At 41.2% G+C, this 67,795-nt stretch overlaps 3 protein-coding genes across 8 annotated transcripts; all 3 read left to right on the forward strand.

Annotated features, from left to right (window-relative positions):
* Positions 1–18,337: 18,337 nt before the first annotated feature.
* LOC119899393 (homeobox protein MSH-C-like) lies at positions 18,338–20,777 on the forward strand. Its single transcript, XM_038713939.1, has 2 exons — positions 18,338–18,833; positions 19,494–20,777. The coding sequence occupies exons 1-2, from the start codon at positions 18,410–18,412 to the stop codon at positions 19,904–19,906; spliced, it is 837 nt and encodes a 278-aa protein (XP_038569867.1). The 5' UTR covers positions 18,338–18,409; the 3' UTR covers positions 19,907–20,777.
* A 1,204-nt stretch (positions 20,778–21,981) lies between these two features.
* LOC119899395 (ATP synthase subunit d, mitochondrial-like) lies at positions 21,982–27,469 on the forward strand. The gene is made up of 6 exons (XM_038713946.1): positions 21,982–22,079; positions 23,298–23,428; positions 24,629–24,725; positions 26,737–26,808; positions 27,118–27,180; positions 27,293–27,469. The coding sequence occupies exons 2-6, from the start codon at positions 23,307–23,309 to the stop codon at positions 27,422–27,424; spliced, it is 486 nt and encodes a 161-aa protein (XP_038569874.1). The 5' UTR covers positions 21,982–22,079; positions 23,298–23,306; the 3' UTR covers positions 27,425–27,469.
* A 661-nt stretch (positions 27,470–28,130) lies between these two features.
* On the forward strand, positions 28,131–57,839 carry pnpla6 (patatin-like phospholipase domain containing 6). 6 transcript variants are annotated; one of them, XM_038713940.1, is made up of 37 exons: positions 28,131–28,209; positions 32,300–32,376; positions 34,296–34,349; positions 34,649–34,736; positions 34,850–34,932; positions 35,086–35,189; positions 35,300–35,440; positions 35,680–35,839; positions 36,154–36,234; positions 36,320–36,448; positions 36,603–36,683; positions 37,010–37,145; positions 37,364–37,435; positions 38,004–38,104; positions 38,477–38,656; positions 39,296–39,373; positions 39,615–39,820; positions 40,132–40,263; positions 41,278–41,401; positions 42,270–42,383; positions 42,457–42,532; positions 42,658–42,807; positions 43,028–43,091; positions 43,342–43,510; positions 43,599–43,781; positions 44,009–44,127; positions 44,459–44,615; positions 44,815–44,931; positions 45,091–45,160; positions 48,373–48,489; positions 50,349–50,465; positions 52,352–52,500; positions 52,679–52,831; positions 54,977–55,093; positions 55,219–55,306; positions 56,583–56,725; positions 57,426–57,839. In XM_038713940.1, the coding sequence occupies exons 2-37, from the start codon at positions 32,341–32,343 to the stop codon at positions 57,498–57,500; spliced, it is 4,164 nt and encodes a 1,387-aa protein (XP_038569868.1). In that variant the 5' UTR covers positions 28,131–28,209; positions 32,300–32,340; the 3' UTR covers positions 57,501–57,839. The 6 variants fall into 6 exon arrangements, with proteins under 6 accessions (XP_038569868.1, XP_038569869.1, XP_038569871.1 ...); XM_038713941.1 differs by having other exon boundaries at positions 35,098–35,189; XM_038713943.1 differs by lacking the exon at positions 50,349–50,465.
* Positions 57,840–67,795: the final 9,956 nt, after the last annotated feature.

Raw genomic sequence — 67,795 nt, forward strand, 5'->3', positions numbered from 1 at the left:
ATACTGACAGTAGCTGTGTTTCCACTCAGGAAAAATACAGAAGTCAAGTCTAGGGAATTTAAAGGTACTAAAGGATAAATCCAATCAATTTCAACATGGGCCTTATTTTCATAGTTTGGGCCATCATATCTATCAGTTATAAGATTGTAAACACTACATCATGCTACAGTGATTGCACTTGAAATGTTGCTAATGATCCCTCATTGTACAGAAAAACACGGTGCCTGCTCAACTACAGCAAGTATGAAAGGTCAAAGTTGAACCAGGACATCCGCCTGTAAACTAGATGTTTCCAACAGACAGTTTGGAGAACCAGTTTGCAGTTTCCCATTCTTTTCTCTTTGTAATGAGTTTGGCTAACCTTGGACTTTAAAACCTTATTATCTGACTTCTTTTTTCACAGGTCTCAGCAATTAGCTCTGTGAGAACAATTTTATTGTTTGTGAAAACACGAAAAGAGACCCAAGACCCAAGTTGTAACAAACTGGGAGTATACTATCAAAATGCCAATTTTGGGAGCTCCTTGCCTCTTGAAAAATACTCAGTTGTCAGTTATCAGACACACCTAGCCAATACTAATGTAGTTTAATTAAACAAACATATACAATTAATCTAACCGTTGCAAATAATGTTCGGTCGTGGAGTTGTTTTCAGTAGTTTTGATTCAACTTTATGGTCATTTTGGAGGATATAGTTTGTGGTTCTGCTGAGCTGTATAGTGTTGAACTCAGAGGTGATTCTATGTTGTCCTCCCCATTTGAGAGCACCTAGGTCTACCTAAATCTCTCTATGTCGTTCACTGTAAATATGAGTATATGACTATCTCAGTCCCCGAGACCCTGTATGCAGGATAAGCGGTTGATGATGGATGGATGGATGGATGGACTATCTCAGTATATTACATTGAACTGGGACCCAGTGCTTCTCTCTCTCTCTCTGTCTGTCTCACTCTCTCTCTGTCTGTCTGTGGGTGGGACAAAACCAAACCGAGGTCTTTGTAGTGACCTGAATGACAGTGGAGGCAGGGATGTATAACATATCAAATGATAAGATGACACGTGCTCCCTGTGCTGTTACACTATAGATGAAATACACTTTACATCTCCTATCTCCAGGTACGACAGCAGCATGTGTGTAGAAGCTCACCCAACAATTACCGCCTGCTAAATGGCAATGAGTAACACCTGCCAATGTGAAGAAATTCTGTCTCTGGGACAAGAAGTCATGTCTGCTCTTAAAGTTTAAACAAACCCCATGAAACATACCATTAGTCTGTAAGTATCCACTCACTGGTTTTTGTGCACAAATGAAAAAATACATCACTGGAACTACCAGGGGGAAAAAGTATTTGAATAAGTTGTATGTAAAAATGGTTGTATTGATAAAGGGATTGACATGCTGAACAAAAGACGATGCCTTTCCTTCCAGCAGTGTGGCGTCAGCATGTTGCTCTCAGCCTTCACCTTCAAGCAGACGGTACAGACAAATAATTCATGAAAGAGAATTACACAACAGCTATTTGGTGACATAATGTTGTTTGCTGTTTATAAAAGTAGTTGTTGAAACCACAGAATTGTTAGAATTTTGTTTTGCCAAAATTTTGGAAATTTGCTCAAACTGTGTGCAACATTTAGTGAAACCTCCGTAAGTGATTTCCTGCATTTCCCAGAATTATTTTTAAAGCAACATTATGTAAGATTTGGTATGATTTGGCGACCCTACTGTTTCAGAGTGTAATTTACCGCTGTTGTAAACAAGGACAACTGTACACATGAATTTGTTAGGATATCATTACTTGTGATCAAAAAGTAGCAATTCGACAACTTTGCTAACAAAGCCAAACATCAAGCAAGCGCAAAAACACAAGACATAGCAAGCCAGAGATGCTTTTCACTGTTAGTCAATGCTCCATTGAAATGATTTTGACAATGTTATTTTAAGATAAAATTACTACATAATATTGCTTTAACTAACTGAGAATGCTGTATATTGAAGGGTGCAATAGTGATGTCAGCACAATTATTAAAATATGATATATTGTGTAGCTGCACTAAATGATGGATGATGGCAGCTCAGTCAAAAAATTAATATCTCCTCCTCTTCAATGATGGATTCTGCCTCTCTAAATTGTGTTTACTAAAAAAAAGAAAGTTTTTTCTATTCTATCTATATCTGGTCAGTTTAGGAAAAACACACCAAACAGGTAAACTACCAAAACAATAAGGTATGTCTTTCTTAGCTGATTTAAGTTGAATTTTCAATCTATGTACAGTTTTTAAACCTATATTTTGTATTTTAAAGCATGCCCATAGCATATCACAAGAATGTAGCTCTTGCACAAAAAAGGCTGTGGTTGAAATTCAATACATATGAAAAGAGGCATTTAGCCTTCCAGAAAATCTCCAACATTTTCTCTTTCCTTTGCATTTCTTCTCTTCCTCTGCAAACCGTTTCATCTTATGGAGGCTTCACCGCATTACTACAGGGACCCTGAACCGCAGGACCAAATCCTCAAGGTACATGGTACACAGGCTCCGTTCCCACAGACCTTAAAACCCATATCAGCCTATGTCTGCACGTCCCTCCCTTACATCTCCCTTGCAGCCTGTAAATCACCAAAGCTCACTCGCGGCCCCACTGAATGAACGCACTGGAGTCGCTGACTAATTGATAGCGTTACAATCTGAACTGGTTTATAGTGGCGCTAAATTGAAAACACCGGGAGAGGAAGACAGGGGGATGTTGGTAGTAAAGAGAGGGAGGAAAGGCTCGTGAGGAGAGAGACAGAGCACAGGGGGGCGATGGTAGGAGACAGAGGGAGGTTTTGATTATTGAGAAAGAGAAGGAGGAGAGATAGAAGATGGGGGTAAGTAGGATGCGGATAGGAGAAAGGGAGGAAATGCTCCTGAGGAGGAGGTTCAAGGAGAAACAGAGATAGAGTAAAGGAGAGGGAAATGGCTGGAGGGAGGAGAGGAGGGGCAGTATCAGCAAGACAGAGCAAGAAAAGCATCTGAGTCATTTTCATAAATACCTCTGCCCACACTAAAACAGTAGAAAACAAGAGAATTTGCATCTTCTCAGCAAATGGCAAACATCACAGCCGAGATCTGGTGAGGAGCTTGCTCTTTTGAGCCTCAGCTGGTTAAACCTCCATTCTGTCCCCTCTTACTATGTGGGATCATTTATATTGTGTTTCAGTACAGCCAAACTCATGATTTAGTTCTTCTCATTCAGGGACATTGGTCTGTCCTTGAACTTGGTTACAAAATAATCTTTGTTGACTGTCAGTAAGAAATGAGAAATGAACAGCAGTCATGCCTGTTCAAAACACATGCTCTTTTGACCACACCATCCACCCTGGACAAGGTTTTGTGGCTCCGTAACAATGTCACACCTGTTCTGCGTTTCTTCGTGACAGACAGGAAAAATAATTCCACTAGAGGCCCTTTCCATGGTGCACGTCAACATAGCTTGCATTAGCCATTGGAACAAACAACAAATTGTGTTTTTAGCCATGCTGCTGTAGTTGTATGGACAGGGATGTCGGCCTGTCGGATATCTAAACAACTACTGAATGGATTGTAGCACAGTAACACTGTTTTGCAAAACCTTAGTAGCCTATTCTTTATCTACATTAAAATATAACATTTTAACATTGGTCCACTCTTGGGTGCCTTGGTGTCTTTGGGGGTTTAAGGCACTGATCATGTAAAACAATGTCCTCAGTTTGTGTCTAGCCACAGACCTTTGTTGTTTTTCATTCCCCATCTCTCTCTCTCTATCTCCCCATTTCCTGTCATCTCTCTACTGTCAATTCTAATAAACGTATAAAAAAAGGATTGATCCACTTGGGAGACTATTTTCGAAAAAAGCTCAATTTTCTTGTGAGGAAAAGCATGGGCTTGGACGAAGGGCAAAAACAGAGAAAAGACGCACTTGTAAATTTAAAGTGTAGGTATACTCTTAGAGGGTATAAGCAGAGGGAGAAAGGGAGATAGAGAGACAGAGAGCTGGATGGGGAGGAAGAGAGGGAGGAGGGCTGTCTTTGATCTCAGTGCATGTCTGCTATGCTGTTTTCCTTCAAGGCTTCCTGGCAAGTTTCAGTAGACACCAGCGGGTCCGTTCTCGGGGATCGGACGCTAATGGATCAGTTAAAGGGGCCTATGCTTTATGGCCAGGCTAAGTGTTATCATCTGGGGTTAAAGACACTGACCATGGAGCAAACTCCTGCTAGACAGCCACTCCTCTGGGGGATTACAGTAGGCCCTCTGCCAAAGCAAGGAGGTAATTGAGGGAAAGTGGTGCTCATTCTTTGTTTTGTTTTGGTTCATTTATCTCACTTAGATCTCTTCTATCTAATTTTTTTTCTCTTTCTCCCTCCTTTTTCTCTGTGTCTCTCCACCTTTCTCTTGTTCTCTCTACAGACACACATCAGGGAATACCTCTCTAAAGCTTCCTGAACGCTGTTTGAAACCATTTGTCAGTTGCGCAAGACAGAAAGCTGACGATGGATTCCAGAAGCTGAGGTGACCCCTTTCATACAGCAGTTTATCCATGGGACCTGTCAGAGCCGACTGCTTCAAATGCGACGCAGGGCCCGTCAGATAAGGATCACAAAGACAGAGACATGCCTCCTAAAGTGATCATTCCCCGTCTGTGTTTTTGTTTAACGAGCGGGCTGAGGGCTGGATTGACAGCTCATAGGCTCCCTCTAATTGAATGTGATAGATTCAGTCATTAAGTTAATTGGCAGCTGGTCTTGATCAGGACCTGTCACACTCGCTCAGAGATTTTACGGCATCATTTTTGTAGTCATTTGGGAAAGTCTGTCTCACAGTGAATACCAGGTCTGTGAGAACGCAGCAGACCTTTCAGTTGTGACTTTTCATCAAGTCACGTTAACAGCATGTGTTGTGCTAACGTGTCGCTACTGACACAAAGGTAACATGAATCAGTGGGCCAGGTACCCGCTATTTACAGTTTTTGTTAACTAAATGTGTTAGTTTTGCAAATCTTGTCCACGTCAGTAAAATGTCATTAAACGTTAAGTCTTTTCACGTGACAAGTAGAAAAGACCTACCAAATTTCATGCAGCAACATGTTCTTAAGACACAAGTCTGGTTCTCTTGTTATCAACAAATTCTATGAAAACAGTATAATCAACAATGAATTGATTTAGCTAATTATCAAGTGGCATCTGTTTTTGTCCAGAACTATTAAAAACACATGAATGAGCCCCATTGTTGCACTGGGTGACATCATTTTGATGAATACACAAACTATAACTTATTAAGAGTCTATCCCATATACATTGTCCAACTACTGCAAATACTTACTAAATCACGAAATCTTTATAATAATTCGCAGCTGAAAATAGTTCCCAAAACATACAATATTTTCTCTTGTTTGAATAACTTTTGCTAAAAGCTGCAGTGTATATTTGTGACTCATTTTTAAAGTTGTGTCTTGTCTCAGGTAGGAATAAATGGGCTTGTGGCCGAGTGCCACGAACAGTAACGCATTGTTGATATTGATCTTTTTGTTGTATTTGTTGACAATTACAAAAATATTAAATATCGCCTGCTCAGCTGCAGGAGCTATGTTGCAGCGACATAATTTAAAAGGGTAAACAAACTAAAGAGAAAAACGTAAAAAAAACCCCCACATTTTCTGACTTACCTACACTGTGATGAAGTCACAGTTGGACATGTGTCTTACAATGTTAAACTATGAGTCATCTGGAGTACCCGGGACACTTGGTAGAGATGTTACTGTTCTTTTAATATTTTGAAAGTACATTTTCAAAGCTGTGCACACCACAAATAAAGTTCCATTCAATTCACATTGTGTTGGAGAGCTAAAGTAACTTATTACTTTTCAAGACACTTGAACTCTCCAGCACTAGTGCTAGTACTCACCACCATTTCTTTATTTGTCAAACTGTCAATCAAAAGATATGCTGCCGACTAAACCTGAAAAGTTCCTTGTTACACACTAAAACGTCTCAGTCAAGTAGAAGAGGGGACCTGTCATAAAATAGCCAATAACACGTGTTTCAAATTGGCCATTGGTTATAGATTGGTTTACAAGGCCGGCTGGTTATCGGCCCAGTGGCGTTTCACCGTGTTGATAAAGCACCAGGGAGTTGTAGGTCAATTAGTTTGCCACAGCAGAAATTCCTGCAGACAGCCAATTAAAGCTGTAGTGATGAAGCACGTTCTTCCTGTTGACGGCTCACACAGTTATTCTGAGCCCCCTGGCAACTCCTCGCTCTGCCGGTGTAAAAAAAGTCCACCGCTATTATGAGAGCACTTTAAGAGATCTCCATAGTTAAGTAAAATTACTTTGAAACAAGCAAAAGCATGTGTGTTTGTGAGCGGCTGACAGGCGGGTTATTCGGTGCGTTGCAGTGATTGAGTTCCTTACTTTGTACTTTCAAGTCACTGGAAAGCGCATGCAAAGAGATAAACACAACATATAAAGAAATAAACAAAATCAAAAAGGGTTAAAAGGAGTTCATCTGTTCAAAGGAGCAGTCAGTGCATGCATGATTGGTGCGTAGGCCAAAGTGGTGCCGAGTGTAGACAAAAGACGACAGGAGATGATTGCAGGGAATCAATTTTCCATTCTGCTCTCTCTGTCTTTGTCACAATGGCCCTCGAGAGCAAACCTATCTTCTGAGACGAGGAGGTTAAACTATCTTTTCCCCTTTGCTTCTAAGTCAAACTAAAAGAAAAAAAAAAGTGCCTGCTGTCACAAGCTTTTATCTGAAGTCTTTTGTTCACGCAAATTGTTGTTTTTGTGACGTGACGCAAACGGAGCATAGCGCTAAACACTGGTCCATTGTGGGATGTCGGCAGAGGTTTGGAGATCACCAGATTCTTTTTGGAGGGCAGGAAGAGCAGAAGCTGAGTCATAAGCTGACGTGTGCATGTGTGTGTGAGAGAGAGAGAATAGAAATTACCACAAAGCTCTTGTTCTTCTAACGATCATCATCCTAATAAAAACAAGGACATTCACTCACACACGCACCTGTGCAGTTTTTATTTTGTGGTAAACATTTCAGTCAGAATCATCAATTTAGCAGAAACTTCAAAGATGAACCATATCATTTGATCACATTTGGTCACAAGCAGCGTATCTGTGTGTCTGTCTGTGCACCAGGGGCCTCAAATTCAACAGAGTCGGTTCCTGGGATCACTATCACCCTCGCGGCTACGACTACATGCATAACCACTTATGCTCACTTATAACAAGTCTATAGACACGGCGGGCGTCAGCTGATCCACGCCGACAGGCACAAGGAGCGGCACCCCGGGAGAATCTGCCTTTAAAGCCCAATTATCTCGTGGAGCCAGTGTCGCTTGAAAGGCCAACAGTAGAAGATGTTGGCCCCAGATAAGGGACACATGTGTTCCATCACACTTAATTGAAGCAGGGTTTCTTGAACAAGAAACAACCCTGGAGCAATATGACAAAACAAACAGATTTAAGGACATAACAACTGTATTTGTAATAGGAACATTTTTCATGGTGCATGGAAATCGCTTTTTGTGAGGCATATTTGTTTTTGCAAAAGTCATAGTTCAACACAGCTTGCTGAATGTTTGTATGAGAGTATTTCTTCGTCTTTCTCTCTTTTTATTTTTTTTTTACTGGACATCATTCAGTCTTGGAGAGCACAGCCTGACGATTGGTTTCCAAACCTTCCCAAATTTGATTACAGGTCTGCAAAAACCTCAAACAATGCCGTGGCAAGCATGTCACTTACGGTCACAAGCCAAAGTTGTTGTTTTTTTCTCCCTCTCTTCTCTTTCTTTTTATCCTTATGATCTGACGTTAAGAATACAGACATAAGTCGTGTGCTTTAACAGGAAACACGCAGAACAAATTTAAAGTTTTAAAAAAAAGAGCTGAGCTGCATGGAGGAATGCATATGGTGGCTTTAATTTTGTGAAGGGTTAGTGAAATTTGTGTTTGGGCTCACATGTGAAAGTTCGCTTTTTAAATCATTTTTAAAAAATAAAATAAAACGAAGGCTAAAAAATGTAGGGTCAGTGCTGGTGCAGTCATTCTCACTTTTATTTGTAAAAAAAACTGGAGGAGCCTTCTGTATCTCAATGCAAAGCACTGCTCCCAGTCTTTCCCCATGATCTGTAGGATGTATTTAGCATTTACAATTTCTCATTTACGGGGATATTATTACCTCTCTGGCACTGAGCCCCGTTTTTGGAATCCCTCCCTTTAATGTTAAATCATGTGGACATTAAAGTCTTTCCTTGACTTACAAGACATGACATCTCTGGAAACATACAACCCAGGTCAAAGATGGAGCTCATTAAAGGATTGCACACAACCACAAATTCACAGAGAGAAAAGGGGATAAAGAGAAAAAATGTTTAGTTAACTCAGACTTCAGTCGTCTTGGGGGAAGCTCGGCTTTGTAACTGGCCGCTGGAGATGAGAGACAAAGACAGTTTTGTGCAGACTGCTCAATAAGGCTCCCCTGTCGTACCTGGTTTATCACAGGAAAACTGTGTTTGTTATCGACAATGCCTTTTAACAAGCACCACAAGCAACGAGGGGATATGACTGTAAGGAGATAAAACCTCAAAATAACGCACACTGTACTTTTCCCCCTCTGATGTTAAATTAAAACCACGTTTTTTGAAAAGGTCAGTTAAGATTAAAAGCTAGTGTGTGCACAAACAGTTTCCCCCTGTTTTCAGTGGCAGCTAACTGACGCAATATTGGCTCTTTTCTAATTTCTTTGACTTAGGTGTTCATACTACACCTTTAATTATCGCTAAACAAACTAATCTAAAACACACTTAATCCACATCATCCAGCCAATGATTCTCACCTACAGAGTACAAAGAAATCTCAAATTGACTTGTTTAGTCTTCACAGCGTCCACAGCCAAATGTCAGCCAGGCATAACTGTCTGTCTCATTAACTGCAGTTTGTATCCCATTAAACCAAGCCAGGGGGACATGTAATGACCCCACTGACTAGCAAATTACAGAGTTAATTTTGTGATCTTTAATTAGACTTTACTAGAAGCTTCAGATTTGGAAAAGTTATTTTTAAGTCTTTTTTCCGTAGAAATCCAAAAGACGAGACTGTAGCTCAGCAAGACAAGTTTACACATCCCTTAACTGGTCAATAATCCCATTCGCTTCATTTGGAGCACTTTCTCTCTCTCTCTCTCTCTCTCTCTCGCTTCTAAATTGCCCAACATCATGATGCAATTTGGGTTTTTTAATCACCGTTTTAGCAGTTACTGCGCGGCTGTCCGATTTCCTGCAACAAAAGTGTGTAGTGCCATTAGCGCAAGTAATTCCACACAGCAGGCCTCCAGTTGTGCATGTGATCGGAGGAGAAGAAAACAACAAGCCTCACAATGGAAAACCTGAGCTAATGTCCTCAATCGTCCCACCTTGTTGTGGTTGTTTTCTGGAGCAATTACATTCTGTAGACATTATGGGGGGAGAAATTGCCGCAGATGGGATATAATCCCTTGGCTCTGATGTTCTGTGGGTTGTGTGTGTTTAGGTTAAGGTGTGTTTAGTGTTACACCATCTCACATGCAATACTGAAACGTGTGACAGTCCCTTAAGATTTCCTAAATGGGTCTGGAGGAGAGCTGGAAAGTTATTGCAAGGTCAGCGGTGAGTCATGGAGCTGATGGCAGACCACTGGGGAGTGTGGTGCAGCGCTGGGATAGTTTGCTACTGTGTCATCGTTACATTAAGAGATGTCAAGGTCGGGTTTTTGAAATGCCTCCACAAAGAATCCCCTGGTCTCTCTCTTTGCGCTGGCCTGCACAAGTCATTTTGTGGACAACCACGCACCTATAGCAAAGTGTATTTTTACATACACCAAGTGCCATATGCCTAACAAAATGGAGGCTAACCTCACCATTTTGGCTTGCTCCACATTTCAGTCCAATGCAGAAGTCAAACAAGCAAAGCCACGCAGCAGGTCAGATATTGAAAATAGTGCACTTATAGAGTGAAAAGCAAAACAGAGAGAATTCCCGTCCTGTTTATAACTTTGTCTTATATAAACGTAGCCAGGGCTGGGGTGATATCTGATAAAATAGATCAAAATTACATTATTGGCTTTTATAGCCCACTGAAAACATAGCCCAAAGGTATGCTATTTGGCAGAGAGCAGCTCGTAATATGTCTAAGAATTGTTACCATCTGGCTTGACTGCAGGGAATGCTTCTCTCTTAAAAACCTCAAAGTCAAAATGATACAAGTAAAACCCAGCATTCATAACCAGGTTGGCTTTTTATAGACGCCTGTCCACATCGATTTGGCTCCACAGTTTCTTGACGATAACTCATGCTATTTAGAAGTAAGTAAGTTTTCCTTCCAACAGTGGGTTTCACCTTTTCTCATTGATGCTAGGGCATCTGAATACAGCATTATATTTGAAGCACGGTCTTAGAGGAGTTTTTGTTGTTTTTACTTTTAGTTACAGCCTGCCAGACAGATAAGGAAGAACACAGAGCGTCTGTATCAGCTGTAAGTTTGTCTGGTTGGTTTTATCAACACAGCCTCCCCAAAACACAAACATGCAATATGCAATCCCTCTGTCTGGACAAGAAAATCTTATCCCCTGACATTTTAACCCTTTTTTCAGTGCTACACCCTTCTAATCACAGTCCTGTACACAGTTTCAGCCCCCCATTACCTTATTATGAGATTACAATGTCAATGTGCTCAGAATTGTGACAATTACAGTAAGTGGTGGAGTAATTTTCGGCATTAAATGGGGTCTTTGTGTGCTATGTTGCTGTATATTTCTGCGGCCTAAGTTGAAAGAGAGCATTCTGGAGTCAAATCCATTCTTATTCAATAAGGTGAGCAGGTATACAGATGTGCATGTGTATATAGAGGAGCAAATGCAGAGTTGCATATTCATATTAGCAAACACACTGAGTCACACTGACAAGCTGCCATGGAGCAGGAATCCCAATGTGTGTGTGTGTGTGTGTGTGTGTGTGTGTGTGTGTGTGTGTGTGTGTGCATTGAGGCCTGTGGCATATGAAACATGAGTCCCTGTTTAGCAGTGTGAACCGTGGGGGATAGGGAAGGGGGAGGCTGTTTTCTCAATGCCTCCTTGACCTGTCACTATTGGTGATGTGTGTATGTGCGTGGATCTGTGCATGCATGAGTGTGTGAGAATCCGGCAGACATCTACAGGGGGACAGCCACCCCTTCACCCTCCTCCCACGCTGCCGATATACTCTCATGCCACCACTCCCCCACCTCTCTGCCTCCTCTCCTCCCCTCTCCTGGCGCCCCGGTATGAGAGAGAAAGCTGTTGTTAATAAAAAGTTTTCAAAGAATGGGATGAAAAGGGAGGTGAAATTGAGCGGCCCTGGCCGTATTATTTCTTCTCCGTATGGGAGCTGGCCTCTCGCGGTCTCTCCGACGCTCTCGGACCAGGAGGGGGTCGCTGGCTCGGTGACCATTACTGCCCCGAGGCCAAAGCAAATGATTTGCCTCTCTGAGGCTTCAAAGGGGAGCAATTACACTTAAGTAACCAAATGAAAAGATAGCCCAGCTTGGCAGCAGTTTGGGGGAAACAGTGGAAGCCTTTGAGGGAAGAGGCACCACACCTCAGGAGTAATATGTAACAGCTCGCATCACAGAAAAAAAAAGAGAGAGGAAGAAAATAAACAACAGAATATTCTGCCACTGAATTCAGAAGAAAAAAGGTGCCTGCCCAAACCAAAACAACATCATTTAGAGTGGTTTACCGATGCAGCCAATAGCTTTTAAAGCAATTGTGGCTATAGAGAAATACAGACCCAACCACTGGCCACTTTGGCTAGCATATCACATAAACACATACTGTATGCAGTATATTATATTGTGGCAAATTTGGGAGAATTTGATGTGAAAGTTATTTTGCTTTTTTCATTGTTCTTCAGATGTGCTGCACTATATTTTCACTGCTTTGCTTTTGTAAAGCTGATTCCTTGAGATAGGCCCCCAGTTTGTTTCTATGACGCTTGTGTTTGTTTGTTTGTGGGTACTGTAATTACTGTCTACACAGGCTTTGAAAAGATATGTGTACGTCTTGCATCCAATTGAGCCTGACAAGATGATGCTAAAGCGAGATATAAATCACCCCCCCCCGCGCTGAATTAAACTGCATGTGTAACACAATGAATAACATAAATTGCAATCTTGAGAACCATGAATTGCGGTTCTGTGAGTGGCACACATAAAGTCAGCCTTTCCCCACTGATAAAAGACTTGAAAAAGGCCCTATTGAGTGAAGTGGAGACTTGGAGTTTGGTAGGGGAGCTCACCTGTGGAGAGGAGTCTATAGCTGCATAGAAGACCCAACAGCTGCCAGGGTTGTAAGTCTAGGCACCTAGCAGAGCCACAGAATGGGAAATGCAAGGCGCTCTTTCAATGCACTGCCACTTAGTAACAGAAGGCATGTGCCAAACTTGCAGAATGAGAATGAAAACTCCCCCTTTGGAGTTCACTAAATATCAGCAGCGACTCTCTTTTTATCCCCTCCCCTCCTTCCCCCCTTCTCTCTTTTCTTTTCTCCCTCTCCTTTAGTCTATTATAATTCCTCCATAAAAGAACAATGGTTGACTGAAAGACCCCCAAACCACAGAGATATACCAACAATCGGCAGGGAGAAGGAAAGGGGGGGGGGACTCAGCTGAAGTGTGGAAGCCATCAATTACAGAGGGCCTAAAGTTAACATCCCAGCAGGATATGTGCATTAGAATGCAGATATAGCCGAACTATGGGCAGCAGATGCCTAGCGGAGCGGTCAAAAGAGCACCCTGAGCTCACGAGAGGACATATGCAATGTGGGAGGCTCTCGCTTCTCTCCTTGGACTCTACAGAAGAATAGAAAATTAAATTGAATGATGATTGTAGTAGCGGCTCAAAAGAGCCATTGTGTGGAACTAACTGGAATTATGGGTTCGAAATATGACAAACAACTGACATCTCACATCACAGATGCTAATACACATGGCTATGGTGAAGCTTCAATAAATCTCATACTGCTTGCAGTGAGAGATTGCCACAGAGCTGGGGTTCGCCACTGCAACAAGTGGCCCTGTCGGCTCCAGTCGGGTCGAAAACGCACCGTGATTCCTCCACATGCATGGCCCTAACAGGATTTTCCCCTCTCACCACATCTCTCTATTCTGGCCGCTCAGCAAGACTCAGCCCTCTGGGCTTCCTCGCGCTGCTAATTTACACTAGCCTGCAGGCTACCTTCACAGTCAGAACAGTGCAATTGTATTTTCAGGCTCATTAAGCAATGGCACAAAAAAAGGGGATCTCTTACCCCCCATCTACTTTCCCGTCCACGCTCTCTTCAGATGGAGAGAAAAGGGGAGTACAGAAGAGATAAAAGTTGGGGTAAAGAAATGGAGCAAAGTGCTAAGTTATAGTTGCGAGGCTCTATCAGGTTGTTTGTGTTTACTACGTCAGTTCATTTGGGAGGAGGAGAAGAGGAAAGCCTGAACAGTCGCTGCTCTCGATCTTCTGAGAACCAATCCGGCTGCTCGGTAGCAGCCCTATTCAGGATCAACCCATGCTTGTTTATTTGAAAGAGACCCCGCTTTTTTAACATCCCACCCTCTCCATTGTTCGTCCTCTCATGGGGAGGACTTTGAAATTGTAATCTTGGGATATTCAAACACACACACACACACACACATTTGTTCCGACCTTTGATGCCTGCAATAACATTATTAATATCAGACAGGCATTGACAATTTGGATCTACACTGTGTTCAGCCGCTTTGACTTTAACACTGTTTTTGACTTATAAAAGATTAATATGAGTCAGTAAAAAAAATACAGCTGAAACAAGTAACAAACGATCATTTAAAAAAAAATAATATAAAAATTAAGGAAATTATGATCTGAGCTAATTTAAACGTATGTGTCCTCAAAGTGCAGGAGTCCAAAAATGAAGAAACATCAATTTAGCCCAAAAATGATAAGTAACTGCCAGTTAAGATTTCCGGTAACCAATCTACTTAGGGAGTTTTTCATTATTACATGTTATGGTATAAAATGCCTGGAAATAATTGTCTTGAAATTGTACCAGTTTCTGTCATTATTGGTGAGATGATTATTGTTTCCATTTCCTTTCCAGAGCAATAAAATGAGACATCTACAAACGATCAATGTAATCTATCTGTGATTAAGTTGAATTTGACTGTAGGAGAACTGTAAATTTAGCTGCACTCAACAATAAAGAGTGAATAATCATCTCAGTTAGGGTCTTATTAAATTTAATGATGAAATGAAACAAAAAGAGAATTTGTTGCAACAAATTTCACGTTTTTTCTCCCCTACTTTAAATACCAGCAAATATTTCCAAAATTTTTATGACTTGCAGAAGAAAAGATTTCATATAATACATACCAAATTGCTGTAATTTATACAATAGTTGCTGGTTTTGGCCTCCCTGGGATCTGAAGCCAGCAGTAAAAGAGAAAATTGATGCTGCTGCCTTGGTTTTTTTTCACAAATCTACTGCATCACAGCTTTGGCTGCTAAGAGCGTATGAGATTGTGGCGACATTCTTCGGTTTGTGAATGAGACCACAGAGTAGCCACACAAAGTTCCTCGTCCTCTGGTCCTCAACCTAACTCACCCACTCGCATTGTCTCTAGACTTTCCTCAAGAATGTGGATTTCTATGGCCGACGGCAAGCCAGACAAAAATTGCCGATTGCATTGTCACCTCTTGTGGTTTTTCCTCCTTAACGATATGTATTGACAGAAGAGTTCAGGAGGAACCCTCTCAGCGAAAAAACATCTGTTTTTGAAGATGCTATAGTGGGAAACAGTGTTATAGATGTTTCAAAAAAATTTAGCCATATGTATATGAGTTCAAAATGCAAATTCCACCACCACAGTCGAAAGAAACAAACCCTGCTGTGTTTAGGTTTGAGTTAAAAACAGCAGCTATAACAGGACATCCCCTGATTGCTTTTTTACAGCCCAAAAAAGAAGCCACGATGACGGCAATTTTGCTTCCTTCACTTCAGCACGGCGAGAATATTTCCCTCATTACCCTGCATTCAAACACAGGGCACTCTGATGCCACAAGAGGAAGTGGCTTTGGCAGAAAATGTCAAACCAGCATTTAAGTGCAGGACTGAAGCCGGTCTGATGTGGATTGGATCAACTTGTTAAGTCAAATAAAAGGTCAAGATATTTTTCCACAACGTTGAGCAACCCCTAGAACAGCTATTTAAACTGCTGTTAAACGGAGAGTGCCGTGCTGGTCACCATGTGAGGAAGGCAAACAGGTTGAGGTGTTGACAGAGGCAGAGTGTTAAAGTAAAACATGGAAGGATAGATAGTTACCTCTCGCTTTCATGCAGAGATGAAGACTAAACGTCCCCACACACCTAACATCTGATTACTTGAGGCGGACAACTTTGCGCAACTTTTGCACAATATTCCACCCTCCTCCTGCTGATATCAGACAAGAAAAGTGAGAGCAGCGTGTGAGTGACGTGTCAGGACACTCGCTTGTCCTCATCTGCACTGTCATGTCAGCAAAGTGTCCATCTCGTTGGGGCCTGTAGCTACAGGTCTTTGTGCCACTGTCGACACATCTCACAGGGATTGGGTTCCGCAGCTCGCCCGCTCCTCTAAATGATCTGTCTGTTTGGCAGAGGACCTCGTTACAGCAGGGAATTCACACACTGTTGATGGAGGACAGAAAACAGCTCACCTGGACTCCCACTAAGTCTGGGTTCATCAGCTGGTTCACCTGAGGAGTCGAGCCTTGAAACGCTCTTTTTGACCAAGAAACCAAACGTGTGATATGAGACTCACGTTAAAAGCTTACAGTTGTTCTCTCACTTGGCCCTTGCACTTTATGAAGTGGCCAAGTGGTTTCATTGAAGCATTAGAGTAAATGGCCCCCCGTATGTCCCAAAAAAGTGAAAAGGTTTTCATTTCTGGTGTCAGCTGAGGGGAAAGTGATTCCCATCGAGCTTGCGCTGACCTTGAAGGACAGATCTGCTTTCAAACTCGCTAACACCTTCTGACACAGTTCCCCCGCCTGCATGCTGTTACAGAAATGTCTTTTGGGGTAGGGGAGAGGGGGCCCAGAAGCTAAATACACTGGCCAAACACCAGGGGAGGAGAGGTAACTGTACTTCTTGTGTGGATTTATCTCTGAGTGTACCTGTATCGGATAAATCTCTGTATGAGTCCGTGTGCTCCGCAGTCCGACACTCATCCGATTCTTGCACGACACTATGGAGATGAGATAGAGGGAAAGGGTACACGGGATTTAAACCCAAACCAGCTGGGTGACGAGAGGCCCCGGCGTGTGGGGAGACAGAGGGTCGGCTTTGTCAGATAGAAAATGAAGGAGCGAACTCCACATCAGGATTTACTCAAGTTAAATCACCAGCCAAAGATGTGCCTCTCACCTGATGAGGCGTAACTTGTCCTTTACACCTGAGGGCTTTCAAGAGGCCGGCCATTAATGATCTCAATAAAGAATTTTGTCAATCTCTTGCATGCCAGCTACATATGCCAGCTACAGGCATATGCTGCGAGACAGGGCTGCAAAACACAACCAACTACTTGTGGTTTCTGAACAAGGCCAATCAAATAGGTTAATTATTAATTGTTTCATCCAATTGAGAAAGTAAGCATGAAGAAGACTAATAATGCAATTAGGTGGAGTAAAATAGAGAAGTTAAAACTGCTCACTTAACCTTCTTCTTAATCATCTATTTGATAGTGCTGTCGATGGCGGAGCTCTCAGTGGGGTCTTGGACTGATGATGTCCAGGAGGCCACAGCAAGCGGTCGACACATCTAATGCGATGTGTCGGCTTGGATGTGTTGAAAGGGAGGAATTTAGATTACAGACATCATGAAATTTAAGGGAGGTGATGTCTCCTGTTGCAAAGTAATGAGCTTCTCCGAGGGAAATAATTGTGAGATAATGAAAATAATAATGGACCACTAATGTAATAGATTAGATAATATGACACTGAATGGGGGTATTCTGTATAATGCCCTACCTTTACTTTTAATACTCAGGCCTATATGCTGCTGATAATATACCTTTCCTTAAATTTTGAATGCAGGACTTTCACTTGTCATAGACGCTGTGGTGTTGCAAAATGAACTTTCTTTCAGCAGTAACTGTCTGAAAGGTGACAACAGATCATGCACAAAAATGGCACATGTGAAGCATTTTCCCACGATTAGTACAAATAGATTCAAATTACAATAAACTCGATTCAGGTAGGCTACTACTTTTTAATACGTACCTTTCTCCTGTTGCGAGAGATACGCAATGGTGCTGTTGTGATATTGATGATTTTGTATCGCTGCTGTAAACGTTTAATAGCACTTGTCGAAATGAATTAAATTCGACTAGACGTGAAACAGTTAACTGTCAGCGCCTGCTTCCTCCCAGCGCCATGCAGTGGACTATGAAATATTTGGAGGACAATTGGTTAAGTGGAGTTAACCGTTGCCTTTTCTCCCCGAGGTATCTCCCTTTTTGATCCCGCCGAGCCTGGCGCCTTGCAAAACACAACTTGTCTGGCTTATTAAATAGTATGACCTGGAAAAAGAAAACGCCTGTTGCTTCTCAACTGAGGCCATTGTGGAGCGAGAAGAGCTCATGACAAGCCTTAAATTGCTGTAATGCTGTGTGACCAACACTCATACCTAATCAATTTCTATCCCGGTTGCGCACCTTTTCTCACCTAATTAGATTTTCAGTTTAATTGTTTCTCTTGGCCCCCCCTCCGCCCCAGACTGTCATTTCTACTTTTTGCTGCCTGTTGGTTTATCTAGGCTAAATTTATTGCCGTGTGCAGTAGGCTATTTTAATGTTTGGATTTACAATATGTTTCGCATCTTCTTTGGGGGGGAAAAAAGTATGACTTTGATATTGACTTGTGAATCCTTTTGTTCACGCTCAGCTTTACAGTAGGAGGATAATTCAGTGACTAGTGCGGATGGAGTGCCCGGCTAATGGGTGTAAATGGTCAAGAGAGTCCTCCCCACTGGTTAATTGCGCTAAAATTGGTCTAAGCTACTTTGTGAGGGCCATCAATGGCCCGGCTCCGCATGGGGTCTGTATGATTAACTTCTCCTTCCTTTCAAAGGCCTCTTGAAGTTCCCTTGGAAGGCAGCGGGCCAATCAAAGCCACACTCGGAGACGTCACGAAGCCAACTTGACGAGCTGATTGGTGGGAGCGGGGCGGGGGGACCAGCCCCTGTCCTTTTATAGGCGACCCCGTACAGCGCGTAAAAGCTACTGGGCACCGCTGTAAGCGCAGAGAAGCATATTGGACACCGTACATCTCAGCAACTCCATTCCTCAGAACGGGCCACACGGAGGTGCATGGCCCCATCCCCTTGTATCATGATGAATCCTGCGCAGGGGTCGCCGTCCCAAGACGCCAAACAGCTTCATCAAAAAGAGGAGACGGACACGGAGGGCGAGGAACTTCAACCTAAAGACATGACCAAATCAGAGAAAGGATACAAACACCCGCGGAGCAGCCTCCCGTTTAGCGTCGAGTCATTGATTTCCAAGAAGGCCACCTGTCGGACTTCGTATCCCCCCTCAGACTTAGCAGTGGTCCAGCCGAAGCCCGTGGCCGGGCAAGGCGCGCAGTTCTCTCCGAGGACTCTTTACGCGGAGAGGAAGGTTTCCGCGGAGAGCTCGCAGGGTGTTTCCAGTAGTTCCTGCGAGGACAGTCCGCAGTTTTGTGAGAAAGATCAGAGCACTTGGTTCCAGACGTCCTCCTTTTCCACTCCGTCTCGTAAGTCCGTCCCTCTGCTGTCCTGAAGGTTTTACAAACTTTCAAACAAGGACACAGTGCTTGCATTCATCCTCCACTGTAGATAGTCAAGGCTGCAAAGAATATGTGTCGTTGTACTGTAGTTACATAAAAGGAAAAGTCCCTTGTTGTCTCACAGTAATATTAATATTGCCCTTAGCTATACAGGCTGCGCATAGGCTATATTTATTTCTGGCATTTAGCCTTTTATTGTCTTACATGTGCCACTGAGCACTTGAAGCGCATTTGGCTGCTACTTTATTTTTCTTTGCCAGATTATTCGTTCTTGTATTTTTAGTCTATGTATCTCTTAATATATTTAATATTTACCCGCAGATGCAGGTGGTATATGCAAGGCAAAAAAAGAGAAGAAAATATGAGGGTGATAGCGTGATTAAACCTTGCAATGAATCCTTTCACGACTGAATATGATCAGTTTGTGATGCAGATTAATATAGAAGCTTCATTTGTCAACAAAAATCTTGTAAAGCATGTATGTGTGATTACTTGCTGCATCATGATTGTGTTTGCATTTAATATTGAAGGCTCATGTGTTCACCTGCTGTGATGATCAAGGACCCCGACAACAAGTAAGCTTCCAAATGATCTAACTTCAGCTATTTTTCTTTGTAATTTTCTCAGGGAGCTCGAGTCCAACTCAGTGCACTTTAAGGAAACACAAAAACAACAGGAAACCTCGCACGCCCTTCACTACCTCCCAGCTGCTGGCGCTGGAGCGCAAGTTTCGCCAGAAGCAGTACCTCTCCATCGCCGAGAGAGCCGAGTTCTCCAACTCTCTCAACCTGACGGAGACTCAGGTCAAAATTTGGTTTCAGAACAGGAGGGCCAAAGCCAAGAGACTGCAGGAGGCCGAGCTGGAAAAGTTTAAACTGGCCTCTAAGCCTGTCCTGCCCGCATTCGCGCTGCCGTTCCCCCTTGGAGCGCACATGGGGTCTCCTACATGGGGCCCGTCAAACGCCTTCCCGAGGCCTAGTCTGCCGGTCCCAGGACTGTTCAGTGGACCCGTCACTTATGGGATGTACTATTTGTCTTAGTATTACTGTGTGTGCATGTGTGGTTTTACGGTTGCAATACACTTAAGAAAGAGGATGGTGCGTTTTCTACATCTCGGGAAACATTTTTGTTTTTTTTCAATTTGGAGTTTAGAGAAATGTTCTAACCTCCAGAACAGAAAAAAACTGAAAAAAATGGGACACATTTTGATATATAATTGTGTGCGTAACTGGGCGAAGTGAGTTGACTTGCTCTCCTCATTTTAAGACAGCTTCCAGTTTTGTGGATTGTGGATTCACAGGCCGAAATTACTGAGGCAATAATCCAAAAGTCATTGTCGGGTTTTTAAATATCTCATTCCAGTCCATCCGCCTTGCTGCGCTGTAGTTTCCGTAAATGGACATTTAAAGTGTCCAGACATGAAGGCAATGCTCTACTGAAGCAGGGGGAAATGTGTTTTAAAACCAACAGAAAAGTACTTAAATGGTGTCAGTGCCTTAAGACCAGTGTATCACTTGAAGTATTTCTCCTCATTCAGCATTGACTGTTTCTGGATAAACTGCAGAGTTGCTGTTTGGATGTTTGCCTTACAGCAGTTCCTGTCACGATTTCTATATTTTGTAAAAATGGAGAAAATATATTTTAGAAAAAAACACGTGTATTAGATCTCTCTGTTTTTCTTTCACAACGTGGCCTTTATGGGAATGACAATAGATTTTTTTCTTTGAGGTGTTTTGCTGTAAATGTAAATAAAATGTGTAGTGTTCATGAAGCCCTGCAGCCTGAAGAGCAGCTGGAAAATCAGTATTTATTGAATATCTTTGTATCTGTACTGTGTACATACATCACTCTATCTAAATGTTCAGTTACTTGTAATAACTGATTTTAGTAAATAAACATTATTCAAGACCTGGAAGTGGCTGACTCCTTTTGCAACCTTTATCACTGATTTTTGTTTTTAATTTAAATAATTACTAGTAGGCCTGTCGGTTTGCTGGGTACAAAAAACGAAATATGACTTCATCACAGGTATCACAGACTCAGACTTGTTTATTAATGTTATTTTTAATGAGCATTATCTGTTCTTGGTGAGCATGCCAAACGTCAACCACCGTTGACTGCCAAAAACTTCATGGCCTGACCTACATAATTGTTATTATTATTTAATTTGAAAATCGCCCAGTAATAATGTAAATTTTTCCAATATCGTGCCATTTGCTTTGCACAACTTCCGTTCAAAATAGCGTGCAGACTGCAGCTTATTTGACTTATTGAACACTTTGGAAATAATTTGTCTGGGAGATTTCAAAATGAGCCTAATAAGACAATAATTATTCTGTTAAAGTAAAAAAGATTTGTAATATTTTAACGTAACCATGCCTTCTTTGGCGTCCCAGACAATTGTTTGACGTTTCAACATTTTTTTCTTCTTGTAATGTCAGACGTGTGGAATACCAACGCAAATGTGTGTTGTCCCAAAGAAGATAGCTACAACGGGCGCTTGGAAGACTATACACACATATCCCATGTCCAATAAACAACATTTCCAATAAGACTGACGCGTTTTAGTGCAATTGTAAAAATGTGGCGGGTGTTGTTGCAATTCACCTCAAGATGTTCTCCTGCGTATGTTGTTATAGGCTAATAGTTACAGAAATATTGATATGTGCCAAAGGAGCACCGAGGATCAGCACGATAGAACTGGGGGAAATTAGATTTCTAGTGACCCACCTTACGTGGTGCATTTTATTGATTCTGCCTATTGTTAGGTAGGCTACTCACTTGTAACACATTGGTGCAGAGTAGTTACACTGTCACTCTGTAGCCTACCAGTGGGTTAACTGTTACCTTTGTTCTCGCAACCACGGACTATATTTGCTAATGTTTAACACATGATACATTTTTTAAATAGCCTAAAACAACTTTTCTCATTGCTCTTTTGTTCTCGTTACCTTCCCGCGTCGCCTTTATATGCTAAAGAAAAGTAAATTTTTCTCCCATTAAAGCAGTTAAGTGCAAATATAGCCTTCAGTTACAGGTGTATCCTTCTGTATGAGCTTTCGATGAACAACTGACGGCAGTGTAACTCGCTGTAGGCCGTCTGTCCGCCCAGCAGGAGGCGGTGGCGGCCTCGCGGATGCTCCTGCTCCTGACGAAGAAAAAGCACTTCCGCTGTTCCGTTCTCCTCCTGTCACTACTACACTTAACAGCGAGGTGAGTACACTAGCGGGCGGTTTACTGAATGAAAGAACATCTAATGAAATTTCTGTTTAAATTCTGTTTATGGTTTGTGCAGCTCACACGTTTGTCGTTGTGCACGCGATTCAACGGTAAACGATACGTTCAGTCGGTGTTTTGTGAAAACCCTGGTGTTACAGAGAGACCACTCTGACCTTGGCTAGCAAGCTAACAGAGCTAGCTGCAGTTAGCTAATTTTGCAGGGGTCTTAAATTGAACAAAATGTAAAAGGCACGCTGTAATTTCTTGCCCCTGTCAGAAATGTGTTTTACCATCTTTATAAGTTAGTTGTAAAAAAAAAAAAAAAATGCTTTACCATTTGGGCTCTGCGGTAGGACTACTGTCTGTATTGGTAACGTCACTGTCTCTAACTGTCTGTACGTTGCGGGTTAATGTCTTTATTTCTACCTGCGTTAACGCCACTTTACAGCCTGGTTTAACATAAACTTAATACTTTCTCATAGTGATACATAGGTCCTGGAGTCAGTCATTAAAAGTGAATTTGTCATACTGAATTGAGTATGAAATGACACCGTGTATATTAGATTGGAGGTGAACACTTTCTTGTCAGTGTTTAGGCTAAAGCTAGTATTCATTTAATGATAAAGGCAATGGTAACACTACAGCCATTTGACGGCAATATGTAAATGTTTTTCCATGTACGTTTAAAAATAGCACTGTGTAAATAAAAATATACCCCGCCGTCCACCATTAATACACATTATTACCATTATGGTTAACTTGCTCCATAAGACCTGGCCACATACACTCAGTTTCCACTTAATTAGGTACTCCTAGCTAAAGCTAATGTAGTCTTATTACAGCAGCCGTGCAATAAGTCCTCACCCCTTTAAGGTTGTTTTTGTTGAAACAGTTTTAGAGAGGTGTTGATGTAACTTAACGTCATTTGGTGATGTTGATTTGTATTACATTATACTGACATGTCTCTAAAAATAATATCCCCGAACATTAACATTGAAGATATGATTTATTTCAGGCCTGTTGAACTAGACTCTAGTAGTGTTACCTTGGTGTACCTCCATAAACTGGCAACTTTGTGTGTGTGTGTATAAAACCTGAAAACATATCTGTGTACACACACATTTCATTTAGCAGCCAATGTAGCCTGGATTGTTTTGATGTTTTTCGATGAGGGTTTGTTTGGACTAAACAAGAATTCATTCTACTTTCCAGACCATCAAGATGGCTGGCCGTCGTGTTGCCCTGAAGGCCATTGACTGGGTGGCGTTTGCTGAGCGCGTTCCGCCCAACCAGAGGGGCATGTTCAACGCACTGAAGACTCGCAGTGACGCCATTGCTGCCAAGTTAGTTTTACACCAACAACTTGCTTTAGATAGTCAACATCAGTCTTATAGTACTGAACTTCAGTCTTGGCTAATGCTCTCAAACTGAATATTCATTGAAATCAGTAGCACTTGGTGGTTAATGTGTTTTCTTGCTGATAAGCAAAACAGCATCAATCTGAGGGACGTTTCAAAGGAGTCGGCTGTTGTCGGAATGTATCTCCCATTCAATGACCGTGTCGTGTGTCCACTGCTCACCTGTAAGGCTGCAACAATTATTTTTATTGTCGATTCATTTCTCAATTATTTGATTAGTTGTTCCAGGTTTAGAAAATTGTGAAAAATGTCTATCAGTGCTTCCCAAAACCCAAGATGATGTCTTTTGTACACAACCCAAAGGTATTCAGTTTACTCTCACAAAGGAGTAAAGAAGTATTAACATTTGAGAAGCTGAAATTAGAGAATTTGAATAGTTTTTTTCCTTAAAAAAAGAATTCGAGTGATAATCAATTATCAAAGTAGTTGGCGATTAAATTAATAGTAAATTAATAACTAATTGATTAATCGTTGCTCTACTCACCTGACAGAAGCTTTGCACAACAATTGCATATAAATATGTAGAAGAACATTTACATTTATTCATTTAGCTGACGCTTTTTATCTCTGCTTTCTGGAGCAACTAGGGGTTAAGTGTCTTGCTCAGGGACACAATGGTGGATGAGTCACAGTGGGGGATTGAACCCAGGTCTCTGACACCAAAGGCATAGTTTTATCCATTGCGCCATGTATCACCACCCCATTTACAGTGTGCAGTTGCTTGTGTGTGTGTGTGGATGTTCTTTTTTGTATTTACACATCAGGGCTAAAGTCAATTTTAATTCTTTGTTCGCTTGAATATTTAAAAAAAATAATAATTTGGTCAAACTGATCAAGTGCTCAACCTACAGAAGCACCTATACCCATTATGTATTATACTTTGCTTCTTTCTTATTAAGTCCTCATTATCAGGGAACTGCATTGGGCTATTAATTGGTCTCTTATAAGAACTATCCTCTTTATACAGCATTTGAATTGCGCACACCATGAAGCTATTACATTACTCCTGTTAGTCGCTCATTACAGCTAATTTCTTGTACTGATTTGCTTCTTCGATGTCCTATTAGTTTGCTCACTGTGCCTTCGTTGTCAGCTGTTAAACTCCGTCCTCTCTCTTTATACCAGACTGACCTCCCTGCCAGAGACTCCTGCAGCCATGGACTGGAGTTACTACAGGAGCGCCGTGGCCAAACCCGGAATGGTTGATGAGTTTGAGAAGAAGGTGAGTTTTACTCAAATGGTTTATTGAACAGGTCATGATCGTTATGCAGTCTCTCTATGTAATGTGGTTTAAAATCCCACTACTGACACTACACAGCAACTTTCTCTGTAATTGTAGGTACCTATTTTAAACATGGTTAATTCTATGGAGCATAAATACACTGCTCAAAAAAATAAAGGGAACACTAAAATAGCACATCCTAGATCTGAATGAATGAAATAATCTCATTAAATACTCCTTTCTTTACATAGTTGAATGTGCTGACAACAAAATCACACAAATTATCAATGGAAATCAAATTTATCAACCCATGGAGGTCTGGATTTGGAGTCACACTCAAAATCAAAGTGGAAAACCACACTACAGGCCGATCCAACTTTGATGTAATGTCCTTAAAACAAGTCAAAATGAGGCTCAGTAGTGCGTGTGGCCTCCATGTGCCTGTATGACCTCCCTACAACACCTGGACATGCTCCTGATGAGGTGGCCGGATGGTCTCCTGAGGGATCTCCTCCCAGACCTGGACTAAAGCATCCGTCAACTCATGGACAGTCTGTGGTGCAACGTGGCGTTGGTGGATGGAGCGAGACATGATGTCCCAGATGTGCTCAATTGGATTCAGGTCTGGGGAACGGGCGGGCCAGTCCATAGCATCAATGCATTCCTCTTGCAGGAACTGCTGACACACTCCAGCCACATGAGGTCTAGCATTTACTTGCATTAGGAGGAACCCAGGGCCAACCGCACCAGCATATGGTCTCACAAGGGGTCTGAGGATCTCATCTCGGTACCTAATGGCAGTCAGGCTACCTCTGGCGAGCACATGGAGGGCTGTGCGGCCCCCCAAAGAAATGCCACCCCACACCATTACTGACCCACCGCCAAACCGGTCATGCTGGAGGATGTTGCAGGCAGCAGAACGGGTCTCCACGGCGTCTCCAGACTCTGTCACGTCTGTCACATGTGCTCAGTGTGAACCTGCTTTCATCTGTGAAGAGCACAGGGCGCCAGTGGCGAATTTGCCAGTCTTGGTGTTCTCTGGCAAATGCCAAACATCCTGCACGGTGTTGGGCTGTAAGCACAACCCCCACCTGTGGACGTCGGGCTCTCATACCACCCTCATGGAGTCTGTTTCTGACCGTTTAGCAGACACATGCACATTTGTGGCCTGCTGGAGGTCATTTTGCAGGGCTCTGGCAGTGCTCCTCCTGCTCCTCCTTGCACAAAGGCGGAGGTAGCGGTCCTGCTGCTGGGTTGTTGCCCTCCTACGGCCTCCTCCACGTCTCCTGACGTACTGGCCTGTCTCCTGGTAGCGCCTCCATGCTCTGGACACTACGCTGACAGACACAGCAAACCTTCTTGCCACAGCTCGCATTGATGTGCCATCCTGGATGAGCTGCACTACCTGAACCACTTGTGTGGGTTGTAGTCTCCGTCTCATGCTACCACTAGAGTGAAAGCACTGCCAGCATTCAAAAGTGACCAAAGCATCAGCCAGGAAGCATAGGAACTGAGAAGTGGTCTGTGGTCACCACCTGCAGAACCACTCCTTTATTGGGGGTGTCTTGCTAATTGCCTATAATTTCCACCTGTTGTCTATTCCATTTGCACAACAGCATGTGAAATTGATTGTCAATCAGTGTTGCTTCCTAAGTGGACAGTTTGATTTCACAGGAGTGTGATTGACTTGGAGTTACATTGTGTTGTTTAAGTGTTCCCTTTATTTTTTTGAGTATTGTACATTGGAGGCGTCTTTAGAGGCCATAGAATCTGACAAATCTCAGCTTGTCACTTTTAGGATCTCTTGAAATTACTTTTTGTCTGAACTGTGAGGGTGACCATGCTAGTAAATAATTGAGGCAGCTTGAATTCCTTTTTGGCCCCTCTGCAAAAAAAAACAACAAAAACAACAACTGGTGGTAGTACAGCTGAGTCATAATTTCATTAGTTTGTTAAGCATTAGTTGGTTTGCGCTACTGTGGTAAATCATAAATGTTCCTCCTACATGCAGTTCAAAGCCCTGCAGATCCCTGAGCCTGTTGACACACAGACAAGCGCCATCAATTCACAGGAGGCTGAAGCTGTAAGTGATTTACATCAAACAAATCCATGTGTGGCCTGAATTTCCGTTTTACTGTACTGTTGTGATGTTTTGACTTTCAATTTGAAAATGCTTACAGTTAAACCAATTTGGCAGTTATGTGTATTTATGTAACTACTGTGGGAATTTCATAATGACAATTATGAACTTCACCCAACACAAAAACAGACCATGTAAATTAAAGGGAGACGGACATCACAACTGGAATTCATTTTCAGTTTTATCAGTGATATGATATGCTGTTGTCATTGTTGCGTTGTCAGATGTAATTTTTTCACTTTTCTCTAATAGAACAAAAGTGCATCAGTCTACATGGAAGCATCTAAGGCCCGTATTGCTAAGTATGAGAAAGAGGTGAGATGCTAGTTGCATTAGTTGCTAAAACACATGAAATCTGTATTTATAACCTTGGTAGGGTTTTTTTCCCCCCTGACTGTCTCTTTCTGCTCTTTGTGTTTGGTCTCAGTTGGATAAGTTTAAGAACATGATCCCCTTCGACCAGATGACCATCGAGGACCTCAACGACACCTTCCCTGAGACTAAGTTGGACAAGGTCAAACATCCCTACTGGCCCCACAAGCCCATTGCGGAGCTGTAATCCTATTACTCACCTCACAATAAAGATTATGTATTTTAAAGGGAACTGTTTGATTTTATTATTTGATAAACATGTGAAGAGAAAATTTTTCTTTTTTAAAATATCTGCTGAAGACCAAATGCAGCTTGTGATCTTGCAGGTAGTGCACACTAGGGGGCGATGTTGCTGTAGTTGTACTTTGAACGGTAAGCTTGGTGGTTACAACATTTCAACATAGGCTATATAATCTTTAATCATTGCACTTTCCGCTTGGTTTGATATCTGGAGATATATATTACCAATGCTACTGTGCTTCGGTGGGCATTAAATCATAGTCATGATTAAATTTTTATTTTTATTTTTATTACTGTGGAGCACAACGGTTGGTAAATAACACAATTTATGTAATTAATCGATAATTAAGCATTGCATATTTGCATACAGTATATTGTACATCAAATATTTACTCTTCTCAACCGTGTCCCATATCGTGTAAGTGTAATTGAAACGCTCAAAAGTGAATCTGCATTTATAGTTAATATAAATATAGTTAATTGTTAATAATTGCTGTTGTCCAATCATGGATCGACTAGCTTAGTCCCTCACCCACCGATTTAGTTACTTGTAAGTGGGAGGGACATCGGCGTTTCGCCCAGCTCTGTATTTTGATTCGTCCTTCATTACAGCATCTCAGTTGTTGATTGGCCAGAGCTTTGGGGGAAGTAAAAGAGGAGGGTCTTCATCAAAACTGATTTCCGTTGTATGTTTGACAGTCAGTGACGATTGACGGGAATCCATCAGCTCAGGTAAATTGCCTTCTCCGATCACCCATCTATAATTTAATGACATGATTTCAGTATGATATGTTTTAGCAAACGGACGTGTGATTCACTGGCAATTTTACTAGGTTTTTTTTTTTACGTTAGCGTTGGCGAGTAACCAGTGGTGAAAACAACATAACGTTATATCCGCTGTGTCAACAATGGTAACGTTAGAGCTCAGCTAGATGTCTCCCGCGGAGGTCAAACATTTAAAACGCAACAGCATCAGAAATCACGTTCGCTTCTACATTAATGATGGCATGGAGTTGTTTTACTTCCACACCCGTGATTAGGACCACAGTAAACCGCTATATCAGCAGCTTTGCTAGCTAAGTCAGCTAACGTTACCCAGTGACAACGTTAGCCATCAGAGACTGACATGACGTTAAAACGTTAACGAAAGATGTGATGATCAGCCAGGTGCCCTCTGTCCTGGATGGCTGAAAAAACAAATGGATGTTTGATTCTGCTATTTTTAACCCAACGAATTTAGCCAAAGACTCATTGTAATATCTCTCCGAGTGGATAAGTCATTTTACACTCCTGAATATAAACAATAAGGCCGAACTAATATCTATTGGCCACAGTCGCCTACAGGCTATATGTGACTGTTAAGCTAACGGGACACCACTGCGTCAAAACACCCTCTAACGCGACTGGTGTGAATTAGCTGCATTCAGAGCCAGTTTGAGGTTTATTGAGTATTCTGCTTCGCTTGGTGTGTTTACAATACAATTTAACAATCTGGCCAAGGGATTTACGAAGGGGTCAGAAAGGCAACACCTCTGTGGGTGCAAATTATGCTTAACTATTTTGGCTGGAGAGAAATATGAGCAGATGTCGTCCTCTGAGATCACCTTGGTCAGTACTTTGCTGTCGTTTGGGCTTAAGTTTTATTTGTGACAGGGTTGTAAGGAGGTGTAAGTGTGAAGTGACATTTCATATTTTGTTTTGACTTCCAGGGTCAAAGGTGACAGACAGGACTTTTGTCTCGCCTAGTTGGTGTAAGTTTGTTTTGAGGATAGCGCATTCAACTAAAGACACGTCTCTCTGTAGTTATCCTCCTCTACTGTTAAATTTGTATAATATGAATGTAATGCAGACTCAACATTTTGTAATGTCTTTTTACCTTTTTACATTTTCCAAACGTACATCATCTAAATTATGGGTTCAAACGCATCATAAGGCCTCATAACACTACAGGCGTGTTGTTGTGAAACTCATGCCATAGAGTGTGTATTGTGTTAGGTGAAAACAGACATGCTTGTGTGAGTGGTCGGCCCAGGTCTGCCCCTGGATTCAACACTAGCTTCATTGTTCATAGAGAACAATGGGAGTAGGTCTGCACAGAGGGAGGCAGGAGAGGTTGACTACTGTCTCATCCCTAGGGAGATAGCAGGCCTGTGCTTTTCTTACAGTGTTATTACCACACAGACTCTCATCTGAGAGATTATGGCCTTGAAACTGGGTGTTTGTGCCTCACAGCGTTACTTCATGTAACACGACACTCCCATCCTCAGCCTTTCACTGATTGAATTTCATCTATGCAGCACTCCCGGGCCACTGATGTTGTAGATTAAACAGGAAATACACCAGATGAAAGATGCAGCTGATGCCAGCCTGTGTTGTTGCTTCATATGTAGGCTAGACAATATTTGGGACATTGCTGGTGTCATTGGCACACATGTTCTCCAAATTTTAGCAGTCAATATCAGCAGGAAACACAAGTCATCGTAATTAATAACCAAAACAAGGGCTTGGGCAACATGGCCAAAAATGTTATCACGATAAAAAAATTAATATTAATCTGTGACAATATTTATCACTATAAATGTCAGTCATTTGCTCCTGAGTGAAAGTTGACAAAACCAGATGGTTAGTTGTGGTTTTAAACTTTTCTTTATTATCAGAACATGACAAACACGTGCCAAACAGTGGGTCATTTCACAAATCTAAGGTTAACAAATATGCATAAGGAAACTAAGTCCTCCACAAAATAAATATCTTACTAGAAAAAGTACTGCTGATTCAAATGAATTAAATTGAACATTTGCTATAGTTATATTGAGGAAAATTATATTGCAATAATAACAGTTTCATAGCCCAGCCCTAACCAAACTTCAGATTAGAGCCGAATTTGTCAACTAATTGATTAGTTGGTACAAAACGTGCAACTATTTTGATTACTGATTCATCGTTTTCAAGCAAAAATAGTGGGGGGAAAAAACCCTCTTGCTCCACCTTAGTTACAGTCCATCCTCAGATTATGATTAGTTTTTTATTAGCAGTATTCAAGTAGAGTAGAGGTATTATGAATCAAGTTCATCAAAATGCATTGTCTAAAGACTAAATGGTAATCAATTATTCAATCTATTAATATTAACATACTTTTAAACATTCATAAGATGGATACTTGGGACACTGAACACAAGGCCTATTTTATTATATGGCTATGGTAATGTCTTTCCTCTAATGGTCTTGAAGTTTTGTCTATTAGCCATGAGACGCTTGCTTGTAAATAGGCTTCTTCATGCTAGTGCTGTAGCCTACTTTGTATGCCCTCTGCAAACATGGAGTCTGTGTTGTTAGCTAGATTGTTTTTCCTCCAGCACCACTTTCCACTGGAGTTGGAGTGAGAAATTTTTGGACCTCTGCGAGCTAAGCTAGCATAGCTGTTTATTTGTCCGTAGACAGTGAATGAAGCTTGTTGTACCATCTACAGCACATACGCCTGTGTCAGCTGAATCAGTCTGTACTGGCAGATGTGGGCAGAGAGGCGGTATGTGGCCGGCCTGGATGAACTTTAGCTCCGGTGCAGTAGAGCATCAGAGGATTATGGTCAGGCTTCTCCCAGTGAATGTGCTTGGTTTTATGATGTAAAAAGGGGCAACCTGGGAAGGTAAAATATCACAGTATGTAGAAGCATCTGTTTCTTTGAAAAGCCTGTGTGGTCATTGAATTGGTTTCACGGTAAATTAAACAAAAGCTGCAGCAGTTAATTTCTCAAAGGGACAGGCAGTGCAGGTACTTTCAAAAACAAAATATTCTGGTTTTCTACAGCTTTCCTCGCAAAGACATCAAGTTGTATGCTGGTTGAAAACTTTTCTATCACTTAAGGTATGATTCATGATTAGTGGGAATAATCATTCTTGCATCACAATTTTCCTTTTCACTGGGAAAAAAAAAGATTTAAAATCATGATGCTGTGACATTTGTTGTCAATATTTCAATTAATTGTGCAGTCCTACTCTAAATCTCCAATAGAAGTGGTACCAATTAATTGGGACAGTAAGAAGGTCATCTTTGAAGGGAGGTGACTGGAGAGGGATGGGCGGATAAAACGAGGGGTAGGGGTTACCATCTGGATATGTTTTTATCTGTTATCTAGTTAGGCTGGTGTGTTTGTGTGTGTGTGACAGAGACAAAGCCTGGCCCAGTGACCTCTGCAGTGTGCTGCTGTAGGACGCAATCATTTGATCCGTCTCAGATTCTAGTGCTCGGTTAAAGTGATTTTAAGGAGAGATTAAGTACAGTTGTTAACTAGACAGTTAATGCAAACAGAGCTGTGTGCTAACGGCTTCATTTCCTCTCTTTCTCTCTCTCTCGTTTAACCACACTTACTGGTTTCTCTTCACTGGTTTTGCAGTAGCTTGGAGCAATTTGTTGTTTGCGTGCATGCGTGTCCATGGTAACAATAAGATATTTTCTTGATAGGAAGGTTTTGACACCGTTGGGACGTTGGGCTGCAGCCACATGTCTTTCTATGGATGCAGCTGAAAAGTTAGGGAAAAGATTTTAATTTCTGTACGTGATTTCCCCTGTGATAGACCATTTTCACAGCAGACATTTATAGTTGTAAAAGCAATGGTGTTGCTTATAACATTAACAATGGCTCTGTTCTGTTCAAGTGTCTCAGTAAACAGTGGCTGTGTGACTGTGAGCCAACAATACCAGGGCTCAGTTAAATAGCATCATTGATTTTAGTATTCATAACTGTGCTTTTCCCATTGTGACATGTCAAAATGCCTTCCACAAAAACGGCCTGTTGAGTATGTGCATCTGTCTCTGTTTCCAGTGGCCGTTGATGGACAATCCCTATGAAGAAACAGGGTTACAATGGGAAGTACCTCGGAACAAGAGGTCCCGGGAGAGGTTGGTTTGTTCACTCTATTTGTTTTCATAATGATTAAAAACATGGAATAAAGCAATTAACCCGCGGTATACAAGTGCATTAAGTGCAGCCCTGGATCAGGGATGTGCCATCAGAAGTTGTTAAGGGGGTTAACAAATGGGTGTGACAGAAATGGTGAAGCCTAATCTGTGCTGCCAATTTCCCTCCTTCTAAAAGGAAAGAGAAAGGCCAGCTTTAGGCACAAAGGAAGATTGTCACAATTGAAAAATAAATAATTAACAGCCACAGACAATTAGTCTACACATATTGCAGCCAGTGAGCAGCACAGGTCACCATAGCAGCTCATAATAGCAAACCATCTTCCTTACTACCATCAAACTCAGTATGACCTTTCCGCAGCATTGGTCAGATGAATGTGGTTGGTAAACTGAGAAGTCCTCTCTCAGCTGAACTTGACAGTTGAAACGGCCCACTAGCAATGTAAAACCTCTAGAGAGTTCTGCTAGTGTTTTTAGTGACAGACTTTCAATTTTTAAGACATGTCTGGCGTGTCATTTTAGTGGACCCGTCACGCTACAAATTGCACACACGTGCACACTTTTCGCACTTTGATTTCCAAACTCCATTACGCCTACTTGAAGCCTCCAGCTAAGCTGTACTTCCGTGTGCACATGCTGCCCGCGCACTCACCTAACCATCCGCCCCAATGTCCGTATCCCCAGTGTGCAGCTTAGGCCTTTTATTGCCAAATAACCCATAGTTCCTCACACAGATCAATAACCACTGATAACAGACATGCAGTCTCATTGGTTGCCAGCCAAAACACTAAAAACATATTACTCTTGCTCTTACAGTACTGTGTCTGATTGCTAGCCACACACACACACACAGAGTACAACAAACAAGCTTATCTGGGCCTTGATCTTTCCACTACCAGCACTGACAGTGTTTTGATGAATGGTTTGTTTGATGTTTGTGAACTTAAGTATCCTTAATCAAGCCACAAGTGAAAACTAATCTGCTTTCAATGAGTATTTGTCTTCTGTTAAGCTACTTGTTTTTGATTTTGGAAGACAAAGCCATTTCCTTCTTGTTCTTATGCTTTCCCCTCCTGTAGTTGCTTTCTGTCTCCCTCTGCCACCTCCAAAGTCCAGCTCCATCAGTTTTCATTATATCTTGGTGTCAGCTTATGGGCCTTGTCTATGATTCACATGAATACAGCGATACACACAAGGGTGGAATTCAGTTATGACTAGGTCCCACTACATGTTTTTTTTATGCATTCAAAACTAGACTGGACTGCTCCAACCACTGCAGTAAGGTAGGAATTAGCGTAGCTCTGGGCCTGATATTCAGCACAGGTTAACTTGTAGAGTGACCTGCAGACCGTGGCCTATCCAGTGGGGCCCGGACCACTCAGCTTTTATTTTTAAGCTCAGTCTGCTAACATTAAGAATTAATTCAGTTCAGTGTTATCTGCTTTCTTTAGATCTATTAGAGCGAAACAGATTAGCTTATCTTATCATTCATGCCTGACTTGCTTTCTACAGTTTGCCAGTTTGTAGCCTCTGAATCCAGCAACTTCATATCTGGAATCGTCCATCTGTACATAGGTAGCCGAAAAAAGGAAGCTCTGTTTTTAACAGAGTGAAAAGTAAAAGCTTGGGAAACATGGTCGGAAACACATGCGAGGGCGCAAGCGTGGAGAGGTCTGATAAGATGTTTCATGTTCATCCCCTCACAGTCTGACATTACTGCATCCAGGGCAAATCCCTTATTCCTACATTCCATTACACTTGAATGGAAGTGAAGCCTTCAGGCCCAGGCTCACTGTAGGACGTAGCAGCCCTCGTGTATGAGACTGAAGCACATGCTGCCTGTAGAGGTTTTGGTTGTTTGTTTGGATTAGTAATGTCTCTGTATTTCTCTGTTACATTAGGACGGGTTTAGAAACATCAAGACATTTGTGGAGGAGGAACTACAGACGAGCATGGTGAGTTTCATTTACACATTTAATGTTTTTCCCATTGTATTCATTCAGTTGCTGTTGGGTCACCCCTGCAGGAAATTGTATCACTACCGTACATGTTTCACCATCGCAAGTGAGAAAATAAAGAAATACAATTTGGCTCATTAATATTTAGAAAACACAATCATGTAGGTGAAATAATGCAGCAATAACAAATTAAAACATCGAAGTAAATAACAGTTTTCACGCTGGACATTTGTCATTAAGCAACATGTGACCCTGTCCACACATCAACTCTCTTTCTCTTTTGTTCTTCTCTTCAGATGGTGGGGATGGTGATTGGCGCGGGCATCGCCATAGTCCTCATCGCCATTCTCATCTTCTTCATCTTGCGGAGGATCCAGCTTCGAAGTCAGTAACTGCAGAGATCGTTGTCTCACCAGTGCACTGAGAACATGTAATGATAGTCATGAAAAATGAAAACTATATTTCTGCACTAATTTCTCGTTTCTTATCCTTGACAGACCTTGAAGCGCAGGAGGCCCCCAAATACCGCTTTCGCAAGAGGGACAAGGTCATGTTCTACGGGCGAAAGATCATGCGTAAAGTGAGTGTGTGGCTGACAGAGAATTATAATACTTCAACAGTCAGTATGCAAATCAGCATTTTAGTTTAATCATGGCCTGGCTCACATGTCATCCCTCTAGTTTTTTAGTCTACCACAACAGCAGGATCATGGGACTACTATTTAAACCAATAGGTTTCCCAACAGGTCTCGCAGTCTACCTCTTCCCTGGTGGGTACATCCTCTTCCTCTCGACCACGCCTCAAGAAGAAGCAGAAGATGCTCAACATTGCCAAAAAGTATATCAGAAAGCTTACTCACACCAATAATAAAGCCTCTATTTACTGTTATGACCTGTTCACCGTTTCACACTCATTCCCGTCTGTCCTCCTGTCTTTCTGCTGTGCAGAATCCTGCGCTTTAAAAAGGAGGTGCCCATCCTGCAGGCCAAGGAGCCCCCTCCCTCAGTGCTGGAGGCTGATCTCACTGAGTTTGATGTGGCCAACTCCCACCTCCCCTCCGAGGTGCTCTACATGCTCAAAAATGTCCGGTAGGTTGGTCTTCCTCGTCACATCTATTTAATTGTTTTATAATGTACATATATCTAATCCTCGAAAGGCCCAAACATGTCCGTACATTAAGAAAATCCTGTCAGGCATGAGCAACTGTGCTAATAAAACTCAGTTAATAGCATTCCACACAACTTAACAAAGGCTTTAAAAATGCCCCTCATTTTAGATTATATAACCCAGACTGATGAGCATTCACACCTGTTGTCCTTTACTACAGTGTGCTGGGTCACTTTGAGAAGCCCCTCTTCCTGGAGCTGTGTAAACACATGGTGTTCGTGCAGTTTCAACAAGGGGAGTACGTCTTCAGGCCGGGCCAGCCTGACAGCAGCATCTACGTGGTTCAGGATGGAAAACTAGAACTGTGCCTTACTGGAACGGTATGCATGCCCATGTATAATGATTACCTGTGAATTCCATGCATGCAACAGTTGTTTTGGTGTTTGAGAATCATTTGGTCTAATGTCTAAAAACCTAAAACAAATATTCTAAGGGGCTTAACCATGAGAGTTCTGGCTTTAACAAGGCATTAGCATCTATTAACATTTGACTCATAATCTTATTAGGCAACAAGGGGATTATGGCTGTTAGCAAAGGTTGCCCTCTTAAGGACAAATGTGTATCTACAGCCAGTCTCAATAGAGTCTATATCAACTATACACACCGAGATGCATGTGTTATTCCTGTCTTCCAGGATGGCAAAGAAAGTGTTGTGAAGGAGGTTTACCCAGGCGACAGTGTCCACAGCCTCCTCAGCATCCTGGATGTCATCACAGTAGGTCATAACCACTTCTTGCCACCACCTCCCCCATCAGAGCTTCATAAAATGTGAACATTTTCTTTGGGATCTTTGTGTCCAGGGCCACCAGAAGCCTTATAGAACGGTGTCGGCACGGGCTGCGGAGGTTTCCACTGTTCTCCGTTTACCTGTAGAAGCCTTCCTCTCTATATTTGAGAAGTACCCTGAGAGCCTGGTGCGGGTAGTGCAGGTGAGAGTTGTGTCCATTGCGTGTGTTGAATGTATATGTATTGTACTTTTGGCCAGAAATGAATATGTGCTCATAAAACTGAAGTGGTTTTGAAAAAGTCATCTGTCAATTTGCACGTGACATATCAAATGATTCACTTCCTGTATCTGTTCAGATTATCATGGTTCGTCTCCAAAGAGTAACGGTCCTAGCCCTGCACAACTATCTGGGGCTCACCAATGAGCTCTTCAGCCATGTGAGTTGGTCACAGACGCACGCACGCACGCACGCACGCACGCACGCACGCACGCAGGTGACACAGTACACCACAGTCCCATGCAAACATAGGTGGGTGATGTGGTTTGGCATTTATCAGGAGTTTTGCATCATTAGCTCAGCACACATACTGTTTTTATTATGATTTCAGGCACTAAATGCTGATGTTGTGTGTCTCTTTCCATTCTCCCCCATCTCGTACGCACGCACACACACACGCGCGCGCGCGCGCGCGCACACACACACACACACACACACAAATGAACACATACATCATATCACATCCCGCTCGCACTTATCCAACAGGAAATGCAGCCCTCGCGTCTGCCACCTCCGTCTCCCCACCCGACTCGCACCAGTCCCATCCGTCACGGCAAGCGCTTTGGCAGCCTGACAGTGTCTGAGGAGCACCGGGAAGCTGCCATTAAGGGTGAAGCTACAGGTGGGGTTGAAAAAACTAGAACGACTGTAATAGGATGATAAAATGTTTTTTGTAAATTATTAACTCAAAGTCCCTCTGAGATGTTGAGAAAATTAATCTTAATTATAAACTTATTGGTTTCCGTTAAAGCTTAAATATATAAATATCTTGACTTTCCATTTCACTCCAGTGTTTGGTTGCTTCTTAAATTCTGCACCTGTGGTTTGCTGTGTGTACAGGAGGGGAACAAGGGAAGGATGGAACAGTACCAACTCTTAGCAGGACAATCTCCATGCCTGTGGACATTGCTTGTGAGGAACTTCACTCTTGTTCAGAGAGATAATGTTTTTATTGATGTACTTTAGTTTTACCAAATAACAGGTAACATGTTTTAGCTGTATGATGGGCTATTTTAAGAAAGTACTTTCGTAGAAACATTGATATGCCTGACCATACCTATCTGCAATACACTACTTGTACCTTGTCTTTGGGCATGTTCCCACCATATATATTGAAAGCATTGCAGCTGCTTTCAATAAGCAGTCATATTGAAAGCATTTGATTTGTTTTGAGCTCCTCTGCATCCAAAATCTCTGTCTGTATATTACATTATGATAAATGTTGGATGCCTGCATTTTTGGTAGTGCAACAAAGTTAACCTCCCTGCTCTGGTTTATACTTAAATAAAAATCCCAATCATACAAAAAAAACATTTTGTACTCATCCTCACAGCTTTCAGATGGACACCTGAGTGTCCAACATGTCCACCAGAAATACTGCTGAAAAATTATAGCTTGGTGACCATTTTTGAAAACATCTTGTTTGGTCTATTAAGCTATTCATTTGTTTCTTTTCAAACACAATCATTTGTCTGTGCAGGTATGCAGAAGAGTCTGAGATCAGACTTTGACATGGCATATGAAAGGGGACGGATCTCTGTTTCTGCAGAGGACGGCAACACGCCTCCTATTTTCACTCGGGTCAGTGCACTGCAGATTCTTTAGACACATGAGATGAGGCTTACTTAACTGATTGCATTACATAAAATTGGATAAGTGTTTGAGAACAAAGTTTGCCACAGGACATAAATAACAAAGTCATTCAGCATATAAAGTAGCCCAATCTAATAATGTTATGTTATGTGTGATATTAAAATATTGGCTCTGGAATTGTCTCTGTAAATGTGATGTTTATTGTTCAGTATGTCAAAAACACAGATACGTATATAATATTATCTGACACTGTAAGATGTCATTGTATGAGTTTTTTTGTAGGGGCAGATCTACAATTTTTAACAGGAGGGAGATTTTAGATTTTATATCAAACATTTTCTTGTATGTGTACCGTTACAGTCTGTATCGCAGGACCAGCGGGAGAGGAGGGTGACAGTAGAGGAGGTTCCCTCAGGGATCTATCTGTATCCAGAGGAAGAGTCAGGAGTGGACAATATGTTTACACCTGTATCCTGTCGATCTAGCACTGCTCTGTTTGAGGAAGCTCAGAAAGAGATCCTCAAACTCATGAAGATTGAGGTTTGTTTGATTATTTTATTTGTTTGTTTACTAATGGTGTGTCTTGATGTTATTATGTAGTGATATCACATGGCATCTAGGATGCAACAGACATTATTGAGAAAAATCTTCATATGCAGTTTTACACAACCTGAAGTGTAATTGTTATCAAACCCATAGGGACTAAACAGAAGGACTTGCCAAAATCAAACTCAAACACATTATAGAACTTCCTAGTAAAAAATCTTCCTTTTGTATTTCTGATCAATAATGTCTGTGTAAAGAACAGAACACGTTCATCACACTGGCAGCAAAACCCAGAGTATCAGAATTAAGAGGGGCAGATTTCAGCCCAAGACTAAATTTGGTAGGAAGATGGGTACATGTGCTTTGATGCAATAAGTAGTAAACCCTCTTTGTGTGCTTTGTACTAGGCATTGTTACACTAAAAAGAAATATGTAGGTGTAAATAGATCAAAGTGTGATGGATGAAATTAATGATGTAGAAGGGTCTGTAGCTTTGGATTTTCATTTAAGTTCATGGTGAACAAATTAGATACATTACATTTGGTCCACATTGTTTATCCACTTTTGCTCAGTCCTTTATCACTGCTTTATTTGACTTTTGGAGTATTTTTCTGTTTTTCTTCTTAAATCTAGGACCCATCCTTGTTAAACGGGAGAGTGACTCTGCACCATGCAAAAGCTGGAGCCGTCTTAGCCAAACAAGGAGACCAGGTACTTAACACAAGACATACTGGACCCCTTTTTTGACAACATATAATGGACTAATCTGTCTCTGTTTAGCTATATTAATAGTTTAGTAATAGTAGCAAGTACAGTAATCAACTATAGTAAATATAGCAACTGTAATTTTGTAATCTAAAATTTTAATATTGTATTGTGTAGGATAAAACAGCAAAGTTATTTTTATCATCGCCTTTTTCTCTTATGTCTTCCTCTTTTTTTACTCTTTTAGGACGTGAGTCTGCACTTTGTCCTGTCTGGCTGTCTCCATGTCTACCAGCGGATGATTAACAAGCAGGAAGACGTCTGCTTGTTTGTGACCCACCCAGGGGAGATGGTGGGCCAACTCGCTGTGCTCACCGGAGAGCCCCTCATCTTCACCATCAAAGCCAACCGAGACTGTACTTACCTCAAGATCTCAAAGTCAGATTTCTATGAGTGAGTTGGTCGCCTTTTAATGTGGATAAATGGGAATGACGAGTATTCGTGACAGTTTATTTTACAGTCCACTTTCAGCAGGCACACAACAGAGTTTAATATCATTGATGTGCTCTCAAGCAACAATGCCCTCTGATAAGTCCTGCAGTGCAATTACACATTAATTCAAAGTCTCTACAGACTGATTGGTCTTCCATGATTGCTAGAACCATACCGTTTTTCTATGAAACATGTGCTTAAAAAACAATATAAATACTGTATAGCTCAGTCTCGCTCATGTCTTCACCTGTGCTGTATGCTGCCCCCTGCAGAATCATGAGGGAGCAGCCCAGTGTGGTGCTGAGTGCGGCTCACACGGTGGCCATACGCATGTCGGCTTTTGTCAGGCAGATGGACTTTGCCATTGACTGGATGGCTGTTGAGGCCGGCAGAGCCCTCTACAGGTAGTCTACTTGAGTGTTTTCTTGACACAGACAAATAATAGCTTCTTCCTGCACACTGTACACTTTGGTTTAACATCTCATTGTCTATTGTATTCATTTACAGTTTATTTGTACTAGTTATTGTGATTTATTAGGGCTATCCCTGACTAAGGATTTGCATAGTCAAATCCGAATTGTCTTGTCTTGGCTATAGTCGACTGATCCTCGAATCATATGTGTGTATGTGTGGCGGCCATTGCGCGGGGGGGGTTTACACATGGTAGTTCCGCTTTAATCTTGAGAATCTGCAGAGCTGCAGTCTCTATTTATTAGTCAGTGTAACTACACTGTACATTTCCAGCTAAACTGAGGCTTATTGTTGACCATTTTCTCTCTGCTCGCCTGCCATTCACCGGTCTTATGCCGAGTTTTGCATGCATGCCGTGTGGCTCATCGCATGCACATCGCGCTTCCTCGTGGGTCTATTCCAAGTAAGATACTATTTAAAAACAATGTAATATTCTTTGTGTGGTTCATCAATGGTGATAAAAGATCAGAACGTCCCGCGAGGTGCGGACAACTCGGTACAACACCAGTGAAGCTGGGGCTGTGTCTCTTTAGCAAGTGTTTCTCTTCTGCCACTACACATACACATAATGCCTACACATGCGCACTGAACCCCCTTCATTAAGGGTTAGGGTTACAATTTTGGATTTATTCACGTACTTTAAAAACATTTGTTAAAAGCTTCTTTCTTTTCACATTTCTATTTACAGCATTATATGTTGAAATGTATATTGTAATAGGCAGTATATTAACTTATTGGGAGAAAACTGGTAGTTCTATTTAAAATCAGACATTGAGCACCCCCATATCCCTAAAATGGTAAGATCCTCTTTTCATAACGCCGCTGCGAAGCTCCGACTGTGAGATTGACAGTCGAATCAGGCTCTGCCCATCGAAGCATTGAATCTTCGACTATTGGGGGTCAGCCCTATGATATATCTGTGTTTTCTTTTCTCTTTACATCTACAGACAGGACGACCAGTCAGACTGCACCTACATTGTTCTGAATGGACGTCTGCGTTCAGTCATCCGCAAGACAAATGGCAAGAAAGAACTAGTTGGGGAATATGGCAGAGGAGACCTCATCGGAGTGGTGAGAATAAGGCTCTTTTCCTGTCAGTCGCATTCTGCCTGTGCGTAATGGAAACTTCAGCTTTAAAAATTAAAAATGGAGCTGAAAATGAGAATGCAACGAGGAGCTGCTATTGTGAGTAATTGCTTGTAATGCAGTATGGGTGGATTTCAGAGTAATTTTGATAAGATGTCTTTTCTACTGTTATGACCCCCACCAAAGCTTGTTACAATGGAGGTCGAACATAATCAAAGAGTCCAGGAGTTATACAAAAAAACATAAGTTTATTGAAATAAGCATGAAATAAGTTCAAAATTTTATTCAAACAAAACAAATCTGATGCGCTGGCCAAAACAAACAAAAGAAAGGGAAGCCCTCCAGACCAGCCCACGAAGGGGATCTGGAGGCTTCCCCTCTACCCTAAACCAATCCCTATCTAAACAAACAGAAATAAAGCTGCGGAAACTAAACTACCAGTTCCATCAGAAATATAAGAAAAGAACAATAATCAAAAGAATACAAATCAGTCGCAATCTCTGTGGTCTGCTCCTGCCATGGCTGGAAGGTGGACAAGAGAGAGTCAAGTGCCCAGCCCCCTCTTATGAGTTTCTCCCCTCGTCACCCGGACCTAAAACACCTGAGGGAAAAACCAGACACGAGTCACCATCATCTAGAGTTGTACATCATGACCAGCAGGGGGGGGGGAAGAATGTAACAGGGATAATGTAACATCTACTAGATGAGTAGTTGGAGCAGACATTTACTGGATACTTTGACTCAGTCATCTTGCAGGAAATATTAATCAGTTTATTTATCATTATTATTACCATCCTGGTATAATTTGTTTTCTTAGTTCTATAACATCTCATGGTCTTGCCTTATACTTTAGGTGGAGGCCTTGACCAAACAGCCAAGAGCCACCACCGTCCACGCTGTGAGAGACACAGAGCTGGTCAAACTGCCAGAGGGAACACTCAACAACATCAAGAGACGATATCCCCAGGTCAGTGACTTCGTCTTGATCTGGTTGTGTGTGTAAATCTAAAAATAGTACTGATGCTCAATGTCTGTTTTAGGTGGTGACAAGGTTGATCCACTTGTTAGGCCAGAAGATTCTGGGGAACCTTCAGCAGGGTCGAGGGCCATTCTCAGGTAAAGTGATGACAAGGCGCATTTTAGTTACACATAAACACACTCCCTCCTTATGTCTTTTAGTCCAGCCTTATGCATTTAAAGCACAGCATTCTCCATTTACACACTGTGATCCTGTCTTCCAGGTTCAGCCCTGAGTCTACCCAGTATGACAACCAGTGCCGATGTCACCAACCCCGCCAGCAACCTCTCCACTGTGGCTGTCCTGCCTGTGTGTGATGAGGTGCCAATTAATGCATTCAACCTGGAGCTGAGTCATGCCCTCAGTGCCATTGGTAGGCCCACACATTTTTAATGGATCTGGGATTGCTGAATTTCTGTTTAGTTCCCGGTTATACAGGGAAGTGTACATTACTGCATGACATGGTATTATGTCAATTAGTATCATGTAATGCAGTATGTTAAAGTTAAAATAGAATACACATTTGGACGTCTGACGTCCTGTTCTGTGTTTGCATTCATACATTTTACACTGCCTCTGTTCGACAATTGCAGGGCCCACTCTGCTATTAACCAGTGAAATAATCAGAGAGCGACTGGGTGCTTCTGCATTGGACAGGTCAGTTTGACGATCAGAAAAACATCTCAACTCTTAGTCCAACAGTTTTCCAACTGCCACCTTTTTTCATTATCTCCCACACTCTTTCTTTTCCCATTTAAGTTTGTCATTATTGATAGCTATCATTTCCACTCACTGTATTTCCCAATTATTTTTTTCCTGTCATCAGCCATTTCTATGTGCCATCTGTTTTGGTGAATTCAAACGCTGTTTCACATCCTCATCCCTGCTTTTCTCCTGTATCCATCAGTATCCACGAGTACCGTCTCTCCGGCTGGCTGGCCCAGCAGGAGGACATCAATCGGATTGTCCTGTATCAGACTGACAACAGTATGACCCCCTGGACTCAGCGCTGCATCCGCCAGGCGGATTGCATCCTGATCGTCGGCCTGGGCGACCAGGAACCAACCCTGGGAGAGGTATGTGTGTAAAATTTCAAATGTAAATAAGTACATTTACTCGGTCTTTTTTAAAGTTTTGTTTCTCTCCTCTTCTCTTCCCCTCCAGTTGGAGCAGATGCTGGAGAACACAGCAGTCCGGGCTCTGAAGCAGCTGATCCTTCTGCACAAAGAGGATGGGCCGGGCCCCTCCAGGACGGTCGAGTGGCTCAATATGCGTAGCTGGTGCTCAGGGCATCTGCACCTCAAGTGTCCCCGCAGGGTCTTCTCCAGACGCAGCCCCAGCAAACTAGTATGTATATACTGCATTATGGTGTGCTGTACTGGCTAGAATCAGGTGACTTAGTGATCACTCTTTCTTTACTGTAATCTAAGAGCACTGTTATGAAATGATAGTCTTGTCATCAATGGGGCTTCAACATGGAAAATGTGCAAAAATACTGTTCTTATGTTGTTGAATGTTAATGTGATGTTGATGCTTTCACTGCATTTTCATGGGTATTTTTTGTATTTGTGCAGAGGGAGGTATATGAAAAGGTGTTTGAGAAAACGGCAGACAGGCACAGTGATTTCTCTCGGCTGGCCCGAGTCCTGACCGGAAACAGCATTGCCCTGGTGCTGGGAGGGGGTGGAGCCAGGTGAGCAGGGCTGTCCAAAGACGGCTGAGCCACAACTATCAGATGTGTAGAGAGGAGCTTGTGTCTTACAAGTCTTAGTGTTTTGTAGCAATAACAATGCAGACCACCCAGCCCTTAAATCCCCTTCATTTTACCAATACGTAAGGAAGTGCAGGGAAGGATTTTGTAATGTCAAAATACACCTGTTTTATCACCCAAAAAACGTTTTCTGCCGTTTGAAACTTGATTGATTCTTTTTTTGACCAAACTAGATTCGGATGATGAAAATGTGCTCTTTTTTTTTTTTACCACTCAGCTCAGTTGTCAAACATGTTTGTTTTCTTCCATGCAGAGGCTGCTCTCATGTGGGTGTGATCAAAGCTATGGAGGAAGCGGGGATTCCTATTGACATAGTTGGAGGGACCTCGATTGGCTCATTCATTGGTGCACTGTATGCTGAGGAGAGGAGTGCTGTCAGAACCAAACAGAGAGCCAGAGAGTGGTCCAAGGTACAGCACACATCTATATATCCATTATTCAGTCATTTCTGTCTTGCTCATATGTCTAAAAGGATTTTTCTTTTATGAAAAAGGTTTAATTTACCCTACAGCCTGAAAGTCAACATATTAAAATAATATAAAGGGGAATACCTCAATTCTTGCTTACAGTTTAGCAAGTCTGATTTCTCTGTATTTTGTTGTTCAACAGGCAATGAACTCTGTATTTAAAACAGTCCTAGACCTGACCTATCCCATCACCTCCATGTTCTCTGGTTCTGCCTTCAACACCAGCATCTATAAAGTGTTCCAGGACAAGCAAGCTGAGGTGAGCGATTGCAGTATTAAATAATTTTCCAAGTTCAGAGAGAATTTATTTGCCACTGCAGTAAGGTCCACTAGAACACAAGAAGGTCATGATTGTGAATCAGTCAATGGGAAAATGAAAATTAGATTTATGACACTGAAATACTTTCTGTGTCTCCAGGACTTGTGGCTGCCATACTTCAATGTCACCACTGACATCACGGCCTCAGCCATGCGCGTTCACCAGGATGGTAAGTGACAGCTGGGCTGACAGCAGGGGTCGCCAACTCCTCTTTTCATAGTCATATTAATGTTGTGACTGGCTAAATGTTTTTTGAAGCTTTAGAGAGTCAAGATATTAATTTTGTTCATTACAGTACTTTAATTACTTTTTAGTACAGTGCATTATTTGATAGCTGTAGATGAGGCACACATATGCAAACACAGACATACACATACATGTATTTTATTATTCACTTTTGTCTTCCTCACTATGAAGTACTTTGTACTTTGTTTTGATAAGTGCTCTATAAATAAAGTTCATTATCACACTATTTTATAGACATACACAATGAAGGGTATAATTGCTTAAAGCTGGGGTAGGCAATTTATTTCAGAAGCATTCTTTGTAATATTTGTTGAAATTCTCTTTACATCCTGACAGCAATCAATAAATCAAATGCTCTGACACATAAATGAAAAAGAATTGGCGCCTGTGGCTGTCGCAGGCCTACCTGCGTGCACTTTGCTCGTGCACTCACTGCGCATGTACATGTGTTTTGGAGGAGTGGCTTTGGAGGGAGGCCTGAAAGGAGGGGGGGGGGGGTTGATTTGTTTATTTTTTTTGTACACAATTGTACACTTTTAAAATCTAGTTGTCTCTTGCTAGTTTCTCCAGTGTTGCCTACCCCAGCTTCAAGTCTTTCCCAACATTTAACACAACTCAATCACTACTACTGCCCTGAATGAGAGCGATCTAATGTGTGAAATTGGCATTGTCATCAATTCATGTGTCATGAGTGAGTAATGCTTCCATCCACTAGTTTTCAGAAGTGTCTTCATTTACTTTTTCTTTTTTTATCCTTTATACAACAGGTCAATATATATTGTATTAGTAGGCACAACTTGGGGGGATATAGAAAATTGAACTTGCTTATGCATCATCTAGAGTGACTGGACAGCATGCCCTCCAAACTAAATTGAATGTTACGGTATGTTTTCAAATGGTTTTTCATAACAACACTTAGAGCAAATGCCAATATAGTTACTACAACTCTAGGTGTGTTTGTTTTAATAGTGTCCATGACAGCTGAAGGACCTTGCGAATCTTGCTGGAAGTAGACACGATTTAGTTCATCACAACAAGAAGTAAAATAGTAAAATCTAAAGGACATAATAAAACATGAGGCTCAGAAGTTTGTATAAAGGTCGTTTACATCACATTATGGATGAATTGCAAGCAAGAGTATTTTAAGGCAGTGGTGACGGTTATGTTTGTGGGTCAGCCTGCATACTATATCAAAGCCAAAAAGAATTGCTTTATTTTAGTCGCCTCCAGAAACATGCCAGTTTCAGTCTCGTTTGGAGTAAGGCTTGGAAGGTGATTTCATTAAATATGTACAAAAGAAAACACCAAGGAGATGTTTCTATACTTATGCTTGTATTTGCTGATAAAGGCAAATTTGTTCTGTTTGACTTAAAAAATGCACCATCACTAACATTAGTTAAAGTAGATCTAGCCTGAAAGGACAACCCCACCAACCCCCAAATCCAATGTGCTCTTTAGCATAATCAATGCTATGCTACCTTGTAATTTACAGTATTGTACATCAAGTTAAGGCATTGGTAGTTTATTGTAAATGCAATGTTTTGAATTATAATTAAATATAATTCAGTCTGATTACTGAACTTGAGGGGGTTGAGTCCTGCAAGGCAACACTGAATGCGTATGTTTGCATTTTGGCATGTGTATGAACTAACTGCTGGAGCAAAGCCTTTTCCCCTCTCTGTCTCATTGATCCCATCATCTGCCTCTCTTACATTACTACACTAGTTTCTTCCCTCTTCTTTCTGTCTTTCATTAATTTTTCCAATTTTTTTTACTATCTTTCTGACTGTTTCTATATCTCGATTTTCTTTGATGGAGAGGCGTAAGGAGAGGTGTGTGTGTGTGTGTGTGTGTGTGTGTGTGTGTGTGTATATATATATATATATATATATATATATATATATATATATAATCCTTTATACTCCTATCTAAGTATAAATAAATAAATAAAATCCCTTACCCTTACGTCCATCTCTTTCTGCACATAGAGAGACTTCACAGAGCTTCCTATCTATAGGTTATGCACATACACAAAATAACCTGTGTAGTCGCTGACCCCAAAATGCTGATTCGTAGGATCCAGAACCCACCCTGCTGTTCCGTCCTCACTTCCATGTTGCTTTTCTCACTTTTTTACCTCCATTTTGTGCTTTCTGTAGTTTTTCTGGTGTACTTTTGTCAAACATTGCTAGGGTGGTGCCATTCTGAAAATGTCATCAGCAATTGAGAAAAAATTGAGTAATTGTACTCTATTTTGATGGTGGTAAGGTACACAGTGAGATGGGTTTGCATTACATCGTTTGGTTTTATCCAGTGGGGAAAAAAACTGGCAAGAATGAGATCTGTGTAAAATCTTTACTGTAAAACCACTTGCTTTGCAGTTTTCTCTGCATTCTTTATTTCAAAATTTAGTTTAATGCCCAATAGCACTCCTTGAAATGGTGGTCTCTCTCTCTCTCTCTCTCTCTCTCTCTCTCTCTCTCTCTCCCCCCTTCTTTATCCTTCTCAGTGTTTCTGTGTGTCTCTTTCTGCCCCTGCTTGTCGTCCTCCCACCTTGCTTGTCAGACCAGTCATCTAACAACACTAATACTATTTTTTTAATATGCTGAATGAACACACCAAACAATCTTTCCATCACTATTTTTAGGTTGTTAAGCTAATTTTCATACATCTTGTGTCATTCTTCCAACATATTTGTTGTCATTTATATCACAGACTTGTTTTACTTAGCCTAAATTGTGTTGTTTCTAGCAGTCACAAAATGTTATATTGTTTTAATGTTATATATTTTGGTATCTTATCATTCTGAACAAAGTCTATTAAACATTCTTGATTAGCCTTCAAATAGGTTTATTCAATTGGCTGTAGAGTTGTCCTAGAGTCTGCTTTTATTCGAAATTGGCATCATGTTAGAATTTACTGCATTTGGGTAGAAACCGTAGGCATGAGTAAATCATTTTGTTGCCATTGTATTTCCCCTCCTCTCTGGTAGCATCTTGCACTCTTCTTCTCTATGTTGCAGGCATCTCTCTCTCTGTACTCTCTCCATCTTTCTCTCTTTCTTTTTACATCTGTAATGTGGAGTCCGGCCCATATTTGATGTGTTCCTCCTTCTCCATCTCCATTACCCGACAGGTTGCGTCTGGCGCTATGTTAGAGCCAGCGCGTCCTACACCCCCTATTTACCTCCCCTGTGCGACCCCAAGGATGGCCACTTGCTTGTGGATGGTTGCTATGTTAACAATGTCCCAGGTCAGATTTTAAACACCCGCTCGCCAAACCCCCCCCCCCCCATCCTTAAGTTGACAATCGAACTTGGCTCCCCTCCTCCTCTTTCTCGTCCTCTCCCTCCCAAGTTCTCATTTGTAACTAACTCCACACTGACCAGGTGGACATTGGGAGCCCATGGTTTGGAAGGAAAGACTAAATCCACTACATGTCTTGGGATTGATCCAATCAGTGCCTCATCTTTCACTGTATAACGGCCAACAGTACATATCATGCTCTGTAATTGTTTTTTGTTTCACACAACACACTTTTTCCATTTGGCTTGAGTCCACCTCTGAATATATCTTACTTTTGTATGAGATGTGAGGTTTTGCCCACGCATGTCTGGACATCTATGTGTCATAGAGTGATGCATGATGGTCTGGCTTCTTCAGGCCCCCTACATTTGCTAAAATGTTCCAATCACCTTTTATTTATATATATATATATTATAACATTCTGGATGTGGCTTGTAAATACTGATGCCTTCATGCACCTCTCTACTTACTTATTTTTAAACTTTAAAATTCAGTTACTAACTTGGCCGACGTTAATCAAATTTGATTGGCTTGGATTTAGTTGGATTTTCAGTTTGAGATCTAGTATAGAGACCAGACGTTACTGTGTGTTTAAAGGAAAGCTGATAGTGTCGAAGATGTCACTCCTGCCTTACTGGAGATACTGAAGGGCCGCACCATGTCAACATTGCATCTGTCAGTTGTTGGTGCGGATCATTGTGCGTGTCAGTGGGCCTAAATGTGCGTGTCCTTTGGACTGATCTGCAGCTTGTTTCCCTGTGAGGTCCCTGTGAAATTGATTCTGTTTCATTGCAATCACCTCTACCTACAGGAACATATTCGGTCTCTCCTACACCTGTCCTTTCCCCTGGCTTTGCTTGCTTCTATGTGCATGCCAGTCTTAGGCACTGAGCCAATGTATATATTTCTCATGCATATTTTATATATATATATATATATATATATATATATATATATATATAAACACGTTTTTTGGGGAGGTGGGGGGTGGGATATATGTTCTGGATCCTACTGTTGCCCATTAGAGCGACTGTACAAACTGAATAAAGCCCTTACATTACATTAAAATTTGGAAAGCTGTAGGTGGTAGTAATCCCTCTAAAGCCATATTTCAGTAAGATAATTATGCCTCAGCATTCACATACGTATACTCCACACAGAGTTGCACCCCTCGCTTTTCTCTGTGGTGCTCCTTATCCTTCCAACCCATGCAGCGCCTGGCCTGCTCCTGCCCCCTGCTGGCATTGAACTGGACTGCAAGACTGGGCAGGCTGGGTGCTTCCCTGCCATGTTCACGGTGAAGGATCTCCAAACATTGTCACTACATCTGCCGCTGCTCCTTCTCTAACATGTAGATAATTAAAGTAGGTCCATTACGATATATTTTCATTACTTCTTCTCCTCGGGTAATCGTGATTGATTTTGGCTTAAATATACAAGATCTGTGGATTTTGCAGGACCAAATTCAGATGGTCACATGCTATAAGTTGCTGTTGTTGGGACACCGTTTGGAGATTCAAACAGCCTTGGTGCTCTGTGATGGTTGCCATTTACTTTTTTACCTTTCACACAAGTCACACAGGGTCTTTGTGCAAGGTAATGAGGTTTGCAGTGGTGTACAGCAGAGTCTAAAGGTGGGCAGAACCACAGTCCTAGCCTTTGCAGGGATCGGCTAACTTCCTTTGCCTGACCTCCCTCTGGTGTTTGGACTGTGGTCTGTGTCGACACTAACCTGAAACGTATAGCAAACATTATTGAGATGTTATCCCCCCTTCCTCCTCCCTCCTTCCCTCCCTGGTGTGTCAGGCTCTCTGTGGCGTTATGTGCGAGCGAGCATGACCCTCTCGGGGTATCTGCCGCCTCTCTGCGACCCCAAAGATGGCAACTTGCTAATGGACGGTGGCTACATCAACAATCTGCCAGGCAAGTAGAGGTGGTTCTCCTCCACCCCTCCCCCCATCCAACACACAATCCTCAGTGATCAAACTCCTGTCCCCCAGAGGAGGGGGGAGGTGGAGTGAGGGACGGGATCATTATTATGAGGGGTTTTAATCAAGTTATTTATAGGCTGGGTAAGTATATAGACGTGGGCTTTTCTTAATGCTGATGGAGGGAAGTCAGGTGGTAGTGGAGGAGTGTGCTGACTTTTCCCCATCTGAATATTGAGCCAGTTCAGACCATCAATTCAAACTAATTAAAAGTAAATGATAAAAAATGAGTAACCTCAGTGAGGAAACAATCTCTATCAGACCCTTAAATATTCTGTATTACTAGATGGGGGGAAAGTCAGCATTTTGAGTTATATTGAGATTTAATTCAAGTGTATATGATGACAAGGTTTTAATTAAACTAAGAAATATGACATTGAATTGGGGAACATAGTATTTGTCTATCAAACAGCCTGGTGTCAGAAAAGTGTTCAACTTAAAATGGGGAATCACTAGTATCCTGAAAAAAAATATTGAAGTTTCTGACGTTTAAACTATAATGTGATTTCTTTTTTTTTATGTCAGAAGACACCAGTCTGATTTGATATTATTAAAGTCTGGTTCCCCTCGTGATAATGAGCACTTTTCTGTAGGGCTGGGCAAAAATTCACTATTATCGTTTATTGACTTTAATACCGTGGTGATATGGTCATATCATGTTATCATTCTGTTTTCCAAATTAATATCTCCAAGCAATTGTATTTTAAAACTAGCAGAGTTTGTTTTCCACGTTTTACACCTATGAGGAGTTTGGCCTCACCTAACTCATAACTGATATGGGAAAATATCCTTCTTAATATTGTGATAATGATTTCAACCATATCACCCAGCCCTTTGTCTTTTGTTCATGTTACTGAAGCTTCAGTATTTGCTTCCATTTCAACCAGAGAAAAAATTAGTGGAGTCTGTTTGAGTAGATGGGAGGAGATGTTTTTTTGTCTGCGCACCATTTCAATACATCTTCATTACCTGAAAGCATTTTAGAAACACATCGAACCAAATGTACACATTCCTGTAATGTTTACAGAATACATAAACTGTCATTAGCTTTCATAATGGTGCACAGATGAAAACTCTGCTGAGTCTGTCTGTTCAGCTATGATAAAGCATGTACTCTGTACTGATGAAGCACAGCCATAATTCACAAAGCTCTGGAATGAGCTGTTGTAATTCTTGGTACAGGAATCATGTCTCATTATCTCCCAAGCGACACTCATTCTAGAGGTTTGTGAAATATAGTGCTTTCTGGGCCCAAAGGTTGATCCAACTGAAGGGAGCCTTATAAAATCAGCATCCCTTATTCCTGACCTTTGCTATTCTGCCTTCTCCCTGAAGTGTTTGTGCTCCATCAGTTGTATTTATAGTTGTTCTTGGCACACTGGATCAGTGCTTTGGGCTTGTCTTCCTGTTTCTGTCTTTGAATGGGCCCAACACCACAAAAATGTTCACTGCCCCAACGCTCTTTTTAACACTAACAAGTCAGTGAGAAAGGTCATGACCTCAGGCCCTGTGCTCATTGGCTAGGAAAGCATACATTTCTCTATTATTTTTATTTTTATTGCAGTGTTTCTGTCACTAATTGGCCATAAATGCTCTAGAGTGTTTCTGACAACTTTTTAAAAAATTATGTTTTTGTGGTGCAAGTCTGTTTGAACATACTGGCTCCTAATAAAGGTTTAAGGAAACAGATATTATCCTGAAACAAGCTTAATAACACAGGATTCATTGTCTTACATCTCTGCTGCTGGATTTTGTCATGCTGTGCTCGTGCGGCTGTGTGCGTGTGTGTGAATGCTGGTGTACACGTTCCACGTCCAACAGCGGACATTGCAAGGAACATGGGTGCCAGAACAGTCATTGCCATTGACGTGGGTAGCCAAGACGAGACCGACCTCTGTAACTATGGCGACTGCCTGTCTGGCTGGTGGCTGCTGTGGAAACGGATCAATCCCTGGGCAGAGAAAGTAAAGGTACATGACGGGTTGGCAGCACAAGGCATTTGTAACTATTACTGACTCATCATCTTAAAATATCGAATACTTTATGCAAGTTTCCAGTCAGTATGTAGCAGGGATGATTTAGCTTCTGAGTCTGCAGATCGAGAAATATTAAATTCTAGTAGCATCCCCACATCTGCTTCTTCCGCAGGTGCCAGACATGGCAGAGATCCAGTCTCGGTTGGCCTATGTGTCTTGTGTGCGGCAATTAGAGCTGGTGAAGAAGAGTGCATACTGCGAGTACATCAGACCACCCATCGACCGCTTCAAGACCATGGACTTTGGCAAGTTCGACGAAATCTATGTGAGTCACTTCATGATCATTGCTCATTTTTATGATTTTACTTGTAATGTTTGCATTTGGAAACAAGTTAATTGTGATACCGTGATTTATTTACAGCAAGCAAATAAGAGCACAGTCAATACTGCCTCACTGTCATACTAGTTATGTTAATCGTGGTTAGTGTTGAACCCATTGCTTCGTTCTACAAAGAAGATTTTGCTTCTCTGGCATCACTCCATGTGCGTTTGTTTTAAAGGCTACAGCCATGACAGACTTTAGCACTATATATCTCTGGCAAATAAAGGCAGGATCGTCTGCCCAAAAACTTTACTCAGCTAAATCCAACTTGCAAAGTGATGCATTGGCCAATCACATACATGCAAGCGCACGTTCATGATATATTATTTTTTAATGTCAACACATACTTCTACTGTCATCGAGATCATCGAGACTGAAACTACCTGTCTTGCATCTTTTAACACAGTGCTGTTTAAGGTGTGAATGTCTGGTAAGAAGAAGAGGGAATATGCATTAACTCTTTCCACCTTCAACTTTAGCTGCAGAGCAGCTGTGCTCCTGTTGCACTTCCTTTTTCCTGTTCATACAGTCCTTTCCAAAAGTATTGGAACGGTAAGGCAAATTCCTTTCTTTTTGTTGTTCACTGAAGAAATTTGGGTTTAAGATCAAAAGATGAGTATGAGACAAGAGTTCAGAATATCAGCTCTCATTTCGTGGTATTCACATCTAGATGTGTTAAACAACTCAGGACATACCACCCTTTTGTTGAACCCACCCATTGTGAGCAAAGCTATTGGAACATGTGACTGACAGATGTTTCTTGTTGCCCAGGTGTTGCCTTTTAGGTTGATTGTCCAAACATTAAATAGCTCTGCATGACTAGTCTAAGTTTTCATCCTTGGTTCAAACCTATAAAGACTGCATTTACTGTTAAAGAGGATAAACCAACATGAAGACCAGAGAGCTGTCTATGGGAGAAAAGCAAGCCATTGTCAAGCTGAGAAAAGAAGGAAAATCATCCAGAGCCATTGGACAAACATTGGGCGTAGCAAGCACAACAATTAGCAACGTCCTGAAAAAGAAAGAAACTACTGGTGTACTGAGCAACAGACGTCGAACAGGTCGGCCAAGGAAAAGAGCAGTAGTTGATGACAGAAATATCGTGAGAGCTGTGAAGAAAACCCCCAAAACATCAGTAAGTGACATCACCAACGACCTCCACAGAGCAGGGGTGAAGGTATCACAGTGCACTGTTGGAAGAGAGAAGAAATATAGAGGCCACACCACAAGATGCAAACCAGCAGTAAGAATGAGTAATTAAGGCCAGGTTGAAATTTGCAAAGAAGTACAGAGGGAAAAAGTGGAAGGTTTTAGACTGGCCAAGTCAATCACCTGACCTTAACCCAATAGAGCATGCATTACACCTCCTTAAGAGGAGACTGAAGGAGAAACACCCCGAAACAAACAAGAAGTGAAAGAAGCTGTGGTAAAAGCCTGGAATAGCATCACAAATGAAAATGCAACAGTTTGGTGATGTCGATGGGTCACAGGATTGAGGCAGTTATTGCAAGCAAGGGTTATGCCACCAAATATTAAATGTTATTTACTTTAAGATTATTTGTTCCTTGACTTTTGCTCACCTAAGAATGCTGTGGTCTAATATAAACGGTGATATGTCCTAAGTTGTTTAACACATCTAGATGTGAATACCAGGAAATAAAAGCTGAAATTCTGAACTCTTGTCTCATACTCATCTTTTGATGTTAAACCCAAATGTCTTCAGTGAACAACAAAGGAATTTGCCTTACCGTTCCAATACTTTTGGAGGGGACTGTAGAATAATCCAGCTCCTATTCACAAAATCCAACCCAGCAGCACACTTATCTGAAATACAGTTTTGCTGCTGTCTTCCCTCTTGACGATTGTTTTGTTTGCCTGATTTGATGATTACCAAAAAAGACTATCATTATGATTTATCATGATTTATACTGTAAATGTTAAAATGCCACAAGCTTCACATTTTAACATGGATGTCATTTTACCAAATAAACTAAATAAATCAGTTCAGAGTTACAGAGTTTCAAAACATGTCCTCACTTCTACTTACTATATTTAAAGTACCTTGTTTTTCTATTTCAACTACTTCAGGATGTGGGCTTCCAGCACGGCAAGTTGGTGTTTACTGGCTGGGCTCGAGGTGACATTATCCAAAACATGCTGAAGGACCACCGCTCAGCCGACTACAACAACAGCAAGAGAACTGACGTGAGAAGAGCACATACACACACACTCGCATACACACATGCCATAAATCATATGTAATGTACTTGATGTGTAACGACCTACATTTTCACCATCAAAGTAAATAATAATAGTTTCTTGTCTCGTAGTCCTGCACGTGTCCAGCAGCTGACTTCACTGACCTTGCAGAGATTGTATCCAGGATAGAGCCGGTCCAAACCTACGTAGCTGCAGAAGGTGAAGGATCTCCTGCCAATTCATTTTTGTCTTGAAATAATTCCTCAGCTGTGGAACGTAACTAAGTACATATACTCAAGTACTGTACTTGACTTGTCCTTTCTTTTAAGGTTTAAGTCATTGTTTAGCTTCAGAAATGTGAGGATTAGCTGCATTTATTTTTAATTATTTTAATAAATTTTAATCATTTAGAATTTTGTACTACTGGTAGGACTACTGGTACGAGCACTGTAAAGATGTCACTTTGGGCTCTGGGTAATTGTGACACCATTTCTCCCTATTTTTAGAATATTTACAAACCAATCAATCAATTGATTAATAGAGAAAATAATCAGCAGATTAATCCATCAAGATTATAATCATTACTTTCAGTCCGATACAAAATAGTTAACAATGAGCTTCACCTCGACCATCTAATAATCAGTAATATATAATGATATTATATCATATTTCTGCATCAACTACTTTTAGTCCTTCAAAGGTACAATGTGTAAGATTTGGCCAGAATTTTAGTTCATCCAATAAAGCATTCAAAAAATCAACCAACGTTAACAGAATGTGAAGAAATAACAGCTCTTACGTCATGTCCCAGTGATAACGAGAGAGAGGAGTTTGTTGTGTTCACAGAGGAGCTGCTAGCAAGACTTTATTTTCTAACATTAACCCAAAACAACAAACTCCTCTCTCAAACTGTGACTCGTTTCCACCGTTGTCTTCAACTCTCACAAGATTTCAGAGTTGTCCATGAGTGACTTCTGTCACCCGGAGTCACTCGTATGGATCCTTCCCATGATATTGTTAGACACCTGGTATAAGAGTCTGAGCCTGTCGGTGGCCAACAGGAGCACTTTTTGTGGACGTAATTTTGATGGGGCACCGATGATTATGCAGCTGTCGGCTGAAGCCATCTACTGCACTGATTCCAAAACGTTTTAATGGTAATAATGATAACAATACTGGAACGACCTTTTAAGTAAAATATCTGAATGCTTCCTCCTCCAGTGTAATTCCTTTTTATAGTGGTTAACATTTTTTAAACAGCTTAAAAACATTGTGTTTTAAAGTCCTTGTTGCAGCAGACGCTCTAGATGTACAGTTCCCCCTCAGGATTGCGTCAGATTTAATCTGTGTAATAAATAAGGGTTAGCTTTCACCTGGTCTGGAAATACAGTAGCAGATGTCCCTGATATTTTATGGGTGCTATCTAAACCTGGTGGTTCAGTCACACAATAAAATTCTCTCTGTAATATTGCCTCTAAATCTTTCTGTTCAACAGAGGAGTCGGACTGTCTGACAGAGTACGAGGAAGACGGGATGGACACAGTGAGAGAGGAGGAGGGGGAGGAAGAGGAGGAGGACGCAGAGGACCCTGAGGACCACTCCCCTGGAGAGTGGGGCCAGAATGGAGTTTTTCAGACAGTAAGCGCACACAAAAACAGAAAACATGACGTGACCAAACCATATTAAATACAGTTTTTCCTTCTGTGTCATTATAAAATGTAGTTGTCCTATCAGTTACATTCATTCTCTCACAGAGGACCACAGATTCATTTTTAGTGCGATGGCATTCCAATGAGTTTTATCCATTGAACTTCACAGAATTAAAATTTGGGGAACTGGGAGTGCTGGTATCAGACCAGTATAAAAAGAGTTATTACATTTCCATGTAGAATAAAAGAAGAATTGTGAGCAAAAGAGTATAAGTACAAGTTATATCTTTAATATCTTGTGTGCAAAGACATTCTGGCACTTGGGGTGACACTAGAGCAGGGGTTCTCAAATCTGGGGGCGGGCCCCCTGGGGGAGCGAAGTGCCTCTTCAGGGGGGTTGTGGATGTTGAGCGGACCTAAAGTTGCTTTTATTTGTTTCTTGTGGTGACATAAAGTGCTCTGATGCTAGAAGGCTATTTTGATAACCTAAATGATTGATTAAAAATTATTATTATTATTAAATCCACTTTTGCTGGGGTGGGGGGACATAAACCTTTTTTGGCTTCTGAAGGGGGGCGTGACAGAAAAAGCTTGAGCATCACTGCACTAGAGGAACAGAGCTAGAGTTCCTCTAAGCAACCTTTAGCTGCACTGACCAGGTGAAAACGACGCTCTGTTCTACTCTGTAGGATGAGGAGAAATCTGTGAGACAACGCCGGAAACTCACCAGTGACTCCAACACCTCTGAAGTCTCTGACTGCTGACAGAGGGCCACGGAGGAGTAGACGGAGTTTAAACAAGAACAAGGGCCAAATTGCGGGTCCATAAACAGTCAAGGCTAGAGACGTGGACGTCACACTCGGCTCTTGTGAAACTCTGAAATACTGTTTTTGCTTTTCTGGATGAAATCACTGTTCATCCTCTAAATTGTTGAACCTCCTTTGCATCAAGTGGCTTTCTTCTCGCTCCCACTCTGGCTTCATCTGTTCACATTATGACCCACTGTCAAAAATGAAACGGTGTCCCTCATCAGTTTTACCAAACTGACCCATTGCCTGAATCCCTGCCTGCTAACTCCCAAACCTGCCAAAACGAGGGGGACCCAGTAAACAACACAAAACTGTGACACTCTGTGACAAACGGCCAGAAGGACCCCTCCTACATGTCCCGCCTGGGTCTCTGAAGTTGACAGTTACATTGCCCTCCATTATTGACGTTTTGATGTATAAAACGGTCCATTAATTTGTTGTGTGTGCTTGTTCTGATGAGAGTGTGTGTAAATATTGCCTGTGTGTTAGGATGACTATTTGGTACAGATGTACAAAGTTGTGGTTTGTTGAAATAGTACAGGACACTGAGAAGAAAACTAAGAAATACATGCAATAGAGGTGTAGCTAGTGGGAGTTATACAAGTTAAGCGTAGATGTCATGTAGAGAGTCAGGTACGGGAAGCTGTAGGGGGGAATCAAAGGACCAGTGTTAAAAGCAGAATGAGGATGGCTTAAAATCAGGAGACATTTAACAAGAAAGATTTGTTAATGATGGCGTAGAAAGTTTTGAAATGTCGGTTTAAGAAACAAAGTAATGAGATAAATGTGCATGGTCAAGAAAAGAGATGGACCAGTGGGAGTTATTATTTTATTTAAGTGAATTCTCCCTCGATAGAGTAGGATGAGCTTGATGCGCTGTAGGTAAACTAAACTGAACGGAGGATGGAGAGTATATAATGAAAATGAGGGGTGAATGAGATGATGTGTCATCGTGTCTGTGTGTTTCAACCAGTGTTCGATCCCACTCACAGTGACTGAGGTGATTGTGGAGAAGAGAGCGATCATGTACACACTGACTACACTACACAACAAACCAGTGTGAGCCTGCCTCTGCTTGCACGAGGTCAAACATATGGTACTCACGGTTCATGTGTATAGTGGACAATGAGGTGTGTAATTTAGAATACTAGCCAACATATTATTGTCAGGAAAAAAAGTAATTTTGACATGGATGATACGCAGAAACCTTGAGTAATTCTTAACTTCAAATGGGCAGAAATTCACTTGTGTAACTATTAACACTTAATAATATGGACATCTTGTAGAAATTGTAACAAGATTGTATTACACTATACACAATGTTGATATTCATAAATGTATATGAGGTGGAATTTGTAAGTTGATTCTTTGCTGAAAAACAAGGGAACCTACACAAAAAGGGTTTCTCCTCTTAAAATCCATTCTGTTTTATTTATTTGTGTTACCTATGCTTTTAAATTATTTTTTTTTTTTAATATTTGGGGGTGGGGGGGTGTCTTTTTAATTAACTTTGCTTTAGCTGTTTTGCACTGAAATATTTGAAGTATTCCTTGCTCAGAAGATGTTTGGTTTACTAACTGCCATCCACCTTGAGATGCCATGGGAATCTAAAGAATGAAAAAAATGATAATTTAATATGCATATTGAAAATAAAATATGCATCATAGCGTGTGGCCTTTGAGTTTTTTCTTTCTTTTTTCAACTGTTTATGCATGTTATGACCTCTACCATGTTTAAATGGACCAAAGTTTCTGTAAGTCACAAAGTTTGCACAGCTGTAATGTTGAGCATAAACATGTTTGATGAGACGTTCAGATGATCTTAAACAGGCCACTTATGCCAGGATACTGTTTACATCACCACTCATGCATTTTGAAACCTTAAGGCTGAAATTCCTCTTAATGTGAAAACACAAGTTGAAATTCACAATACTGTTAGTGTAACTCAGTGTTTCCCACAGGATTGTAAGAGACTATGGTGGTTAGCCTGGACCCTGACTCGGAAGAGCATTTTGTACATTTTAAGTTAAATGCATTAATTTGGTGCAAAATTAAGAGGCTATCTATGAAGAACTTTGCCTCTTGTAAACAATGTTGTGCTCTAGTAATCTATTTAATCATAAACCTATTGTATAGCTATAATGGGAACAGCAACAAAAGTCAACAAATGTATTTAATGTTTTACCAGCAAATAAATCAAAGAATAGAAAATTAAAAATGTAATTTGCTTAACATTTTATTGTTGGTGTTTTTAAATTTTAATGGACATATGTAATATGTTTTATACTTTCTGTGAATATAATCCAAGTAATCTTTTCCATACTGTACAGACACCTTATTTTGAAAATCAGACATTACGTGTATCCGCGCGCTAAATTCATCAAGTCCGACCCAATTTGATAAATTATGTTGTATGTGGTTCTCCTACCGCCTAAATTGAAGACAGCCTCTCTTCAGGTAGGACTCTCATACGGCAACACAGTATGCATTTACCATGAAGGTTTTAATACGTGTGCACTCCAAATTTAGGTGGGGCTAGCTTAATCACCTTCTCAGAAACGAGTGACAGAAACAGACAGTAAACATTACCGTAATTATCTCTAAAGAAAAGCGGTTGTCTCGTCAGATGCTAAAGTGTGTGAGCGTGCGAGCAGCACCCACAAAACACAACCTTAGAGGTCTGTAATATTATGTATAAAAATAGTTTTGGTTTATTTTCAAACTATGGCGGAACAAATTAGACTGTGGCAGGCCGCCACGGTCTCGTTAATTAATGGGAATCACTGTAAGTGATACACAAGTAGATCCCGCAAAACAAAATGTTTTCACTTAATTTCAGGATAGGGAATTGACCAGATCAATTGTCTTGGAAAATGGCATCACCATTAAGATAATGTTATGTTTGCAGTGTCAGTGTCCTGTGAAAACACTATCTCTAAAAAGTCAACTCATTATTGACATCAGTTTACCCCCATACCTCTGGCTTGTGGAGTAATAGCACCAGCACAGGACTGTGATGTGTGACTGCATTGTTGTTGCACAAATGAGCTGCATGCAACGCAGATGGCATGCCTCTTGCTATATCAAAAAGCAATACCTGTTCTAACTGACAGACCAGGGGCTTCACTATCTCCACTCCATATCCTCCATGTGCTCCATGTACTGCATGGCTCTGCCATACATGGCCTTGCCAGTCGAATGGTGCAATGATACCACCTGAAGCTATGACCCCACTGACAGGATGTTTGTATGGTGGGCGTGGCCTCCCTCCAAATTAATTGGAAGTTTGCACACTCAGACTTGCTGAAAGTGCTGTCTGTCTTATCTTTCCCACCACCTCTTCAAGACCAACCCTGGACCACATCAGATGCATGTTGTGCTTGTTTTAAAGAGCCTATAGGGCACAACAGTGATGGTGGCATGCACAAACATGCTCTTGATTGGCTTTTTAGGTAAAATTTTGTCAACATGATTTTGGCATGGGATCGGTGTCGACCGATGTTCATGTCCAACAATGTGAGGATGAAGTGTGGTCATGCTCCAAAATGTTGCAGGTTACTCAAGCTGACCAGTGACACGCAGCCTTCATCTGCATGGGCAGTGACATGGCCATACGTGTTTTTCTGCCCTTTTCTCATCCCCTCATTACATTCCTTACATTCTTCACTTGGCACAAGCTCCTATCAAGACTGAACTTCACAGGAGTGAAACAAGCCTCAAAACCCCAAGACCCGACAAAAAACAGCTGAGGTTAATGGAAAAGTCATTTTTGCAGGTATGTGATCGTAATCTAAAGTACTGGAAAAACTGAAATTTTGATCTGATGGTGGTGCTGGATGAAAAGTCAAGGGACCAGAGTGATTATAGATCATCCTGAAGGGGAATGGTGTCAAACCATCTAATAGTGGTTGAGATATTTAAACATAATGGTGGAGCTAGACTAAGAGTCAGGATCACCAAAGTCATTAGGTTTCATCCTCTGATCACCATGAATGTCTGTACAAACTTTCACAGCAATCCATCAAATAGTTGTTGGGAAATTTCCTTCTGACAGAAAGTGGTTGACCGACAGACCAACACTGCCATAGAGCCATGCAGCTAATAAAGAAGTTTCTTTCACTCAATCAATAATCACTTAAAACCTGTTCAAAGCTTCTATTGCGAGACTTAGATTATGTGTCTTGTTGATAAACTGCTGTCAGTCTTCAGATAAAGACGAAGCCTCTGACTCTGAACTAACAGCTTTTATAATCATTATCAATGTTCAGTGGGAGTTGTTTCCATTAGAAAAGATCTAACCTGTAAACAGTCATGTGATTGTCGCATACCTTTTTATGTTTTAATATGGAGTTTTAATGCTCTGACTGTAAATCTTTCCCTCATTATATTGTAAATCAAGATTAATGGAAAGTATTAAACACTCAGGATCAGTATTTAAAATTTGACATCAACCGACATGCTTGTATAATTTGGAGTTTTTAAATTCTACTTTAATTAAATCCACAATATGCAGTTTTCCTTAAATATTCATTAAAATGTATGGTATTGGAATTTGGAAGTTTGAATCATATCCACACCTAAATTAATCTAGTTTCACTTTTGGCTAATGTGCTTTTTACAGATGAGGTTGTTGGACAGATGATTGTTAAGATGACACTGCAAACACTTTCCTTTACTTCAAAGCATACATTTTAAGTTGGTTTAATCTGTATATTCACTTTTAAACCAAATATGTTCATTATTTATCCAAAACCGAGGCATTTTTCGCTTAGGTATATAGATGAAGAATACATTCAGCTTGGAAGTGACAAAAATACAGATTTAACCAGGAAGAGCCTGCATTTAATTGAAATACCAAATGAATATTTCTGAGTGTTTTGACTTTTACTACTACTGCATGTAAATACCACTTATGAATGCGTTGTAAAAGCTGGTGCTCTTACTTTTAAATGAATAGTTGTTTGAAAGAAGCAGTTTTAGGCAGAATGATTTCCCTTAGTGCTATAAATATCCTTAACAGGCAGCAACACACAGTGGAGATCTTTGCTAACAAAGTCATTTTATTGTAAAGAATAAACCTACAGAGTACAATTCATCTGAAGAATGGTATTGTATATAAGAAGATAACGTATCTGAAGACAGACACACATCTACAGAAAAGTGTACATAGATCATCTCAATTTGTCTTATTACATTTCACGTTAAAGTTAACATGACAACAAATAACAGTGGACAAATAAGACTCATAGAGCTATATAAAGTTATTGTTTGTATTATTATTAATATTGATTATGTAAAAAAATATATTCTCATTGTCATTGACTATAATTTGACTGAGGTGGAGGTCGACTGTCGAGTGACTTATGAACATGCAGATAAGGATGGAGCACCTGACTGTGACTCTCATTTTATGTTACATGTTAACAGCTTCCACATGATCAGAGCTATTTAGGAAATCTGCACACACCCTGCACACATTTTAATCAGTAAGCGTAGCCTCTGAATTAGAGGAGACTTATTGTATTATAAACATATTTATATAGTTTAGGTCTATGTCTATATATCTTTTTTGCAGATAGCTATTAAAAGACATGATACAGCACTCAATAACAAAGGAAACCAGACAAAACTAAAAGGTGTATTTTAGAACCACATGAAGAAACACAAAAGTAGGGAGCCATGCATAGTAGCATTCAAATGTGCTTCAGATAAGCAGGACAACCAGGCTGAGGGGAAAAAATGCAGGAGGAATTATTCTACATCCTGGGAATATTTACAGTTGCAGTCAAAACACTGGAGCAGTAGACTCTTAAGAGTCAGCAAGGTTAAAATCCATTAACTCCTGATCTACAGCTAAATGTGCCTTTGAATAAGGGACTGAATCTCTTGGTTTGAATGACACAGACCTTGAGAAAGAGAAAAGGAATTAGATTAGAAAGATTAGAAAATATTTCATATAAACATGTATACTTTGAAACTCCTATTCTTTTTTTATCAGTAATATTAAAGAAATATATTCAAGAGTAAGACATTTTATACAAAACTGCCTGAAGGCTCTCTAATGTCTATTATATATCTACATTTTCATAACATTATGTGGAATATTATGTCACATTTGTAATAAATGTAAGTGTGACATTTTGAGTCATTATGGAAAAAAAGAATAATGTACAGCATCTAAAACTGCACTCAGACAAAAGGTCAAATGAAGGGCCAAACATGGCAACATCTCCATAATATCTGATGAGAGTGGTGTTTGAACATAAAAACAAGCATGTGATGCATTGCATAATCTTATCAGTAGTCATACATCTCACCAACTTGTTCGAAGGAGGGCTGTTAATTACTTGTCACATTTTTCCTCATTGGGGCAGTCAGAAAAAATGCAGGGGGGTCGAACCGCGTGGCACGAGTGTGACCAGCTGCGAGCAGGTATATATGAAGGTGTGTGTAGTTACCCGAGACCAGAGTGTCCTCACAGGTCCAAAGCTTCTCAACATAAACTACCTTGCTGTGCTGTCCTGCCTCAGCCTGCTGCTGGCGCCCAGGAACCAAAACCTGCGGTGAGTATGGGCACCTGGTGACCACAGAATACTTGGGGATTTTTTTGTTAGTGTTTTGTCAAGCAAGCTAGACTTCAAGTGAATTTAGGCAAAGTGAATAACGTTTTGACTGTTGCAGAGGTGAGGAAAGATCAATCTGTACATGACAGAGAAATCAAACAAGTGGCTACAAGAGCATCAAAACTGCAAAGCTGCAAACGGACTTGTCATGTCCACAGGAACTGTAAGCTATGATGCTTTTAATCAGAGGATGCGGGTTAGAAACTACGGGGTTGTCGGCAATCAGACCTTTGCTCTGGACCAGATGATGCTTTTCACACAGGTATATAACCCAGCTTAAGCTACTTTTCAACTATAATAACTATCAACGTACTGTGTGGGCTTTGACACAGTGACATTTTTCCACCTTCGCTGTGACACTGTAATGTAAATGACAGCTTATCTGTTATCATGACCTCACCAGTGCTGTAGCCAATGAATTAGTGAACCAGGACTTTCTCTACATTTCCTTGTATTGCCTTTGTTCCAGCAGTCTAATGTCTCCTTTTGCAACACACTCAGTGTCTCATGACCTCGAATGATGGTCTTTAGAATATAGAAGTTACTCCTTACAATAAATGTAGTGAAGTATTATCTCCCAACATTTCATAAATATAGGTAGAGTACAGAAACTAAAAGCATTAAGCAACATCTAGCTCTGCACAGAATGATGCCAGTCTGGTGCTACACATTTAGTACTTTTGTGCAAAGTAGGAAAATGATAGGTATGTGAGGTTGCCAGGAGCTTTGCCCATTCTTCTCTAACATGGGGATAATAGATAATAGATAAATTTTTTATTATAAATGAATATTTATACGACTCAACGACTCCTCTCTACACCTTTCAAATATGAGCCCATGCTAGCTGACTAACATGCTAACAAAGGGCTGGACTGGGACAAAAGATTGGCCCTGGCGTTTTTGGCCCAGGTGGCCCACCAAAATTGGTGGGCCACCTGGGCCAAACACCCCTCACCAATACACCATCCTCCCATTTAAGGGCTCAGATTAGGTGTATGATGAAATACTTAGCCCATGAGACGAAACATTGCACAAGACTGGGGCAATGGCAACAAGACAAGAATATTACTTTAATATGCAGTAATCAGTAGCTTATTATTGTTTGTAGTTTAAGTTACTGTTTTTGGACAACACAGAGTTTTCTTCTATATTTACATTGCATTGCAGGCTTATTGCGCAAATAAACCTTTCTCAAAGCATTTTTATTTGTTAATTAACATTTCTTGGTGCAAGCTATTTTTCAAAACATTTTTAACAAATGCTTTCAAAAAGTGGTGGCTACATGTCCCCAGCATCCCCAGTGTAAATTACCCCATCCTTGCTTCCTCCCTACAGGTTGAGCTACTCCATGCTTACCGCTTCACCTCCACTCCTCCTGCTCTCTCTCGCCCTCAACCTGTCACTTTGTCTCTGCTCCACTGTCTCATGCCTCCTGTCCACGGCTCTCATTTACTCCTTCAAGTGCCTGTGCCTGCTCTATGTGTGTACCGCACATAGCCGTCTGAATGTTGAAACAGAGAGCAGAGGGGGTGGGGGCCAGTAAGAGATATGATTGGGCCGGCCCAGTGTCAGTCTAGAAAATTACCTAATCGGCCATTGTCCATGCTTTATGGGGCGATCGTTGGCCCATTTTTAAAAACAGTTATATAAATACATAATTTCCGTTACATCGTCCTAAGCGCGTCGGCCCACGGGCATTGCCCAGTATGCCAGATTACCAGTTCAGCCCTGTGCCTACATGACATGGTGAAAATGTTTACTGATAAAAGCATATGGTATAACACAATGCAACCAACTTTGAGAATTTGACTAATATACAATATAATGTATCCAGCTTACCCGAAAAATATGAAATATTACTCTACGATGGTCACAAACAAAATAAAACTAACACTTCCTGAATAAAAAAATAATCAGATATGAGAGTAAGCACAGGTAAGACACAGCAGACTACAAATACAGGACACAGCCAAAGATAGAGCTGTGAAAGGACAAAATTTATTGTCTTTCTTTGTCCTTTCAGAAAGTCTACTATGAGATCGACTGGAGCAAATTATCTTGCAAGAAGAAAGCACTGGATACCACCTTTATTCCCATGCAAGTTCCCTCTGATGCTAAACTCATAGGCCAAGCATTCATGGGTCCTCTTCGTCCTGGGGAATGGGTGTGCTAGTCAACACCTGGACTGGAGATTTGCCAGAGAGCGGTAAGAGGACACATCGTATTCTGAACGAAGAAATCTGTTATCATTTTGACAAGACCAGAAGGGATGATTGCTCTTTTTATACAGTGTACCTTAACACTTGTTAGCCTGACACTGGTGTTTATTTCTTGATACTGGTGTTTATTTCTTCAGGTAAGTATAGACCATCTCACTGAGACTGGCTGCATCCCTGTAAACTTCACTGGCTACATCCAGCATCTGGATGGACCACTGTCAGGTGAGACCACAGCTGACTCAGGAGCATGGAAACAATAAATAATCCACATCCCCATTCATTATACATATATTTGATACTAACCCTTAACAATTATCCTTTAGTAGTTTCAAGTCTGGAAAAATCATTGCATTAAGTGCTGGGGTTTCAAACAAAGTTTGAGAATTTCTTATGTCTGATCCACTGGCAGTCAGTGGGTTTTAGTGGTTAACATAACCCAACAGCACCAGAGCATACTATACAACAACAAACAGTTCCTAATCAGTTATCAAAAATCTACAGGTTTTTTTAATACGGGGGATTCAGTCTGGGTATGACTGATAATTTCCCACAATTTGGAATCAAATCTGATGTTCAATTGTTCCATCTTCTAGGAACATATAAAAAGACAGCATTATATATGGGGGATAAGTGGTGTCATATATCTTTCTCTGCTGAGACATGGTTTCTCTATTCTGGTGTAAATATCCTCCTTCACTCCTCTTTTAAACCATCTGTCTTCCCCATCCAAATACAGTAATAGAATCACAATGTTGTTGCATTTTTCCTCCTTGTCTTTACCTCTCCTGTGAAAGATGGCTTTTTGTGGCGTACACATTGAAGAGGGACAGGAACCTCCACTTGGCGTATACAGGAAACCACACACACAGACCAGTACTACTTAATACTATCACCACCCCTAAAGTTCAAGCAAGGAGTTGTCAAAACTGCACCACCAAGTTGATAATGTACCAACAAGTGCCCAGGCCCTAAAAGAAGGAGCACAAAAAAACTGAAAGATGAACTTCATGTGGACACTTGTGAAAACAGCCACAAGATACAAGAAAAACTCTAATACTGTGGTTGGTGAAGAAAAGAGGATAAAATTCTACATCGTCATTCCATACATGTCAGGAGTGTCAGAGAAACTCAAGAGGATTTTCAACAAACACTACATCCCTGTGTCCAGCAACAACTAAGATAGAAACTGGTACACCTGAAAGATCCCACCCAAACACAAGAAAAGCAACATAGTTTATGCTGTCCAATGCCAGTGAGGAATACACAGACTTGTACATCGGGGAAACCAAACAAACATTAATCAAACGTATGGCTCAACACAGGAAGGGTAACTCCTCAGTTAAGACTCAGCAGTTTACCTAAACTGGAGAATAAGGGACACTCTTTTGAAGACAGCAACATACAAATTT

Source organism: Micropterus salmoides, unplaced genomic scaffold (genome assembly GCF_014851395.1).
Source record: "Micropterus salmoides isolate LMB-PRFRI ecotype aquatic unplaced genomic scaffold, ASM1485139v1 Ms_hic_scaffold_12, whole genome shotgun sequence".
NCBI classification, from domain to species: Eukaryota; Metazoa; Chordata; class Actinopteri; order Centrarchiformes; family Centrarchidae; genus Micropterus; species Micropterus salmoides.

Bases quoted from the DNA above. Each gene is read 5' to 3' on its own strand.
- LOC119899393 (XM_038713939.1), top strand. From the start codon at position 18,410: ATGGCCCCATCCCCTTGTATCATGATGAATCCTGCGCAGGGGTCGCCG. The intron at 18,834-19,493 runs GTAAGTCCGTCC...TAATTTTCTCAG, and splicing joins CTCCTTTTCCACTCCGTCTC to GGAGCTCGAGTCCAACTCAG.
- LOC119899395 (XM_038713946.1), top strand. From the start codon at position 23,307: ATGGCTGGCCGTCGTGTTGCCCTGAAGGCCATTGACTGGGTGGCGTTT. The intron at 23,429-24,628 runs GTTAGTTTTACA...TCTTTATACCAG, and splicing joins AGTGACGCCATTGCTGCCAA to ACTGACCTCCCTGCCAGAGA. The intron at 26,809-27,117 runs GTAAGTGATTTA...TTTCTCTAATAG, and splicing joins ATTCACAGGAGGCTGAAGCT to AACAAAAGTGCATCAGTCTA.
- pnpla6 (XM_038713940.1), top strand. From the start codon at position 32,341: ATGGGAAGTACCTCGGAACAAGAGGTCCCGGGAGAG. The intron at 34,350-34,648 runs GTGAGTTTCATT...TCTTCTCTTCAG, and splicing joins AGGAACTACAGACGAGCATG to ATGGTGGGGATGGTGATTGG. The intron at 42,808-43,027 runs GTAGGCCCACAC...CGACAATTGCAG, and splicing joins TCATGCCCTCAGTGCCATTG to GGCCCACTCTGCTATTAACC.